Raw genomic sequence first — 72,089 nt, forward strand, 5'->3', positions numbered from 1 at the left:
TGAAGAAGCTGCACTGCGGTAAGGTGGCCGAGCTTAATTAGCGCACGTAAGGGGTGAGAGGCGCGGGGGCGCAGGGGCTGTCCGGGAGGCGGATATCACATCCCGTCGTTGACGGGTCTTGGTGTGCAGGCGCCCGGCGGCTCTCTCTCCCACGCCCTCCCCTTAACCACACGGAGTTGCTTTGAGCAAAGAGCCCCTCGCATCCAGACTTCCCCCCGAGTTCCCCCAGTTTTTCTTTTTTTGTACCCCTAGTGGCTCAGCGCTCCCACAGGGCTCTCGGCCGTGACTTTACCACCCGTACCCCTAGTCCTCAGCCATCCCCCACCTCTTCGCCCGCCATCCAGGCCATCTGCAGGGGATCATTAGTTTTGGGGCTGCTCCCCTTGCTCCCAACCCCGGAGCCCGCCCGGGCCCCGACCACCTCGGCCAGGCTCCGCCAGCTTCACCGCAATTACCCCCCCTAAGTGTGCTCAAGCACTCAGTGATTAAACTGCGCCACATAGCACGAAATTCCAGCTTTCCTCAGGCTTTTAGCTTGAATTGGAGGGGTGAGGGAACAGCTGGTGGGGTCAAGGTTGGGGGGGTCGGGGGGCTTAGGGTGGGCTGGATTAGGTGAGCAGGGTGGTGCCATCAGCTACTTATAACATAGCTATAACCGCACAGACATAACGCACAGTGGTTAGACTTTAATAAGAAAAACCACGTTGAAAAAGAAAAACCCACTGTGAGCAACTGCAAGCTCGGCCCAGATCAGTTGAGCCCTGGGCTGGGAGTATCCAGAGGAGTCTGATCACATCTAATCACATTGTGGAATATGAGGTCCGGAAAAGTCAGGAAATACACAGTGCCAATCAAGCGAAAGAAATCCAATCACTCCGAACCCACCGAGGCATCAAACGAGGCCAACCATAGACCAAAACCCCTAAGTCTGCGGGACTACTTTAGAAGAACGCCAGTAAAAACCGTGGCATTGTCACAACCAGACTCTCTAACTCTGGAGGTGACTACATCTACACCTACAACACCGGCTCAATCTGGGTTGACCCAATTGGCTTCCCCGCAATATTGGGCATTTGAAATCAAAAAGGCGACGGAACCACCTGAAGTCTACGTCTTTGGATCTACCCATAACAATCTCTTGAGGAAGCAGAAAAAAGACGAAACCTCTATTATAAACAGAAAAAACTCTCAACATACTTATTCCACTCCGGGCAACTCTTCCTTGCCCCTAACAGAGGACAAAGGATCATCTCACTTATTGCAAACTCAGCTGGAGGGTACCCTGTGTACAACAACGGCCTGCTTAGTTCCAACACAGCCTCCCGATATCCGCCTGGTGACCCCAATGGAGTCCCTACCAGTTTTGCACCAACAAACAACGACGGCGCAAATACATGGGGAAGACAACTTTGTGCAGCTTAATAGCTACGAACCACCCTCAGCATCACCAACCTCAATCACTCCAACCGCGTCCCCAGTATCAAGCCCCCTGCACATGATATTTTCGCCACCCGGTTTAACAAAGGTCCCACTGCAAAATCGGCAAGAACTGTTCGAATCGAATGATCGCCTCATCTCAGATTTATCTTTCTTTTTCAAGACTAATCAAAACTCTCCCAAGCATGTCCCAAATGATAAGTCTAACCCCGAAGAACACATAGCAACCAGCGCTTGGCCGCAACTCCTCCAGACCCTCCAACAAACTGTTAACGCACTAAATTACCACTCGGTAAAACTGGAGGTGCAGGTGGACCTATTAAACACCCTGGCTTTATTTACGTCCGGGATCTACAGCAAACTGGATAAACTAAACAATTTAATCTTAAGGGCCCAAGCTTCTGCGAAGCTCTCCCAACCAGTCTGCTGCTGCTCCCCAATCATAGACTCTCTCTCCCTGCTCCCAGAATGCCTGTCTACTGTCATAAGGGAAGTGAAGCTGATGAGGGGAGGAAACGTTAGTACTTCACCTCCCTCCCCTCCACAGCAAGAACAACCACACCTTACCCAGGACGGGCAGAGCCACCATGGTCAACTACAACCAAAACCGACAGATGACAGTGGTCCATCATGTACCTCAATCGGGCCCACAACTGGCCCAGACCAAGCCGTGACTGGGTCAAAAGCTAGTCCATCGCCCCAGACCGCCCCAACAGTGGAAGTTCCCCCACCGTTCCCTGCAGTATGCAGTAAGAGAGAGCGCAAACGCCAACGTAAAAAGAGAAACAAACTCAGGGAAAGCACCAACGTGGTCCACCAGAAACTTTTTCCTCTTTTTCTAAAAACAGAAAATAAAAAATCTCTCACCACCACTAGTGCATTATCGCCCACGACAAACAATAACGGAGATTTCCCAGTGACAGCTACTCAACAACAAGCAAGGAGTCACCAGGTTCAAAGTACTGCAAATCTGGACCCAGAAACGGTCAACCCTTGCGTACCTACAGAAAGCATAACGACGACCCCAGATAAGACACGTGCAACTGGGCCCATAATGACAATAGGGAATCCCAAAGCTCCAACGGCTTTAATCTCATTCGCTTCAGACAATGTAAACTCAAGACCAAACTTCTCTAAAACCATTTGCAATAATCTAATTACCCCGACCAGTTACAGCCCATCGTTGAAGATGGCTACTCAAAGACTGACACAACAGACATGCGAAACTAAACCAGTCACACTACCCGAAAAACTGGACAACATGCCTCCAAATGCATCGGACGGGAGCAAAAACGATCCACCGCGCCACCAGATCTTACTGGCTCCCGAATATGAATCCAAGGGTCGGCATGACATTCTTAATAGATCCAACCTGATAAAACTTGTGGAAGGCATCCCAGGGCTTGCAGGGCTGTCAACGGACAACATAGATACCATCAAATTCCTCCCTCCCAGAGGTAACCAACCGTCTGAAGTCACTGTGGTAACCTTTAACTCGGCCAGTTGGGTAGGAGCCTTTTTGGTACATAAGTCCATCCTGCGAAACTGGGGAATTAGAGTGTACCCATATTCCACACCAGGGTATCCAATCTCCCTGTTCACCAGACTAACGCCACCCAGACAACTGACCGCCTCCAAACCATTAGTACTAGCGAGGCCCTACTCCATCCTAAAAAACGCGTCAGGATCAGAAGCTCACCCTAAACCATTTGAAAAAGAAGGCGCCTAGGTTGACTCAAGCGAAGGCTGGGGGTGGCTGCCAGCGCTCCTGTCCTCAAAAAATGCAAACTGACCGTCTGTGGCTGGGAAGCAGGTGGATAAATATAAACTCCCCGGAAAACCACACTCGGTAGCAGAATCACAGGCAAAAAAAGACAACATACAGGGACCGTCGTCGTTTTTATTGTGCTCATGGAACATCAGTGGGCTCCACCAAAAAACCTCTAACAATGACACTCTGGCTTTCATACGCAAACACGAAGCAATCACACTACAGGAAACCTGGGCCACAGAGGGCCGCCCCATTGCAGGCTTCATTGAATTCTGGAAGCCAGCACTAAGGGACAGCCATTACGGTCACCCTAAAGGCGGCCTGTCTACATATATCTCCAACAATCTAAAAGGCACATTCAATCAACTTCCATTTAAAGAAGACTGGTTATTAGGGGTCAAAATCAACCCGTGGAGGAAGCAGCGTCCACTCTATCTCATAAATGTTTATATCAACCCCAGTACTCGAACCAAAAAAGACCACCTGGTCCGCCTCAGTGAAATCATGAACGATATTGCCATAGAACATCCTAACTCAGATTGTATCACGGGGGACTTCAATACCAACCTATTTCAGGGGGTAGCCGCAGACATGGAAGGGCCTGGTCTGACCAACATCATCGAGGCCATGACCCAAACTAAACCTTTCAATCAAGCTCCCAATAAATTGGGTGAGCTTTCCGTGACGAGATTCTATAACGCAGGTTACCTGGTTATGAACGGAAGGTCAGCTGGCGACACTCCCCCAAATTGGACCTGGTCCAATGGAAGCAAAAAATCATATCTAGACTTCACCATTAGCAATTCAGAACTATTATTCAATCTGGACAGTTTCAGCATCCACCCACGGTCAGAAAGTGACCACAGGCCGGCGGTCATCATTTTTAACACAAAGATAGAATTCCACAAAACGGCGCCTACAACCTACAAGGGAATACATACTGAAATTCTAAAGCGTCTTAAATGGAGTGAGAACAACAGCAAGAATATCTTAATAATAAGCAAGGACTTTATCAAAGGCAGATTTGATCAAGACGCCACCCCGACAGTGAAATGGTCGCTGCTTTGCTCTCATCTGATTAATAGCTTTCCGGCGACAGTGCAGGGCTCAAGCCGCACTCCACCAGTTGAGCTCACAGTTTCCATCGACACAAAGACTCTAAAGAGAACGAGAAACAACGCCCTAAGGTTATACTTAAAATTTCCAGGGAATAGCGCCTACTACATAACCTACCAACAAGCCCAAAAAGCATTTAGGAGGGCAATTACCCAAGAAAAAAGGGCGCAGGAATCTCAATACTGGGTCGAATTGGTGTGGGAGAGCAAGAAAAAAAACTTGAGGAAATTTTGGGGCCTCGTGAACCGTACCAATCTAAACCAGACAAACTCAGGCTCAGCAAATATTCAGGAAGCGGAATGGGTAACATACCTAATGGCGCACTTTCAGGCTCAAGTTCACTCGGCCAACACTGGTCCACTTAGTGCATTTGGCACCTATGCTAATGTAACATCGAGCACTCCTTCAGTTCCAGCACAAGAGTCCATCTTGGAATATGTATTACCGGAAGAAAGAGTCATCAAAGTAGTGACAAAAGGGAGACAAGACGGAGCACCAGGCCCAAACGGCCTCCCACAGAGGCTGTTTAACTCAGACATTCCCTTCTGGTCCACGGGGCTAACAGCCCTATTCAATTACACCCTGAGGACAGCCACAATCCCGGATTCATGGCGTGGCGCAATCATCCACCCTATTTACAAATCTGGATCACGCGCTGCCCCTAAAAACTACAGACTAATCGCCCTGCTGGACATAGAGGCGAAACACTATGCGGGGCTCATTCTGGAGGACCTTGGGCAATGGGTAAAGGACCACAACCTGATTCCACTGAACCAAACAGGGTTTGTTGCCAACTCAGGAACCATGACAAATCTACTTGCAGTTTCTACCATCATCGACAAAGCCATTTTAACATCTAGGACATTATTTTGCTGCTTTGTCGACTTTAAAGCTGCATTTGACAGGGTTCCCAGGGCGCTACTCTGGAAAAAACGGAGGCAGTGGGGAATTCCAGACAAAATCCTGAATCCCATTATCCAACTGCACACTAACACCTGGGTTCGAGTGAAGTTAGGGTCCGGCACGCATCTCTCGCGAAAAATCATGACCTCAAGAGGAGTTAAGCAGGGATGCGTGCTGGTCCCCCTTCTTTTCAATCTTTTCATAGCAGACCTGTCAAGCACCTTAGATAAAGTTAACAGTCACCCGCCCAAAGTAGGAGGCACGGCATTATGTAATCTTTTATACGCCGATGACCTGGCCCTGTTCAGCCTCACAAGGGTAGGGTTACAAAGGATCCTTGACACATTGATGCAATACACGATGATTAATCATCTAGAAGTCAACATGAAAAAGACTCTGATTGTTCCTTTTGGTAAGAAACGTTATGGAGGTGGTGGCTGGTCTCTAAATAAAACAAGCCTTAGCACCGGCCAATCATATAAATACCTAGGCGTCCATTTGGACTCCAGGGGCAATCTTGTAAAGCAGAGTAACGTGATTGCAGCCAAAGCCACGGCACTAATGGTTTCATTGTCCAAGCTGTCGTCTAAACTCTCGGGCCCAACCCTTTCCCCTTTATTAGAAGTTCTAAGAGCAAAAATCGGCCCCACATTATCATATGGCATAGAGACCTTCAAAGGTAAAATGAACACTGTCTTAAATAAACATACAACAAAAATATATAAAAAAATACTCCATCTGCCAAGCTCTGCATCCCCAGCTCAGATTAGATTAGAGTTGGGGCTAACAAACTACGATGCCCAGAACCTTGGCACATATCTTAAACTCTGCCACAAATTAAGACAGGCTGAATCTGGCACACTAGAATTTCTAGTTTGGAAAGAAATTTATGAGTGTAACCCAGGAGGATCTTTTGGCCGTCTCCTGAAGGATTATATACATCAGATGTCAGCCGCTGACCTCTGGGCCCTGAATCCTAGCCAGTGTGCCTTTAAAAATGCAATTAAAAAATGTGTGAGATCGATATCTCTCGCTACTGATAAAGCCTTCCTTACGAAACGCAGCCATTCTTGGGCAGTAGTTAACTCCTACAAACAAGTATCCGCAGCCACGTACTTATCCACCACTTTTTCACTCCATTTAAAACGCTGCTTCATCGCCCTAAGAATGGGGGACTGGCGCTTTCTCCAAAATCTACCCACCTGGCGCCGTATAGATGAGGACACAACCTGTAGGGGATGTGGGTTAGCGATAGAATCAATTATGCACGTGGTCTGCATCTGCCCTACCTTTAATTCCCAACGCAGGTGCATGCTTAGATCAGAATGGAACAGGTTGGGGGTTCGGACTTGCAGGCATGCCATTATTGCCGCTCTGTGCACGAACAATACTGTTTTAAACATAAAATTTGCTAAATTTGTTCAACAAGCGTATTGCTGCCTTAACACCAAGAAAATCGCCATGGCATTGCCACTGACCTTTTAGACTGACCAATGTTCCGTAACATAATCTCCATCGACCAGGGGGGTAATAAGACCAATCGAAACCCTGTCGCACGGTTTGATCTTACAAGTGAATACGATGGGAGATGCTTGTGACATGTCAGGTCATCTTTTTTAAAACATTTTAAATTGTTATTTCTTTTTATGCTATTTATGACTGTATAGGTTTCTCTTTTAAATCTTTTTTTCTCACAAAACTGTACATAATGTGATTTGGGAAAAACTTTTAAAGATATTGTTTTTATATCTAAATAAAGATACTTGAACTGAGCTCTCCATCCAGATGCTGCGCGGGTGTGTCTGCCACAGATCTCTGACAGGCTGGGGCCCCTTCCTTGCGCCTCATTCTATCGGCTGCCCAGGAGTACAGGGTGTATACGTCTCAGGTTTGTCGTTTGTGATCAAGTGCTTAATTTGTGCCGGTGCTTTCCGGTGCTAAGCACCGGCACTTATTTCTTAGGACCAGGTCTATAGAATTTAGAGCCATGGGTATGCTCCAGAGGAGTGATGCAGGTGCTGACTTTTTATTGGTGGAGTTTCTTTCGTTGCTTGAGCCAGTGAATTACCTATACAGAAAACTCCTGATATAGTGTGATTTAGTTGAGGTCATTAACTTCAATTGTTGAAATAGGCTGCAAGCTATCCCTCAGTCATCAGTGGGAGGTATGATTTGCAACCAGTGCTTAGTTTGAGCTGTGGTTTCCGTGCTCGAACCGGCACTAACAGCCTGATTCATCATTCTCCCGTTTTGCGAGGCCCTAATAGCGATTCATAAGGAATCGCTATTAAGGACTTGCAAAACGGGATTCATGTAGGAATTGCAAAAAATATTGCGATTCCTAAATGTTCCTTATTTGCGATTAGCAAATTGCTAATCGCAAATAAGGAATAACTCCCCATGCATTCCTATGGGCCTACAGGCAAATAAGGATGTGAATTCAAGGGTGCAGGGGTGTCCAAAGGACACCCTGTAGCACCCCTGAAATGTTATCTACATTGGTGTTGCGCACACACATGTCCAAAGGACATGTGTGTGTGTAACATGCAACTTAGAAAAATGCATTTAAATGCATTTTTCTAAGTTTTTGCTATTTACCGAGAGGTCTGACCTCTCTGTAAATAGCGGCCCAAAATTGCAATTTCGCAATTTTAAAATGATTCATGAATTGCATTTAAGGAATCTCAAATAGAGATTCCTTAAATGCAATTCTGTGCGAATTCTTAAATAGCGAATTTTGCATTTGGGATGATGAATCCCAAATGCAAAAATTGCACTCGCAAAAGGCAAGATTCTGAGAATCTTGCCCTTCGCGAGTGCAATTTAGCTTGATGAATCAGGCTGTGAGAATCTTGCCCTTTGCGAGTGCAATTTAGCTTGATGAATCAGGCTTATAATTCTCAAAACCAGTGCTTGTGACAGCTGCCACAAGGTGGAGCTGTCTGGTTAATTTGGAGGTGACCACACACTAGGTAATTATTCATTCAATAAACATTAAAATGACTATTACCTGCCACCCAAGCCATTCTTATAGCTTTGGGGGCCTGAAATAGTCAGAATAGTCACACTTTTGAGAGTTTGATGGTTAGTACATGTGTTGTTTCTATCGTTGGCAGCATAGCAGGGGCTATGTGTGTTGCAAGCAGCAGTGACCTCCTGGCGAGAGGCCCGGCACTTACTATTTTACAAATTAAGCACTGCTTGTGCTCCCCATTGCACAGGCAGTCCACGATGAGCACCAGGTATGTCTGTCACGTGTTTGTGTTAGGTGCCGAGGTGGATCTCACTCCCCTCTTCTTATCCCACCGGCTGCCCAAGAGCCCAAGTTGTATCAAGTTTGTGACAGGAGTGAGGTCCTTCCTGTGTGCTCCCCCATCCAGAGGCTGCCCAAGAGTACACTACACGCCATGTATGTTAAATGTTAGGATCTCGGAGCTTCCCATTCCGAAGGCTAATCAAGAGTGCGGGGTGTGAATGCCACTGGTCTGGTACAGAGGTGTGCCCCGCTGCCCTCCCATTGCATGTGATTAACAAACCTTTAACTGACGTGTAAAGTTCACCTCCTCTTAAACGTTTCTATTTCCGTGACTGCAGGAAAGAGAAGGGAAGCAGGGGCAGACCACTGAAAAACGCAATGAACTGCTACAAAAATCCATTTTGTTGGATTCACAAGCAGCGTTAGTTTCCATCCTGCAAATGCATGTAAATGTATCGAAAACACAGCTGGTGCGTGTTTGAGGGGTGAGGAAGAGAGAACCCGCGTCTTCACAAGAAACGGAAAATAGATGTTCATTCTGAGCCCTGCAGACTGCCTGCTAGAGACCCTCCTCCCGCTGTGCTGGAGAAGGAGGTGTACACCCCGAACACATTGCGAGGGACTTGAGCGGTGTCAGGCACCTTTTCTGTGAATTCCAAAGCAGACACATATCAAACATAAGGGTACCAGACCAGGGGCGGATTGGCACTGCGGGCATTCGGGAATCGGCCGAAGGGCCGCTGTTTCAGTGCCCTCTGTGGGCCGTTTTTTTTCTCCCCTTTCCCAGTCCACAGAGAGTGCTCTCTGCTGTCTGCTCTCTGTCGACTGGGAAATGGGAGAAAAAAAACGGCCCACAGCACGGAGACAGAGACAGAAATGAAAGCGCTTCACTGTGCAGGCCATACAGCGATTATCAGCTGTGGCCTCTACTGCACCCCCTGCCCTGCAAAGCAATCACGCTGAGGGTGGCTGGGGAGGGGGTGATTGTTCACAAGAATCGGCCTCCCTGGGGGCCAGGTGTTTCGCAGGCCTTTTGAGCCATTTTCACCATGGCCCCCCTGGGGCCCACGCCGCGGAAACAGTGATAGTCTTAACACCTCGCCCACAGCCCCTCACATTATGGGCACAGTGGGTGAGGAAGAATGGGTCTGGCTGTGGGGGCCAGGTGAGGTTTTGAAAGCGCACAATCTTCACCTTAGGGCCCCCCCCACCCCCCCACCCCCCCGCAAGAAGTTTTAAAAAAAAGGGTTATAGTTCTTTCTCTGTGTCATCATTTTAGAACTGATGCATTTTCAATATTACATTCAAGGAAGTCATGTTTGCAGCTTTTCTATTTTATGCAACTAACAACCATTGACAAAACCTATAGTTCTGGCTTGTTGTAGGTGTAACATTACTTGCTGTATTATATATCTGAACGCAATAACAGAAGCAGCAAAATACCAGTCGGGCGGCACACTATGCTAAGCACAGATTTGTAGTTTAGGTGTTTTAAGCTACGCCCATAATTACATTGAACACCCCTTTGGAGAGACCCCTCAGTTTTGTCATCCCACTTAAAGCCCTGGAAACAACACCATGTCACAGACACCTCAGGGCCTGGCACTGTGCATCATGCATGACTCATGACTTCCAAGGTTTCAGATTGACTATGTGCAGGGGCATCTTGAACGCCTCCCTTTGCTTTAGGAACTACAGCGAGGGGTGAGTTCCTGATGAGTCTCTTCTGTCTGCAACTCTGCGTACAAAGGCTCAGCTCACAATTATTGTGAAAAGGTGGGTGAGAGAGTAAGTGAAGGGATGGCTGGATGGATCAGTGAAAGGGTGAATGGATGAATGAAAGGGTGAATGGATGGTTGATGAGAGAGAATGGGTGGATGGATGAGTGAAATGATGGATGGATTGATTAATTGATAAGTGAAAGTGTGAATGGATGAACAGATGTGTGAAAGGGTGGCCGTAAGGATGGATGAGTGAGTGAAAGGGAGGGTACATGGGCAAAAGATTGGATAGATGAGTGAAGGAGTGAAAGGATGGATGAGAGAAAAGATGGATGGATGATTTGAAAGGATGGATGAGTGATAGGGTCGATGGATGGATGCATGAGTGGATGAGTAGATGGATAGTTGGGTGGATGGAAGGAAGGATGGATGGCTAAGTGAAAGGGTCGATGGAGAGAGAAAGGGAGAATGGATGGCTGAAAGGGTGAATAGGTGGAAGGATGAGTGACTGGGTGGATGGATAAGAAAGTGAAAGGATGGCTGGATGGGTTAGAGGGCAAATGGCTAGATGGATGAGTGAAGAGATGGATTGGGTGAAAGGGTGGATGGAGAGAAAAAGTGAGGATGGATGTGTGGATGACTGAACGGGTGAATGTGTCTAAGGGTGAGTGACTGGGTGGATGGATGAGTAAGTGAAAGGGTGGCTGGATGGGTGACAGGGTAAATGGATGGATGAGTGAATGGATGGATGGGTGGAAGAGTGGATGAATGGGTGGATAATGGGTGGATGAGTAAAAGGGTGGATGGAGGGATAGATGAGTGAAATGATGGATGGAAGAATACATGATGGATAAGTTTGCAAATGGTTGAATATGTTTGGAGCTGGATTAGCGGCATCTTATGTTTGCCACTTTACATCTCACAATGACTATCCAAGCAGATCTTCCCGACCATTTCTCTCACCAAACATGCCTGCTCAGAACCATGAATTGTAAACAAAATATCAGACTGGACAACCCAGTGCTGTAACCATTTATATGGATTATTATCATATGAAATATCACAAAAAGACCTGCACAGTTGATCAAAGCTGCGTGCATACTGAAAAACCGTGAAGTACACGATTGGTTCAACCTGATATAAACTTATTTTGACTAGTGCTTAAATGGTTGTCTATTTACTTACTTACATAATAATGCGCAACCTCCTCTGATGGGTCTGTAAAACGTACCTTTTGTCCAGAAGGTTTGTTCTGAATTTTAACCCTTTGTCCTGAAATTTTACACTCCCCATCCTGAATTTGCACCCATGCCAGTTGGTCACCCTAGTCCTGACACTCCCATACAGAACTACAGAGTGTTCACCCTGCCTTTTCTATTTGGTTACTCTTGTAACCAGATGCACCACACTGCCAAGCTCTAACTCAAGAGGGGCCATCTAATCCTGTAGTGTAGTTCCTATCATCCCAATAGGCTCTGCGCATTGGAATAATACCTACAGCAGTAAAGGCCTAGGCCAGACGTTAACTAGGTCTACTACTGTCGATACTAGACTTAAAGTTTTGGGTTTGCCAGCTTAGCTCAGAGTTCACTAGAAACTTTCTCGAATGTTCAAGGAGGACTTAACTTCCCTGATTAGACAAGAAGGGATTTAGTTTCTGACAACCATAGAACATGACAACTTTGCTCTCCCCTAATCAAGAGTAAATCTCGAGAGTCGTGTGAACAAAAGGCAATTTATTTTACTCAGTCAGTACGTGCGTTCTTAGTCTCATGAGAATGTAGAGAAAAGGAAGAGACGGGCGTGTTCAATAAAAAGGTGTTATTTATTGATCAGTCTCTTTTCTCATACAAGAGAAATGGATCGATATTATTGCAATACTTATAGCTAAGTAAAGTGCATACATTAAAAGCAATAGTATAAAATAATACTGTAAAAACATTGATATGGTTTCTAAGCCATAAGATGTTTTAAAATGAATAAAATATATTACATACACATATACATTTGACTAAACGTGCTCAACTGGTGTTTCTAGATACGCCTACCCCGTGTACCTGACCTAAGCCTAATACGTGGGCGGGAATAGAAAGTTACAGTTTAAGTTAAGTTTGTTTTTGCCAAGTGAATAACTAAAGAATTCTCTGTGAGGGGTTATTCAGTTCTGTACCTGGAAGTTAGGATGAATGAGGAATGGTATCTCTTTCTCTGGTCTCGATATTCCAGGCTGCCTGCGAGGGCTACCCAGAAACGCCGGTGCTGGATTCTCGGCAGGAGAAAGCAGCGCGTCTCTCAGCGCGTCAGAAAGGCGGGGCTGCTGCCAGCGGGGTCTGCTCTGCTCTTGGCTTCGGCAAGTATGGCTGCTCCGTCTCGTCACCACGCGTGTGTTTGCATAGGGCAAGATCGGTAATATTTATACCTTTAAGGTGCCGAGATTGACGTAAGGATGGACATAGATACGTCAATAAGGATGTCATACGACTTGCTCGTTAGCACATTCTTTTACTGAAGTTCTCGGTGAAATCAAAACAATGGCCGCAGGGTTTTGCCCAGGTTGTCATAGGTTTGATTTGTTATGAGAACTCCGTATGCCTTATCAGGGGCTGGAGGAATATCGCTTGTCTAATTAGATCGCAAGCGTTATGACCTAATCAGATAACACGTTCCTGTGCCGTAGTGTGACTGCGTCAGATAACGGTATCTGCATCATGGGGGTTTTCTGCCTCATGGGCTGACTGCTAGTTAACTTGTTGGTTTGTTTAACTAGAATAGGGTCAGGAATAGGGGGATCGATTCAGAACCTATAGGAATACATGACACCCACTCCACGCTAACTATGGACATATTTACTAATCTAGGCATAGTATAACATAGTACAACATACTATAGAGTAGTGTGTATACCTTACCACCCCAAAATACATAAATGCATTTTGAAATTCTTCAAATATACGGAAAATTTGCAGACATATATATCATATGCACTCAAGCTATGGAATAATGCTAAAGTTAGCACGCATTTGTATACATTATTGCTTATTTGGTATATGAGAATTACACATGAAATGGTTTCTTAAATACAGAAAAAAGTTTCGAGACCATTCCATCACAGAATAAAATATTTGTGAACATACCAGCGGGCAGCTAAAGTCTATAAAGTATCTAAAAATAGAAATCTTAGTTCTTTAGGAATAGTTTCTTACTTTAAGCAGAAGATAAGTGTCCCGAAAAACCAAAAAAATGAATTGGGGCTTCTGAAAGAGTTGCTGTCCGTGAACTGGAGTGAAAAATAGTTCATGTGACTTTATTATTTAAAGTTGAAGGCCGAATTCAGGGAACGCCGTGTGCGAGCTTGCTCAAAAGTCTCTATTTCTGTTCGGGTGAGAACATCATATCATTTAGGCTTTCGAAAAAACTGTCAACAGCTTCCTGGGAAAGTTCAACTAACTCGGAAATAGGTGTAATCATGCATTCTTGTGCATGATTGTCTCCATTGACATTCTGATTCGCATTGCTGACAGAAGGTCGTACCTGTTCGATGCTGCTTTCATCTTGAACTTCACTACCCATCAATCGCAGTGGTGAAGCTTCCACGAATGCCGTCATCAGGATTGGTAGCCTTTGAGGGCAGCACAAAGCATGAACCTTGATCGGGCTCAACAATGTTTCTGCATCCATTGGCGCATCTGATTGTAGCGTCAGACAGATGTCTAACACGCATTCTTCTCCGCATAGCAGACACCTTAATACAGGTAAAACACATCTTTGCCACATTGGTCGAAATGATAGAAACCAAGTCATGTTCAGGTCTCTAAGCCGGGAGAGTCCCAGGATTTTTGATATCCGGTCCCGGTATCCAATGGCTAGGATTGTTTCTTCTCTTGTCGCCAGAGTTTTGTCTGTGACATGGGTTGCCATAATGAAAAATAAGGACTAAGAATAGGATTCCTGCAATTAGTCCCAAGATCAGGGGAAGTCCGCCAAAAATCGAATGGACGAAATCTGGAAAAATACCCAGTATGGCTTTGAATGGTGTTAATGCCATTGAAAATACTGTCTTAAATACCTTTGAGACCCCATTGGTATCAGAAATATTTAAGATTTCATTCAGGATTTCCGCGAAATGTACGGGGGAATTAGTTGATAATAATGTATGTATCTCTGCAGTCGTCCTTGCGACTTGTAGATCATACGTTTCTTTTGATGACGAGAGCCTGGTAGGCGTCTGAAGAAGCACTGTTTTCATTCTGCTTAAAGTATCTATTCGAATAGAAGTAATTTTCAAATCGGGCCATGCCCTTGCCTCCCTGTCTGGGAAGGAGCTGGGGAACAACGAGCGTCCACAGCAGTGGTAGTTACTAGATAAGGAGTCCCGGGCATAAGACTACAACATCTGCGGTCTACAATTAGAATGTACACCGCAGGTGGTTATTATCCCTGGGTGATGTCTTTGAGGATATCTAGGGTCTGGCCTGGTCATTTTGAACCCCTGCGTTTTGTTCAGGAATCTGTCTTGACAGTTATTAGTATATGTGGGCCAGATCAACCACTGTTTCCAATCTGGATGTGTTCTGTTTTGGTTTAATATATGGTTTACGTCTATCTCTTCATCTGTATCAGAGTTATTGCTAAACATTGTTGGCTTTGGAATAGACGGTTTATTTAAGTCTTTGATTTTGGCTAAGCCAAGACAGGTGGTCTGTTGAACAGTGTCATTTAAAAATATCATTTGTTCTGGGATCATGCAGGCTCTAAACAAAGCTTCTATACCCTGTACTTGCCAATCTTTTGTACCCCAAACACTTTTCAATTCAACATTGTCCCAAAGGTGGATGTCACAAACGGTCTCGCTTGCTCCTCTCCCCAGATCCTGGGTGTGCGGAAACATCGTCTATCAGCTGGTCTTTTTTTTTTTTTTTGCCACTGGTGTTCTTCCGGCCTCGTGTTCCTCGCACCGTTGTCCTGGCACTTGTCGCCTTCCTTCTCTTCGGGAGTGTGAGTGGTCTTCCTGCACTCCTCTCTCTTTCCTTGGTTGGTTCACTGTGGGGACGTTGCTTCGCACTGACTTCTCCTTCTACTCTTAACTGTGGCAACAGGCCACATGGATCTACTTCCTTCCTTTTCACAGTGGCAGATGTGCCACTCAGATCTCTCCTTTTCTTCCTTCCTTTTCACAGTGGCAGACGTGCCACTCAGACCTCTTCTTTTCTTCCTTCCTTTTCGCAGTGGCAGATGTGCCACTCAGATCTCTCCTTTTCTTCCTTCCTTTTCGCGGTGGCAGACGTGCCACTCGGATCTCTCCTTTTCTTCCTCCTGCTTCGCGACATCACTTGGACCGATCTTGTGTCTTCTCTCCTGACCTGGGTCCTCCATGCAGTGCGCGCACTCTGCATGTGTACCCCTGGTCTTGTCCCCGTCAGGGACACTTTCTCCTTCTTCCTCAGCAGCCAGAGTTGGTGTCGCGAACCTTCTTTTCTTGATGCTTTCTTTTCTTGATGCTTGTTGGTGACGTTCGGGGGTCCACGTCCGTAGACCTTTTCATGGTTGAACGTCCTGGACCGGTTGGCGGTCCACTTCTGCCGATGCCTGGCAGGTTGCCTTCGATCGTCCTGTCGGACTTTGCGCTACAACAGTTTTGGGGACCCGTTGTGGGCCAGCACTTGATGGGCGATCATTCTGCGGATCGGCTCCTGGGAGGCGCCACGTCGTGTGGTTGTGCGCGATAATTGTTCTGCGCGATGGCGCTGCCTGCGCTCTTCTTTCTGCTTGTGGTGGCTGTGCGTCGCCACGTGGCGCGTTGATTGCGCACTTACTGTTCAGGGTTCTGGGACGCCTGTTGCGTGACGTTGTGTACTTGCTGCTTTGGCTGTCGTCAGGTACTTGATGCGTTGGACCGTTGGCGGGAGTAGTTGATGCTGCGGTGAGCGCCTGTGGCCACAAGGCGTCGCTGCTCTCTCCGTCCTTTGATCGCGGCAGTCTTTTCCCTGGACGTTCTTACAGTGCTTGGCAGTCGTTTCCTCCAGACGTTCTGTGAGTGCTTGGATGCCTAGTGAGGCATTGGTGCCTCTTCCCACGTCGCGCTGGAAGTGGCAGCTGCCGACTCCTTGCTGGTGTGTGTGGGTGTCTTACTGGACTGGCACTACTTAGTGCGCTGCTGCGTACTTGCTTGCTGAGGGAGTTTAGATGCTTTCCCTGGGGGCGCTACTCAGTCTGTTGCCCCTTGCTGCTGCTGATTGAGCTTGTGTTGTGCAATGCTTGTTTTTTTTTCTTTCTTCTTGTTGATGCATGTGCGCTTCTGCTTTTGGCCACTGGGTGGCAGTGTTGCTGGATCTGGCAGCAGCCTGTCTTGTGGCTCTTGTCTTCCCCTGATGTGCACTCTACTGTCTCAGTGCACAGGGGGCTGGAGCTGCTGCTGTGGATCGGCCCCAGGGACTGGACGCCAGGGGCTTGAGCTGCTGTTGGTCACCTGGCCTCATGCTGCCTTCCAGGTGAGTCTGCATTATTCCCGTGACCCCAGGACATGCAAGGGCTCCATGCTCGGTGTGTGGGTCACAGGGGGGCTTAGCTAGGGTTACTGTGGTGCTCAAGTGGGCGGCGCTACTGCAGAGGCTTGCCTGTTCAGCTCTGGGCAGAGTTCCTCTCTCTCACTGGCAGTGGGGGGCAAAGCATGCGTTATTTTTGTGTCCTGCCAAGGGAAGGGCAAAACGTCCGTGTGTGCGTGAGGGGGGGCTGCTCCTTTGTGTTGAGAGCTCGCGCACACAGTTCTGGGGGGCAAATGGTCTGATTCTTGCCTGGTGCACCGGCACTTTCAGTTGAGGTCCCTGTGGGGGCACATTTGCACTCGGCGGCTCCTGGCCGCATATAGGCGCTTCATTGTTCTGCCGCTTTCCCCTCCCGGCCCGTGGTGGCCTCGGCAGTCCTCACGCGGGCGGGGGGGGGGGCGTTGATGCTTCCCTCGGGCGGGGGAGCGCGTCGCTCCAGTCACTCTTCACTGGGCGGGGGCGCCCGAGGCAGGCCGCGGGTAGGCTCCGCCGGCTCTGCTTGTTCTTTCTTTGTTGGGGAGCCACCGGCGGGCCACGGGTGGGCTCCGCAGGCGCTGCTGAGTCTTCCTTGGGGGGGCTCTACCGGGGGGCCGCGGGTGAGCTCCGCTGGCCCGGATCACGTTGCGAGGGGGGTCGGGAGGCGGTTAGCTACTCCGCTCCCTCCCCCTCGTTGTTGATGGTTGTTGCGGGTCCGGCCGCTCTTCCCCACGCCGTCATTAGTCTCTGTGCCCCACCGCTTCTAAGCACACACGCGGCGAGGGCAGGGGACGACTCGGGCAGGCCGCGGGTGGGCTCCGCCGGTCCTGCCTATACCTTGGCATTGTTCATGGCGGGCACTTCGCCCCTGAAGCTCACCTTCGGCCGGCGGGCCAGATGCTCCGTCGCGGTCGTGGCGGGTGGGCTCCGCCCGGCCCGTGCACCTCTCCGGTGGGGGTTTCAGCCTCGCGGCCGTCGCAGGTGGGCACTGGGCGGTCCGCTCGTTCTTGGTGGCACTTGTTGGTGGCGGTCGACGCGGGTGGGCTCCGGTCGGCTTGCTGTGGGGCTCCCAGTCGCTGCGGGGCTCCGACGTGCCCACCGGCTTCTCGGCGCGTTGCGCCTCGCTGCAGGGGATGCCCTTCAGGCGGGCAGCTCTCTTCCCCTTTTTCTTCTTGTTTAGCTGAGGGTAGTGGCACGCATGGGCTGCACTACCGGCCTCGTCACCAGTGTAGCATTGGGAAGGGGCCCTAGGCCCGCATGGTGGACAGCAGCAATGACGTGCACACGGACACCAGTTAGGGGTAGTGGGAATGGCCACGAGCACGTGCGCTCGGCCCCTTTTATTAGCAGCGTCATGTGACACCATGACGTCTGTGGTGGGTGGGTGTAAAGTATAGTACAACACTCCGGAACACTAGAACGTGTCCATGCTAGGACGCTACAATGTCTTCTGTCTGTCCTGTATCACTCGGTGCTGGGAGGGGCTGCAGACAGACTTCCCCTGCCCTCATTGCAGAGAAACTTCCAAGACCAAAGTGTTCAGGCCCGTCCGGCAGCTGACAAATATGGTTGAACTCGCCAAACATCTTCACACCCCGAGTGCGACCCCCCCAGGGGGAGAACCGATGACGAGAACATGAAGAGAGAGACTGAAACTGTTTTGTGCAGATGACCGGAAACCCATCTGTGTGATCTGTAGAGAGTCCCGGGACCCGGGACCCGGGACCACAAGCCTCAAACGGTGCTCCCCATTCTGGAGGCTGCCCAGGAGTACAAGGTGAGTTTGCTGCAGGTAGGAACTCACAGAACGCTCCCCATCCAGATGGAATTGCGATTTTGATTGTTGAGTGCCGCGTCCCATCAGAGTGATTGCCGCGGCTCGTCAGGGAGGCGTGTCGACGTAGATGGGCGGAAGCTGTGGCGGTGGGAGCGCGGTGTGTGTGAGACGCGGAGTTCGAGAGCCGGGAAGACCGGGAGCCGGGTGCTGTGAGGGCTGCAGGGGGGCCTTGGGCAGCTGTACGCCTGCACGACTGTGGCCCCAGGAGACTCGGGAAACCCGGGGAGTTGAAGAAGCTGCACTGCGGTAAGGTGGCCGAGCTTAATTAGCGCACGTAAGGGGTGAGAGGCGCGGGGGCGCAGGGGCTGTCCGGGAGGCGGATATCACATCCCGTCGTTGACGGGTCTTGGTGTGCAGGCGCCCGGCGGCTCTCTCTCCCACGCCCTCCCCTTAACCACACGGAGTTGCTTTGAGCAAAGAGCCCCTCGCATCCAGACTTCCCCCCGAGTTCCCCCAGTTTTTCTTTTTTTGTACCCCTAGTGGCTCAGCGCTCCCACAGGGCTCTCGGCCGTGACTTTACCACCCGTACCCCTAGTCCTCAGCCATCCCCCACCTCTTCGCCCGCCATCCAGGCCATCTGCAGGGGATCATTAGTTTTGGGGCTGCTCCCCTTGCTCCCAACCCCGGAGCCCGCCCGGGCCCCGACCACCTCGGCCAGGCTCCGCCAGCTTCACCGCAATTACCCCCCCTAAGTGTGCTCAAGCACTCAGTGATTAAACTGCGCCACATAGCACGAAATTCCAGCTTTCCTCAGGCTTTTAGCTTGAATTGGAGGGGTGAGGGAACAGCTGGTGGGGTCAAGGTTGGGGGGGTCGGGGGGCTTAGGGTGGGCTGGATTAGGTGAGCAGGGTGGTGCCATCAGCTACTTATAACATAGCTATAACCGCACAGACATAACGCACAGTGGTTAGACTTTAATAAGAAAAACCACGTTGAAAAAGAAAAACCCACTGTGAGCAACTGCAAGCTCGGCCCAGATCAGTTGAGCCCTGGGCTGGGAGTATCCAGAGGAGTCTGATCACATCTAATCACATTGTGGAATATGAGGTCCGGAAAAGTCAGGAAATACACAGTGCCAATCAAGCGAAAGAAATCCAATCACTCCGAACCCACCGAGGCATCAAACGAGGCCAACCATAGACCAAAACCCCTAAGTCTGCGGGACTACTTTAGAAGAACGCCAGTAAAAACCGTGGCATTGTCACAACCAGACTCTCTAACTCTGGAGGTGACTACATCTACACCTACAACACCGGCTCAATCTGGGTTGACCCAATTGGCTTCCCCGCAATATTGGGCATTTGAAATCAAAAAGGCGACGGAACCACCTGAAGTCTACGTCTTTGGATCTACCCATAACAATCTCTTGAGGAAGCAGAAAAAAGACGAAACCTCTATTATAAACAGAAAAAACTCTCAACATACTTATTCCACTCCGGGCAACTCTTCCTTGCCCCTAACAGAGGACAAAGGATCATCTCACTTATTGCAAACTCAGCTGGAGGGTACCCTGTGTACAACAACGGCCTGCTTAGTTCCAACACAGCCTCCCGATATCCGCCTGGTGACCCCAATGGAGTCCCTACCAGTTTTGCACCAACAAACAACGACGGCGCAAATACATGGGGAAGACAACTTTGTGCAGCTTAATAGCTACGAACCACCCTCAGCATCACCAACCTCAATCACTCCAACCGCGTCCCCAGTATCAAGCCCCCTGCACATGATATTTTCGCCACCCGGTTTAACAAAGGTCCCACTGCAAAATCGGCAAGAACTGTTCGAATCGAATGATCGCCTCATCTCAGATTTATCTTTCTTTTTCAAGACTAATCAAAACTCTCCCAAGCATGTCCCAAATGATAAGTCTAACCCCGAAGAACACATAGCAACCAGCGCTTGGCCGCAACTCCTCCAGACCCTCCAACAAACTGTTAACGCACTAAATTACCACTCGGTAAAACTGGAGGTGCAGGTGGACCTATTAAACACCCTGGCTTTATTTACGTCCGGGATCTACAGCAAACTGGATAAACTAAACAATTTAATCTTAAGGGCCCAAGCTTCTGCGAAGCTCTCCCAACCAGTCTGCTGCTGCTCCCCAATCATAGACTCTCTCTCCCTGCTCCCAGAATGCCTGTCTACTGTCATAAGGGAAGTGAAGCTGATGAGGGGAGGAAACGTTAGTACTTCACCTCCCTCCCCTCCACAGCAAGAACAACCACACCTTACCCAGGACGGGCAGAGCCACCATGGTCAACTACAACCAAAACCGACAGATGACAGTGGTCCATCATGTACCTCAATCGGGCCCACAACTGGCCCAGACCAAGCCGTGACTGGGTCAAAAGCTAGTCCATCGCCCCAGACCGCCCCAACAGTGGAAGTTCCCCCACCGTTCCCTGCAGTATGCAGTAAGAGAGAGCGCAAACGCCAACGTAAAAAGAGAAACAAACTCAGGGAAAGCACCAACGTGGTCCACCAGAAACTTTTTCCTCTTTTTCTAAAAACAGAAAATAAAAAATCTCTCACCACCACTAGTGCATTATCGCCCACGACAAACAATAACGGAGATTTCCCAGTGACAGCTACTCAACAACAAGCAAGGAGTCACCAGGTTCAAAGTACTGCAAATCTGGACCCAGAAACGGTCAACCCTTGCGTACCTACAGAAAGCATAACGACGACCCCAGATAAGACACGTGCAACTGGGCCCATAATGACAATAGGGAATCCCAAAGCTCCAACGGCTTTAATCTCATTCGCTTCAGACAATGTAAACTCAAGACCAAACTTCTCTAAAACCATTTGCAATAATCTAATTACCCCGACCAGTTACAGCCCATCGTTGAAGATGGCTACTCAAAGACTGACACAACAGACATGCGAAACTAAACCAGTCACACTACCCGAAAAACTGGACAACATGCCTCCAAATGCATCGGACGGGAGCAAAAACGATCCACCGCGCCACCAGATCTTACTGGCTCCCGAATATGAATCCAAGGGTCGGCATGACATTCTTAATAGATCCAACCTGATAAAACTTGTGGAAGGCATCCCAGGGCTTGCAGGGCTGTCAACGGACAACATAGATACCATCAAATTCCTCCCTCCCAGAGGTAACCAACCGTCTGAAGTCACTGTGGTAACCTTTAACTCGGCCAGTTGGGTAGGAGCCTTTTTGGTACATAAGTCCATCCTGCGAAACTGGGGAATTAGAGTGTACCCATATTCCACACCAGGGTATCCAATCTCCCTGTTCACCAGACTAACGCCACCCAGACAACTGACCGCCTCCAAACCATTAGTACTAGCGAGGCCCTACTCCATCCTAAAAAACGCGTCAGGATCAGAAGCTCACCCTAAACCATTTGAAAAAGAAGGCGCCTAGGTTGACTCAAGCGAAGGCTGGGGGTGGCTGCCAGCGCTCCTGTCCTCAAAAAATGCAAACTGACCGTCTGTGGCTGGGAAGCAGGTGGATAAATATAAACTCCCCGGAAAACCACACTCGGTAGCAGAATCACAGGCAAAAAAAGACAACATACAGGGACCGTTGTCGTTTTTATTGTGCTCATGGAACATCAGTGGGCTCCACCAAAAAACCTCTAACAATGACACTCTGGCTTTCATACGCAAACACGAAGCAATCACACTACAGGAAACCTGGGCCACAGAGGGCCGCCCCATTGCAGGCTTCATTGAATTCTGGAAGCCAGCACTAAGGGACAGCCATTACGGTCACCCTAAAGGCGGCCTGTCTACATATATCTCCAACAATCTAAAAGGCACATTCAATCAACTTCCATTTAAAGAAGACTGGTTATTAGGGGTCAAAATCAACCCGTGGAGGAAGCAGCGTCCACTCTATCTCATAAATGTTTATATCAACCCCAGTACTCGAACCAAAAAAGACCACCTGGTCCGCCTCAGTGAAATCATGAACGATATTGCCATAGAACATCCTAACTCAGATTGTATCACGGGGGACTTCAATACCAACCTATTTCAGGGGGTAGCCGCAGACATGGAAGGGCCTGGTCTGACCAACATCATCGAGGCCATGACCCAAACTAAACCTTTCAATCAAGCTCCCAATAAATTGGGTGAGCTTTCCGTGACGAGATTCTATAACGCAGGTTACCTGGTTATGAACGGAAGGTCAGCTGGCGACACTCCCCCAAATTGGACCTGGTCCAATGGAAGCAAAAAATCATATCTAGACTTCACCATTAGCAATTCAGAACTATTATTCAATCTGGACAGTTTCAGCATCCACCCACGGTCAGAAAGTGACCACAGGCCGGCGGTCATCATTTTTAACACAAAGATAGAATTCCACAAAACGGCGCCTACAACCTACAAGGGAATACATACTGAAATTCTAAAGCGTCTTAAATGGAGTGAGAACAACAGCAAGAATATCTTAATAATAAGCAAGGACTTTATCAAAGGCAGATTTGATCAAGACGCCACCCCGACAGTGAAATGGTCGCTGCTTTGCTCTCATCTGATTAATAGCTTTCCGGCGACAGTGCAGGGCTCAAGCCGCACTCCACCAGTTGAGCTCACAGTTTCCATCGACACAAAGACTCTAAAGAGAACGAGAAACAACGCCCTAAGGTTATACTTAAAATTTCCAGGGAATAGCGCCTACTACATAACCTACCAACAAGCCCAAAAAGCATTTAGGAGGGCAATTACCCAAGAAAAAAGGGCGCAGGAATCTCAATACTGGGTCGAATTGGTGTGGGAGAGCAAGAAAAAAAACTTGAGGAAATTTTGGGGCCTCGTGAACCGTACCAATCTAAACCAGACAAACTCAGGCTCAGCAAATATTCAGGAAGCGGAATGGGTAACATACCTAATGGCGCACTTTCAGGCTCAAGTTCACTCGGCCAACACTGGTCCACTTAGTGCATTTGGCACCTATGCTAATGTAACATCGAGCACTCCTTCAGTTCCAGCACAAGAGTCCATCTTGGAATATGTATTACCGGAAGAAAGAGTCATCAAAGTAGTGACAAAAGGGAGACAAGACGGAGCACCAGGCCCAAACGGCCTCCCACAGAGGCTGTTTAACTCAGACATTCCCTTCTGGTCCACGGGGCTAACAGCCCTATTCAATTACACCCTGAGGACAGCCACAATCCCGGATTCATGGCGTGGCGCAATCATCCACCCTATTTACAAATCTGGATCACGCGCTGCCCCTAAAAACTACAGACTAATCGCCCTGCTGGACATAGAGGCGAAACACTATGCGGGGCTCATTCTGGAGGACCTTGGGCAATGGGTAAAGGACCACAACCTGATTCCACTGAACCAAACAGGGTTTGTTGCCAACTCAGGAACCATGACAAATCTACTTGCAGTTTCTACCATCATCGACAAAGCCATTTTAACATCTAGGACATTATTTTGCTGCTTTGTCGACTTTAAAGCTGCATTTGACAGGGTTCTCAGGGCGCTACTCTGGAAAAAACGGAGGCAGTGGGGAATTCCAGACAAAATCCTGAATCCCATTATCCAACTGCACACTAACACCTGGGTTCGAGTGAAGTTAGGGTCCGGCACGCATCTCTCGCGAAAAATCATGACCTCAAGAGGAGTTAAGCAGGGATGCGTGCTGGTCCCCCTTCTTTTCAATCTTTTCATAGCAGACCTGTCAAGCACCTTAGATAAAGTTAACAGTCACCCGCCCAAAGTAGGAGGCACGGCATTATGTAATCTTTTATACGCCGATGACCTGGCCCTGTTCAGCCTCACAAGGGTAGGGTTACAAAGGATCCTTGACACATTGATGCAATACACGATGATTAATCATCTAGAAGTCAACATGAAAAAGACTCTGATTGTTCCTTTTGGTAAGAAACGTTATGGAGGTGGTGGCTGGTCTCTAAATAAAACAAGCCTTAGCACCGGCCAATCATATAAATACCTAGGCGTCCATTTGGACTCCAGGGGCAATCTTGTAAAGCAGAGTAACGTGATTGCAGCCAAAGCCACGGCACTAATGGTTTCATTGTCCAAGCTGTCGTCTAAACTCTCGGGCCCAACCCTTTCCCCTTTATTAGAAGTTCTAAGAGCAAAAATCGGCCCCACATTATCATATGGCATAGAGACCTTCAAAGGTAAAATGAACACTGTCTTAAATAAACATACAACAAAAATATATAAAAAAATACTCCATCTGCCAAGCTCTGCATCCCCAGCTCAGATTAGATTAGAGTTGGGGCTAACAAACTACGATGCCCAGAACCTTGGCACATATCTTAAACTCTGCCACAAATTAAGACAGGCTGAATCTGGCACACTAGAATTTCTAGTTTGGAAAGAAATTTATGAGTGTAACCCAGGAGGATCTTTTGGCCGTCTCCTGAAGGATTATATACATCAGATGTCAGCCGCTGACCTCTGGGCCCTGAATCCTAGCCAGTGTGCCTTTAAAAATGCAATTAAAAAATGTGTGAGATCGATATCTCTCGCTACTGATAAAGCCTTCCTTACGAAACGCAGCCATTCTTGGGCAGTAGTTAACTCCTACAAACAAGTATCCGCAGCCACGTACTTATCCACCACTTTTTCACTCCATTTAAAACGCTGCTTCATCGCCCTAAGAATGGGGGACTGGCGCTTTCTCCAAAATCTACCCACCTGGCGCCGTATAGATGAGGACACAACCTGTAGGGGATGTGGGTTAGCGATAGAATCAATTATGCACGTGGTCTGCATCTGCCCTACCTTTAATTCCCAACGCAGGTGCATGCTTAGATCAGAATGGAACAGGTTGGGGGTTCGGACTTGCAGGCATGCCATTATTGCCGCTCTGTGCACGAACAATACTGTTTTAAACATAAAATTTGCTAAATTTGTTCAACAAGCGTATTGCTGCCTTAACACCAAGAAAATCGCCATGGCATTGCCACTGACCTTTTAGACTGACCAATGTTCCGTAACATAATCTCCATCGACCAGGGGGGTAATAAGACCAATCGAAACCCTGTCGCACGGTTTGATCTTACAAGTGAATACGATGGGAGATGCTTGTGACATGTCAGGTCATCTTTTTTAAAACATTTTAAATTGTTATTTCTTTTTATGCTATTTATGACTGTATAGGTTTCTCTTTTAAATCTTTTTTTCTCACAAAACTGTACATAATGTGATTTGGGAAAAACTTTTAAAGATATTGTTTTTATATCTAAATAAAGATACTTGAACTGAGCTCTCCATCCAGATGCTGCGCGGGTGTGTCTGCCACAGATCTCTGACAGGCTGGGGCCCCTTCCTTGCGCCTCATTCTATCGGCTGCCCAGGAGTACAGGGTGTATACGTCTCAGGTTTGTCGTTTGTGATCAAGTGCTTAATTTGTGCCGGTGCTTTCCGGTGCTAAGCACCGGCACTTATTTCTTAGGACCAGGTCTATAGAATTTAGAGCCATGGGTATGCTCCAGAGGAGTGATGCAGGTGCTGACTTTTTATTGGTGGAGTTTCTTTCGTTGCTTGAGCCAGTGAATTACCTATACAGAAAACTCCTGATATAGTGTGATTTAGTTGAGGTCATTAACTTCAATTGTTGAAATAGGCTGCAAGCTATCCCTCAGTCATCAGTGGGAGGTATGATTTGCAACCAGTGCTTAGTTTGAGCTGTGGTTTCCGTGCTCGAACCGGCACTAACAGCCTGATTCATCATTCTCCCGTTTTGCGAGGCCCTAATAGCGATTCATAAGGAATCGCTATTAAGGACTTGCAAAACGGGATTCATGTAGGAATTGCAAAAAATATTGCGATTCCTAAATGTTCCTTATTTGCGATTAGCAAATTGCTAATCGCAAATAAGGAATAACTCCCCATGCATTCCTATGGGCCTACAGGCAAATAAGGATGTGAATTCAAGGGTGCAGGGGTGTCCAAAGGACACCCTGTAGCACCCCTGAAATGTTATCTACATTGGTGTTGCGCACACACATGTCCAAAGGACATGTGTGTGTGTAACATGCAACTTAGAAAAATGCATTTAAATGCATTTTTCTAAGTTTTTGCTATTTACCGAGAGGTCTGACCTCTCTGTAAATAGCGGCCCAAAATTGCAATTTCGCAATTTTAAAATGATTCATGAATTGCATTTAAGGAATCTCAAATAGAGATTCCTTAAATGCAATTCTGTGCGAATTCTTAAATAGCGAATTTTGCATTTGGGATGATGAATCCCAAATGCAAAAATTGCACTCGCAAAAGGCAAGATTCTGAGAATCTTGCCCTTCGCGAGTGCAATTTAGCTTGATGAATCAGGCTGTGAGAATCTTGCCCTTTGCGAGTGCAATTTAGCTTGATGAATCAGGCTTATAATTCTCAAAACCAGTGCTTGTGACAGCTGCCACAAGGTGGAGCTGTCTGGTTAATTTGGAGGTGACCACACACTAGGTAATTATTCATTCAATAAACATTAAAATGACTATTACCTGCCACCCAAGCCATTCTTATAGCTTTGGGGGCCTGAAATAGTCAGAATAGTCACACTTTTGAGAGTTTGATGGTTAGTACATGTGTTGTTTCTATCGTTGGCAGCATAGCAGGGGCTATGTGTGTTGCAAGCAGCAGTGACCTCCTGGCGAGAGGCCCGGCACTTACTATTTTACAAATTAAGCACTGCTTGTGCTCCCCATTGCACAGGCAGTCCACGATGAGCACCAGGTATGTCTGTCACGTGTTTGTGTTAGGTGCCGAGGTGGATCTCACTCCCCTCTTCTTATCCCACCGGCTGCCCAAGAGCCCAAGTTGTATCAAGTTTGTGACAGGAGTGAGGTCCTTCCTGTGTGCTCCCCCATCCAGAGGCTGCCCAAGAGTACACTACACGCCATGTATGTTAAATGTTAGGATCTCGGAGCTTCCCATTCCGAAGGCTAATCAAGAGTGCGGGGTGTGAATGCCACTGGTCTGGTACAGAGGTGTGCCCCGCTGCCCTCCCATTGCATGTGATTAACAAACCTTTAACTGACGTGTAAAGTTCACCTCCTCTTAAACGTTTCTATTTCCGTGACTGCAGGAAAGAGAAGGGAAGCAGGGGCAGACCACTGAAAAACGCAATGAACTGCTACAAAAATCCATTTTGTTGGATTCACAAGCAGCGTTAGTTTCCATCCTGCAAATGCATGTAAATGTATCGAAAACACAGCTGGTGCGTGTTTGAGGGGTGAGGAAGAGAGAACCCGCGTCTTCACAAGAAACGGAAAATAGATGTTCATTCTGAGCCCTGCAGACTGCCTGCTAGAGACCCTCCTCCCGCTGTGCTGGAGAAGGAGGTGTACACCCCGAACACATTGCGAGGGACTTGAGCGGTGTCAGGCACCTTTTCTGTGAATTCCAAAGCAGACACATATCAAACATAAGGGTACCAGACCAGGGGCGGATTGGCACTGCGGGCATTCGGGAATCGGCCGAAGGGCCGCTGTTTCAGTGCCCTCTGTGGGCCGTTTTTTTTCTCCCCTTTCCCAGTCCACAGAGAGTGCTCTCTGCTGTCTGCTCTCTGTCGACTGGGAAATGGGAGAAAAAAAACGGCCCACAGCACGGAGACAGACACAGAAATGAAAGCGCTTCACTGTGCAGGCCATACAGCGATTATCAGCTGTGGCCTCTACTGCACCCCCTGCCCTGCAAAGCAATCACGCTGAGGGTGGCTGGGGAGGGGGTGATTGTTCACAAGAATCGGCCTCCCTGGGGGCCAGGTGTTTCGCAGGCCTTTTGAGCCATTTTCACCATGGCCCCCCTGGGGCCCACGCCGCGGAAACAGTGATAGTCTTAACACCTCGCCCACAGCCCCTCACATTATGGGCACAGTGGGTGAGGAAGAATGGGTCTGGCTGTGGGGGCCAGGTGAGGTTTTGAAAGCGCACAATCTTCACCTTAGGGCCCCCCCCACCCCCCCACCCCCCCGCAAGAAGTTTTAAAAAAAAGGGTTATAGTTCTTTCTCTGTGTCATCATTTTAGAACTGATGCATTTTCAATATTACATTCAAGGAAGTCATGTTTGCAGCTTTTCTATTTTATGCAACTAACAACCATTGACAAAACCTATAGTTCTGGCTTGTTGTAGGTGTAACATTACTTGCTGTATTATATATCTGAACGCAATAACAGAAGCAGCAAAATACCAGTCGGGCGGCACACTATGCTAAGCACAGATTTGTAGTTTAGGTGTTTTAAGCTACGCCCATAATTACATTGAACACCCCTTTGGAGAGACCCCTCAGTTTTGTCATCCCACTTAAAGCCCTGGAAACAACACCATGTCACAGACACCTCAGGGCCTGGCACTGTGCATCATGCATGACTCATGACTTCCAAGGTTTCAGATTGACTATGTGCAGGGGCATCTTGAACGCCTCCCTTTGCTTTAGGAACTACAGCGAGGGGTGAGTTCCTGATGAGTCTCTTCTGTCTGCAACTCTGCGTACAAAGGCTCAGCTCACAATTATTGTGAAAAGGTGGGTGAGAGAGTAAGTGAAGGGATGGCTGGATGGATCAGTGAAAGGGTGAATGGATGAATGAAAGGGTGAATGGATGGTTGATGAGAGAGAATGGGTGGATGGATGAGTGAAATGATGGATGGATTGATTAATTGATAAGTGAAAGTGTGAATGGATGAACAGATGTGTGAAAGGGTGGCCGTAAGGATGGATGAGTGAGTGAAAGGGAGGGTACATGGGCAAAAGATTGGATAGATGAGTGAAGGAGTGAAAGGATGGATGAGAGAAAAGATGGATGGATGATTTGAAAGGATGGATGAGTGATAGGGTCGATGGATGGATGCATGAGTGGATGAGTAGATGGATAGTTGGGTGGATGGAAGGAAGGATGGATGGCTAAGTGAAAGGGTCGATGGAGAGAGAAAGGGAGAATGGATGGCTGAAAGGGTGAATAGGTGGAAGGATGAGTGACTGGGTGGATGGATAAGAAAGTGAAAGGATGGCTGGATGGGTTAGAGGGCAAATGGCTAGATGGATGAGTGAAGAGATGGATTGGGTGAAAGGGTGGATGGAGAGAAAAAGTGAGGATGGATGTGTGGATGACTGAACGGGTGAATGTGTCTAAGGGTGAGTGACTGGGTGGATGGATGAGTAAGTGAAAGGGTGGCTGGATGGGTGACAGGGTAAATGGATGGATGAGTGAATGGATGGATGGGTGGAAGAGTGGATGAATGGGTGGATAATGGGTGGATGAGTAAAAGGGTGGATGGAGGGATAGATGAGTGAAATGATGGATGGAAGAATACATGATGGATAAGTTTGCAAATGGTTGAATATGTTTGGAGCTGGATTAGCGGCATCTTATGTTTGCCACTTTACATCTCACAATGACTATCCAAGCAGATCTTCCCGACCATTTCTCTCACCAAACATGCCTGCTCAGAACCATGAATTGTAAACAAAATATCAGACTGGACAACCCAGTGCTGTAACCATTTATATGGATTATTATCATATGAAATATCACAAAAAGACCTGCACAGTTGATCAAAGCTGCGTGCATACTGAAAAACCGTGAAGTACACGATTGGTTCAACCTGATATAAACTTATTTTGACTAGTGCTTAAATGGTTGTCTATTTACTTACTTACATAATAATGCGCAACCTCCTCTGATGGGTCTGTAAAACGTACCTTTTGTCCAGAAGGTTTGTTCTGAATTTTAACCCTTTGTCCTGAAATTTTACACTCCCCATCCTGAATTTGCACCCATGCCAGTTGGTCACCCTAGTCCTGACACTCCCATACAGAACTACAGAGTGTTCACCCTGCCTTTTCTATTTGGTTACTCTTGTAACCAGATGCACCACACTGCCAAGCTCTAACTCAAGAGGGGCCATCTAATCCTGTAGTGTAGTTCCTATCATCCCAATAGGCTCTGCGCATTGGAATAATACCTACAGCAGTAAAGGCCTAGGCCAGACGTTAACTAGGTCTACTACTGTCGATACTAGACTTAAAGTTTTGGGTTTGCCAGCTTAGCTCAGAGTTCACTAGAAACTTTCTCGAATGTTCAAGGAGGACTTAACTTCCCTGATTAGACAAGAAGGGATTTAGTTTCTGACAACCATAGAACATGACAACTTTGCTCTCCCCTAATCAAGAGTAAATCTCGAGAGTCGTGTGAACAAAAGGCAATTTATTTTACTCAGTCAGTACGTGCGTTCTTAGTCTCATGAGAATGTAGAGAAAAGGAAGAGACGGGCGTGTTCAATAAAAAGGTGTTATTTATTGATCAGTCTCTTTTCTCATACAAGAGAAATGGATCGATATTATTGCAATACTTATAGCTAAGTAAAGTGCATACATTAAAAGCAATAGTATAAAATAATACTGTAAAAACATTGATATGGTTTCTAAGCCATAAGATGTTTTAAAATGAATAAAATATATTACATACACATATACATTTGACTAAACGTGCTCAACTGGTGTTTCTAGATACGCCTACCCCGTGTACCTGACCTAAGCCTAATACGTGGGCGGGAATAGAAAGTTACAGTTTAAGTTAAGTTTGTTTTTGCCAAGTGAATAACTAAAGAATTCTCTGTGAGGGGTTATTCAGTTCTGTACCTGGAAGTTAGGATGAATGAGGAATGGTATCTCTTTCTCTGGTCTCGATATTCCAGGCTGCCTGCGAGGGCTACCCAGAAACGCCGGTGCTGGATTCTCGGCAGGAGAAAGCAGCGCGTCTCTCAGCGCGTCAGAAAGGCGGGGCTGCTGCCAGCGGGGTCTGCTCTGCTCTTGGCTTCGGCAAGTATGGCTGCTCCGTCTCGTCACCACGCGTGTGTTTGCATAGGGCAAGATCGGTAATATTTATACCTTTAAGGTGCCGAGATTGACGTAAGGATGGACATAGATACGTCAATAAGGATGTCATACGACTTGCTCGTTAGCACATTCTTTTACTGAAGTTCTCGGTGAAATCAAAACAATGGCCGCAGGGTTTTGCCCAGGTTGTCATAGGTTTGATTTGTTATGAGAACTCCGTATGCCTTATCAGGGGCTGGAGGAATATCGCTTGTCTAATTAGATCGCAAGCGTTATGACCTAATCAGATAACACGTTCCTGTGCCGTAGTGTGACTGCGTCAGATAACGGTATCTGCATCATGGGGGTTTTCTGCCTCATGGGCTGACTGCTAGTTAACTTGTTGGTTTGTTTAACTAGAATAGGGTCAGGAATAGGGGGATCGATTCAGAACCTATAGGAATACATGACACCCACTCCACGCTAACTATGGACATATTTACTAATCTAGGCATAGTATAACATAGTACAACATACTATAGAGTAGTGTGTATACCTTACCACCCCAAAATACATAAATGCATTTTGAAATTCTTCAAATATACGGAAAATTTGCAGACATATATATCATATGCACTCAAGCTATGGAATAATGCTAAAGTTAGCACGCATTTGTATACATTATTGCTTATTTGGTATATGAGAATTACACATGAAATGGTTTCTTAAATACAGAAAAAAGTTTCGAGACCATTCCATCACAGAATAAAATATTTGTGAACATACCAGCGGGCAGCTAAAGTCTATAAAGTATCTAAAAATAGAAATCTTAGTTCTTTAGGAATAGTTTCTTACTTTAAGCAGAAGATAAGTGTCCCGAAAAACCAAAAAAATGAATTGGGGCTTCTGAAAGAGTTGCTGTCCGTGAACTGGAGTGAAAAATAGTTCATGTGACTTTATTATTTAAAGTTGAAGGCCGAATTCAGGGAACGCCGTGTGCGAGCTTGCTCAAAAGTCTCTATTTCTGTTCGGGTGAGAACATCATATCATTTAGGCTTTCGAAAAAACTGTCAACAGCTTCCTGGGAAAGTTCAACTAACTCGGAAATAGGTGTAATCATGCATTCTTGTGCATGATTGTCTCCATTGACATTCTGATTCGCATTGCTGACAGAAGGTCGTACCTGTTCGATGCTGCTTTCATCTTGAACTTCACTACCCATCAATCGCAGTGGTGAAGCTTCCACGAATGCCGTCATCAGGATTGGTAGCCTTTGAGGGCAGCACAAAGCATGAACCTTGATCGGGCTCAACAATGTTTCTGCATCCATTGGCGCATCTGATTGTAGCGTCAGACAGATGTCTAACACGCATTCTTCTCCGCATAGCAGACACCTTAATACAGGTAAAACACATCTTTGCCACATTGGTCGAAATGATAGAAACCAAGTCATGTTCAGGTCTCTAAGCCGGGAGAGTCCCAGGATTTTTGATATCCGGTCCCGGTATCCAATGGCTAGGATTGTTTCTTCTCTTGTCGCCAGAGTTTTGTCTGTGACATGGGTTGCCATAATGAAAAATAAGGACTAAGAATAGGATTCCTGCAATTAGTCCCAAGATCAGGGGAAGTCCGCCAAAAATCGAATGGACGAAATCTGGAAAAATACCCAGTATGGCTTTGAATGGTGTTAATGCCATTGAAAATACTGTCTTAAATACCTTTGAGACCCCATTGGTATCAGAAATATTTAAGATTTCATTCAGGATTTCCGCGAAATGTACGGGGGAATTAGTTGATAATAATGTATGTATCTCTGCAGTCGTCCTTGCGACTTGTAGATCATACGTTTCTTTTGATGACGAGAGCCTGGTAGGCGTCTGAAGAAGCACTGTTTTCATTCTGCTTAAAGTATCTATTCGAATAGAAGTAATTTTCAAATCGGGCCATGCCCTTGCCTCCCTGTCTGGGAAGGAGCTGGGGAACAACGAGCGTCCACAGCAGTGGTAGTTACTAGATAAGGAGTCCCGGGCATAAGACTACAACATCTGCGGTCTACAATTAGAATGTACACCGCAGGTGGTTATTATCCCTGGGTGATGTCTTTGAGGATATCTAGGGTCTGGCCTGGTCATTTTGAACCCCTGCGTTTTGTTCAGGAATCTGTCTTGACAGTTATTAGTATATGTGGGCCAGATCAACCACTGTTTCCAATCTGGATGTGTTCTGTTTTGGTTTAATATATGGTTTACGTCTATCTCTTCATCTGTATCAGAGTTATTGCTAAACATTGTTGGCTTTGGAATAGACGGTTTATTTAAGTCTTTGATTTTGGCTAAGCCAAGACAGGTGGTCTGTTGAACAGTGTCATTTAAAAATATCATTTGTTCTGGGATCATGCAGGCTCTAAACAAAGCTTCTATACCCTGTACTTGCCAATCTTTTGTACCCCAAACACTTTTCAATTCAACATTTTTGTCCCAATAATCAAAACCAAAAGTATTCATTTGTTCAAAGAATGAGTCTGAATATAATAATTTTGTGTTGGTTATCATGGTCTTTGTCCCTGTCTTGTTTGACAATTTAAAATAGAATGCTTCAGCATTACTTGTGTTAAAACCTGAAAAATATGAATATTTGTCGTAAACGGTTCTTGAGCTCCCTTTTCGAGGTGTTGCACAATGTTCCCATTGATTATAGTTTAAAACATTTCTAGGTTGTGCAGATCTATGTAAAAAATGGTTACCATAGTGGTTATAACAGTACATACTATCATAATTGGTAGAACCCTGCAAATAATCATGTTTAGTACATTTAGCAGACATTACTAAATCAGACATCATATTATTAATGCTTCCGAAGTCCCAATCATCAGCAAATGAGTTTGGTTTTACAAAGTCACTCAAGGAGATCTTAATTTGGTGTGGATATTTCAGGATCTCGACAGGACCATAAATTTCATAGTCAGTGTTGTCCCAGGCTACCCCACCAGGTATCGGATTGGCTGTGAAGTTGGCTGAAGAAAGTTCTCTTTTCTCGACGTGTGAAGATGTGTGTGGTTTGAGGATCAAGTTGATTTTCTGACTTGCTGTGTCCATTTTTGCATATTTTCCCTCAATAAAGCGTCCCAATGTTAGTATCATGATGAGCCAAAGTATGAGGATAAATGCACCAAAACCCACCCAAAATTCAATCCATGGAGAAATCAGATATGTTTCTTTCAGTTGTTTCAAAAGTTCTTTGGCTTTATATTTAAAGGTTTTTGATGATGGCTGTGTCTTTGATTCACTGAAGCCTTCAGAGGAATCATCGAAGTTTATGAAGTAGCCAGATGCTGTTATGTCAATTGTTCCAATTGCTTCAGGTTTACTGTTTCTTGCATTTTCACTTGGTACTTCATTATAGATTGGTGTGTCTCTGCTAATTTTTTTTATTTGGGTTTTCAGAGGTCTGAGTTCTATTGCATTGTTGCATAGTCCTTGTTGTTCTTCTGTAGGCGTTTCGAATGTGATGAGCCTCTTCGTTAGGACCTCTGTACTGGTAGCAAACCTTGGTGTTCTGCTACTTATTGGGAGTCCACTTGGCCTACTGTTTGTTATCGGCCACATGTTGTGGTTTTACCAGGTCGATGGATACAACTCGGTTCTCCTTTTTACCAGCAAGTGGCGGTAGTACAACTGATCTTGTCCCGTTGACAGACAAGACAGGAACTGCTTTTCTGTAAGAAGGCCCAAATTCCTTCTTTACCGCGATCTTCTCCCTGACTAGATCCCCGACTTTAGGAATCCAGACAGGTCTTGCTGGGACAGGTGGTGGTTCTTCAGTGGTTGTTGGCTGTTGTTTCAACTTTATGTTGCTCAGGTCTTTTCTTGTTTTGTTTAAGTCCTGCAAAATAGCCAAACGGTCTTTGATATCAAAGCTTTTTTCTTTCACTACTGAAGTCTGACTGTCAAGGTCAGAGATAATCATCCTAGTTCCGAATAATAATTCGTACGGACTGAATCCCTTCAGAGAATTTCTTGGCAAGTTATTGAGACTACGTTGGACACTTATTAGATGTTTGACCCACCCAGCTCCCGTACCTAATACCTTTGCCGTTATAGATTGCTTTATGTCACGGTTTTTTCTTTCAACAATTCCGTTCCCCTCAGGGTGAAATGGACAAGAGTACCGCAAATTCACGCCCATTCCGACCATGGCCTCCTTATAAGCTCTAGAGCTAAAAGCAGGACCATTGTCCGAATGCAGCATGCCAATTGCGTATGTGCTGATAAAGACTCGCAAATCTTTTATAACAGTTCTGGCGTCAGCCGTTCGCTGGGGCCACATCCATATGAATCTCGTGCATGAATCCACTGCGACCAAGATATATTTATAGTTACCATCCCTTTGTAAGGGACCGCAGTGGTCTAGATAAACACATGCTAATGGTTTATCCGAGACTAGAAGGGGCGTCTGCGCTGGACGTCTCACCGTTGATACTTTCATTTTTTGACATATTTCACATTCTAGAACATAGTTCCTTGTTTGTCTTCTCATTTGTGGCCACCAGTATCTCTGTTTTAATAATGATACTGTGGCTGAGATGCCAGCATGTATAGAAGCAAGCCCTTCGTGTGCCGCTATTATTAGTCCTAACCTATGTTCCATGTTTGGAATTGCCCTATCCCCCACTCCAGGGATTCGAGCAAAAGGAACATTGTTTGCATCAGTTATGTATGAGTATTTTACTGGAAAGCCTTTAGGGAGTGGTTCTATCGAATCCTTTTCTGAAGCGCTGACAGCTTGTAATATTTCGCTGTCTATTTTTGTTTTTGACCGGGTGATGGCAGCTACGGAAGCCGTTTGCACAGCAGCCTTCGCGGCCTCATCAGCCAATGAATTCCCTGCAACGTGAACGCCATCACGTTGATGACTCAGCGTATGTATCACGTGAGTCTTTGGTAGTTCTTTTTGTAATAGGACTACTTGTTCCCAGAGCATTTTATGCTTGATTGTGCCACCTTTCGCATCCTTGAAGCCATTCTGAAGCCAGATCTGCAAGTATTCATTATAAGACTGAACGCAATAATACGAATCGCACACTATGAGTGTGGGGAATTCTCGATCGGTATTTTCAAGCGCCATCTTGAACGCCAGTAGTTCAGCTCGCTGAGCTGTACAATCTCCTAGAGATTGTGTTTTAGTGATGGTTGGTTTAAATTTTCCTTCGTGCCAGCGACCTTTGACAATCGCGCACGCAGCACTGTAAGCTTGTTTACCCCCTACTGCGGGTTGTGCTGATCCGTCTGTATATATTATACAGCCGTATTGTTCTAGAGGCAGAATTTCGGTCGGCAGAGGACATTCAAATTCATATTGGAGAAATTCTTGTGTTTTTAAGTTGGGATCAAATTCGTATGCTACGTCTGTTGCAGCAAGAGAGTTAGCCCATTGTATCCATCTTGGATGGAGTGCTTTAGCATTCGGAATGCTTGCTTTTGTTACAGCCTCTAAGGCTGGTATCGGTGTCACGATTATTATTCGTTTACCTTGTGCCAGGGCTCGTTCTTTTGCTATAGCTGTCTGTGTTGCAGTTAGAATTTTTTCCGTAGGGCTAAATTTCATTTCAGCCTTAGTGTACAAGTGTGATTTGAATGCAATTGGTACCTTTTCTCCCTCATTAGAGGTCAGGTATGTGAATCCGCATCTTCCTGGGATGACTCGAATCACAAGATTGCGTGTGTTATCACGTGTTTCTAATTTTGTTTTAATTAGCATGTCTGTTTGTAGGGATCTCAAAATTTCTGTATGTATTTGAGTCCAATTGGATCTTTTGAAATCAGGTTTTATCAGATCATAAAGGGGTTTGACCCTTTCTGCGTAATTTGCAATGTATGTTCTTCCGAAATTTAGGAAGCCTAGAATCGACTGTAGGTTTTTTAGTGTTCTAGGTGCTTGGATTACGGCACATTTCTCTAGGAAATTGTCAGCCAGGCTTTTGCCTTCACTTGATAACTCATATCCTAAGAATAGGACTGTCAGATGGGCAATTCTGGATTTTTTAAAGTTGAATTTGTAACCCTCTGCTGCGAATCCAAGTATTATGGTGTTCACTCTCTTCAAGTGAGTCTCCAAGTCATCATCTGTTAAGTAAATGTCATCGACATAAGATAATGCTTCATCATCATATAGTTGTAGTAATTCTGTTACTCTCGCTGAGAATACCCCCGGGCTGTTCTTGTACCCCTGGGCTAACCGACAGAATTGTTTTTGAGTGCCATTTATTGAGAATGCAGTTAAATATCTGCTCTCTGGTGCTATGTTTTGACAAAAGAAACCATTAGAGATGTCCAAGGTTGTTTTGTATTTTTTGCGCACTATGTTATTCATTAGTGCAGCACTGTGTGAGTTTTGCACTGCAAAAGTTTTGCAACATGTGTTAAGGTGTCGGTAATCCAAAACTAGACGATATGAATTGTCTGGTTTGGAGACCGGAAACAAAGGGTTGTTCATTTGTGAGGTGCAAGTTTCAATCACCCCCCTGGTATTCTAGCTGATCTAGTATTTCATTTACCTGTTTTTTAGCTTCTTGCTTAATTGGGTACTGCCTTTGTGCAGTTGGTTGTGATTTTAACTGGATTTTGTGAGGAGGAGAATCCTCATCCCATCCTACATGATTTTTATATAAGGCAGGAGCTAGAGCCACTGCCCACTTTCTAGCAAGTGTGTATTTTTTATGAATTGGAATTTGATTTGAGAAGGCAGGCATAATTACTTCTTCGCCATGAGGGCACTCCCTGACAAACTCTGGTGGCCAGTCTTTTTCAGCTAGAAGGATATCATAGCCCTTGGAGAGATTATCCCAAAATAGTCCCCTTATTTTCCTAGTCTTATCCCCCTCTATAGGCAATGTTATTTCGTATATTTTGTGAGGTTTGCTAACTCTGGTGTCCGCAGTTTCCACTTGAAGATATTCATTCGTGTCCACTGTCTCCAGATGATTCATAAGGACTTTGCGAGCTATGCTCACTTCTGCTGCGCTGTCTAGCATTGTCTGAGCCCACTCTCCGTTTTTCAGTTGTGTCCTCAGTATTCTCGGCATTGTTAACTACCTTGATACTGGCTACCTTCTTTTTTGGAAATTGTAATTTCTTTTTTAGCTGAGCAGGTTCCTTGTCTTTTGGACTTGGTGTGCTCTTCTCTTTGTTCTGATCGTCCTCTTCTTTCCGATTTCTACGAGGAAGTCTGAAAAGATTGAGAGGGACGTGTATCAATGTCTTGTAAACTATCAGGCTTTTTTATATTATCCCTATTTCTAAGGTTATATCTTTTCCCAGAGGGGTCACTCTGGGGTGACCTGTGTCTTTGGTTTGGAGATTTCTCTCTTCGCCTAGGAGACCTTCCTCTGGACTGGAATTTCTTTTCTTTAGGATTGGATTGTTTGTTTCCATCCCAGTTCTTTTTTGGTGAATTATTATTAAAAAAAATTTTTTCTGGACTTTCAGTCAGTTGTGGTTTTACTGGTATTCCACCTAAACTATCTCTACCTAGTTCCTCATAGGATTTTTCTATGATTCTGGCAATTTCAGCTGGTTGGTCTGCTATATCTGTTTCTTTTAACCTCTGGCGGATCGCCACGTTTGCTGCTTCTCCCTTTATGTTGGCTAATAATATAGCCGAGACCTGCTTGAAGTCTTTTAGTAATTTCATACCAAGAGTTAAAGCGGGTTCAGGTCCATATTCATCTTGAATTTGTTTTAGCACATCTGGTATTACCGAAATGGATGGAACACCGTGCGTTTTTGTGTAGATGGAAGCAAAGACTGTACCCCAAGTGTCACAGTCCTCAATGTGTGGTGCGATTCCCATTGGAAGGCAGATAGTCAGAATCCTGTGCTTTTCTAGCGGGGTGGTGTCAGGAAACACCGCCTCTATTTGGGTAATTTTCTGTGCCAACCAGAATGGTATTTGTTCCCGTTTAGCCGGTACTTTACCTAGGCAGGATTGGATGTTCTGTGGTGTAATTTTATTTGTGTTCCCCTGGTGGGGGGTCAGCTGTGGAAGTTTAATCGCTGGCTGAATTGTTGATGTCCGCATCACATACTGAACTAATTGTCTATGAATTTTTATTAATTGTTTTAGCTGTGTTAACAGCTCTGCTGCAGACATCCCATTGATGTCTGGATGTGGTGTGTATCCGGCTAGGACCGGCCACGTTGCTCCTGGTCTACCTAAAGGACCGAGCCTGGTGATGTGATTGTTATGTTTTAGGGCGCCATCAAATAAGAGCAAATGCTCTTGAAATTTGAGTGGTACTTCCACCTCCTCGAAAGGAGTGTACTCATTAGGAGGTTCCTCTATTTTGTAATAGTGGAAGTACTTTGTTACAGCATTTGCTGCTGGAAAATGTATCCATGAATAGTATACCTCTGTCTGCCGATATTCGTGTGCCTCAATTACGAATATGACTGTGCCACCTCTAGGTGTCAGTCCATTTTCTATAAGTTTCAGAGTTATAGATCTCCTTTTGATGACCGGGATGAGTATTATATCCCCGTCCGCATCTAGTGCTGCAGCATCAGCCGCTGCGAGTTCAGCTGCTAATCTAACTGCCTCTCTTTCTTCTTCATTGTCTGACATTTTACTGTCCTGAAGGTTATTTCTTTTGTTTGCAGATCAGGTTTCTTATGGAAACAAAGATTAGATGCACAATATTTTGGAACAGTGTATCCTTCAACGTTGACTTGTACCAAGAACCATACATAGGAGTTCCCTCCTGCGAGGTCTGGCGGATATAACCTTTCACCCACTCCAGACGTCTTTGGAGTATTTGGGAAAAGGGGTCTGAGTGAGAAAGCACGACTGAGTTACTCTAAATGTCTTACGTTAGTTTTATCGCCCTTTCCAAACGCGTTGGGCGCCATGTAGTGTAGTTCCTATCATCCCAATAGGCTCTGCGCATTGGAATAATACCTACAGCAGTAAAGGCCTAGGCCAGACGTTAACTAGGTCTACTACTGTCGATACTAGACTTAAAGTTTTGGGTTTGCCAGCTTAGCTCAGAGTTCACTAGAAACTTTCTCGAATGTTCAAGGAGGACTTAACTTCCCTGATTAGACAAGAAGGGATTTAGTTTCTGACAACCATAGAACATGACAACTTTGCTCTCCCCTAATCAAGAGTAAATCTCGAGAGTCGTGTGAACAAAAGGCAATTTATTTTACTCAGTCAGTACGTGCGTTCTTAGTCTCATGAGAATGTAGAGAAAAGGAAGAGACGGGCGTGTTCAATAAAAAGGTGTTATTTATTGATCAGTCTCTTTTCTCATACAAGAGAAATGGATCGATATTATTGCAATACTTATAGCTAAGTAAAGTGCATACATTAAAAGCAAAAGTATAAAATAATACTGTAAAAACATTGATATGGTTTCTAAGCCATAAGATGTTTTAAAATGAATAAAATATATTACATACACATATACATTTGACTAAACGTGCTCAACTGGTGTTTCTAGATACGCCTACCCCGTGTACCTGACCTAAGCCTAATACGTGGGCAGGAATAGAAAGTTACAGTTTAAGTTAAGTTTGTTTTTGCCAAGTGAATAACTAAAGAATTCTCTGTGAGGGGTTATTCAGTTCTGTACCTGGAAGTTAGGATGAATGAGGAATGGTATCTCTTTCTCTGGTCTCGATATTCCAGGCTGCCTGCGAGGGCTACCCAGAAACGCCGGTGCTGGATTCTCGGCAGGAGAAAGCAGCGCGTCTCTCAGCGCGTCAGAAAGGCGGGGCTGCTGCCAGCGGGGTCTGCTCTGCTCTTGGCTTCGGCAAGTATGGCTGCTCCGTCTCGTCACCACGCGTGTGTTTGCATAGGGCAAGATCGGTAATATTTATACCTTTAAGGTGCCGAGATTGACGTAAGGATGGACATAGATACGTCAATAAGGATGTCATACGACTTGCTCGTTAGCACATTCTTTTACTGAAGTTCTCGGTGAAATCAAAACAATGGCCGCAGGGTTTTGCCCAGGTTGTCATAGGTTTGATTTGTTATGAGAACTCCGTATGCCTTATCAGGGGCTGGAGGAATATCGCTTGTCTAATTAGATCGCAAGCGTTATGACCTAATCAGATAACACGTTCCTGTGCCGTAGTGTGACTGCGTCAGATAACGGTATCTGCATCATGGGGGTTTTCTGCCTCATGGGCTGACTGCTAGTTAACTTGTTGGTTTGTTTAACTAGAATAGGGTCAGGAATAGGGGGATCGATTCAGAACCTATAGGAATACATGACAATCCCCTTGGCTTCCCACTCTCCACAGGGCTGACCAAAGTAGGCTGAGTAAAGCAGTACTCAAAGCTACATCGAGTGTGCCTCAATTGTCATCCCACCGAATCCAGAAAATACTGCACTAGACTCAGTGCAGTAGGTCTTCCTCAAAGGTTTACTTGACTTGCCACATCCAGCACCCAGAAATGCAATGTGTTGCTAGCCGATCCCTTCCTCTGAAGCAAGAAGGAACCGGTAGGAACCATTTTGTTTACCATTTCTTTGCACAATTTACTGATTCATTTGTGTGCCAGTTAATAATGTAACTTTATTTTAAAGGCCTCATCCAAAATGCAGACAAGGGGCATATTTCTCTATATGCCAAAAATATGAATTAGTAAGTTTTGGTTAGTTTTTGTTTGTAGTGTGTAGGTCTGATTGCACTCTATTTTAGGTCCTAGGCCAGAATGTGGCAACATGCTTGTGTGTTGATTTCAGGACATGTCTAAGACTTTGTGTAATGTGATTTCTCAAAAGAGAGCTGTTTAGCCTCATTCTATGCTAGGCCTTGTTTGAGGCCTAAGCAAAATTTGCAAACTTGGCACTTCTTTCTCTGTGCAGAAGAATTAACTGTTCTAGCATGTTCAGGTTAGAATTCCTTTTTGCAGATTTTATATCATTTTCATGGTTAATTGAGTAATCCTCAGTCTCCTCATGGCCCAGACTTGAAGGCAGCAACAGATGTGAATAAAACTGTGTTTTTTGTATATAGACATCACTTGCTGGCTGTGAAATAAATTTATGACTAGATTATACAGATACATTTTTTCAGCATTCTTTACACCCCAGACTGCCTTTTCCTCATTTGTGAATTCTTACTTTTGTTATTACATGTTCTGTTCCCAGAGATTCCAGTCTTACCCTTTCTCCTTGACTTTGTACTAGATTTCTGATTTATGTGATGATTAGCTGGTTGGGAAAGAGTATCTAACGACCTTGTGCAGGGCGTTAAGACTGCATGTAAGTATTCAGTTATCAGACCTGCAGTGCTCCTAGTCTTTACCAATATTACTTGCTCTGTAAGCTTTAAAAGGCTTAATTTACTAAATATTTCTCTACGAATTAGACCTCAAAGAGTAACCAAATAGTGTTTCATGAAAGGGCATGCCCCTTGAATGTGGGCCACGCCCCTTAACTGTAGGCCACGTCCCTTAACTGTAGGCCACGCCCCTTGAACGTGGGCCACTTTTTTCGTCAGTGCCCGGGCCAAATTGTGATCCCAATCCGACCCTGTACCAGACCCCCGTTCAGGGGGCCACAGGGCAGATATGGGTTACCCAGGGCAGGGACGTAATACAGGCCCCTGCAGCCCCCGCGGTGCGGGGGGGCCCTCACCCTCCGCGGGGCCCTGTCAGCACCGCACTTCTGCTGGGGAGCTCTAGATTGAGTCCGGAGGGGGCCCCTTCACGTACCCTGCAGGGGGGCCCCCTCGAGGTTCGTTACGCCACTGACCCAGGGGGGTAGTTGGAGACAAGCGTTCGGACTCAACAGCAACCATCAGACACAATAGGGTATCGCCTGACCCCGTGTTAGTCTTTTGGAAAAAAGAAACCACTTTCAATTACACAGCAGTGCTCAATGCTACACAATTCAATAACGAACGAATACAGGGTGATAACCCTGACTATGATTACGTCAGGATGCTGCCTACATCCCTTTCCCATCATCACCTTGCTCTCTCCAACTGGGTGACACTGTCCTCTCCAGGCCAATACTCAACTTAGGCAGTTTCACCCCCCCCCCCCCCCGCCCGTCCTCTATAGGCCAATACTGCACTTGGGAGCTTGCAACCTCCCCGCTGGTACACACAGTAACGCAGTCCCGTCCAGGCCACTGAATAGGTCAGCAATACATGTTGGACTTTATTCAGTTAGGGTATTTATGGGTACGTACAAATTAAAATTAATTCAGGTGACGTCTCATAGTTTGAGGTAGATGAAGATAGGTATTCCTCCTGCGGCTGCCGCCGCCTCGCCTCCCCATCGCCTTTCAATGCCGCACGGCGCCTCCCCTCCGAGGCGTCAGTGCGCGTAAAAATCTGTCAATCAATTCATTTAGTGCAGTTCATCGTGAAAATTAATTGCCACGCACACCGCACACGCACTCTGTACTGAACTGTACACAGTCACTGACTGTGTTAAAAAAACGTACGTTTTGACTAGTATGAAGTAGAGAATTCACTCGACTGTAGTGTAGACAAGACAGATGAAGACACTGGTGCAGGCACGAGTCACGAGGCCTACACTGTACACTCTCCTCGACCTCGCGACTCTGACTGGTTGTTGTTGTGTTGTGGCACGCCAGGCGCAGTGACGTGCCCACAGCGTAGGGAAATGGCCAATCACCACTACATGGCTTGCCATAAGCGACATGTGATTGGCCATACAGTGCGGCACTGAGCACAGCCAGCCACCACACACGCGCGGCACCATCCTGCTGAAGTCTGCACGGTACTCAGCCAATCCTGGCGAAGCATTAACAGCGCCACTGCGCCAGGATTGGCTAAGAGCAGGGCTAAAACTGCCCATAATGAGACCCGGGGGATCCAGGTCCTGTCTGAGTGCTAGGGGAGGAGGAAGAGGGAAGGTACTACTGCGTGTGTGCGCATGCGTGGGCCAGCCATAAAAATTACTAGTCTAAAATGCGCACACACTGCTGCTGCCTGCTGCGCTATTTCTGCTCAGCTGGCCTGGCTGCGCTGTCACTCACTGCCGCAGGCCCGCCCCCACACCCTACGGTGATGTCCGATTCTGTCGGGCTTGTCCTGGTTACTCTCCTTGAGCTCAGACTTGTGTAAGTGAGTGCGCTCAGAACAATTTATTTTTCAATCGTTAATCGCACCAATGCGTAACGTGACGGTCATCCATGGCTAGTGGGGCAACGCCCCAACGCCCCCAATGGACGCACCGCCACTGGGTGCAGGTATGTCTTTAGGCATAAGGTTTTCTTACCAGCTCTGATCGCTGTCGGGAGGATCCTCCAGAAAGAGGCTGCAGGCTTCGCTGGGAGATTCGAGGCAGGTCAGAGATCACCAGATCTCTGGTCAGGATCACTGGGGAGACCTCCTTGTGGTGTTGGGCCACTTGAACTCGGGCCGTGGGCGTTGAGTGCAGAGTGGTGCAAACTCACAGATTTGGCCGGAGCCGGAGTCTGTGGGTGAGCAAATCCGGTGCTCATGGGAGACGGAGTCTTTTCTGTGGTAGGCAAAGCAGGTCCTCTGGTTTCTTGAGGTTGCTGGCTGCAGGACCCACTGGGATTTTGCTTCTACAGGTTCGAGGTGGGGACAGGCCAGTAGGGCTGGGGCCAAGTCAGTGGACGTCCTATTCTTTTTAGCTTTGGCGCGGCTTCTTCGGTCCTTCTTCTTCTTTTTTTCCTAGTCGGTTATGGTCTGACCAGGCAAGGTTCGGGGTCGTGCCTAAATACTAAATTTAGGGTTGTTACAGGTAAGTAAAGGTTGGGACCAATGGGTTCTTTCCTTGGGGTGGGTAAACCCCCAATTATGCCACCCTCCAGTGGGAGGGCGGCTATGCCACCCTCTGGTTGGCTGGGTCTTCCCATCTGCTAGATGGCGGGGGCTGAGAGTTGTGCTTCATCTCGCCTGCACCACCAGAGGGGTGGGGTTGACATATGTGGGCACACCTCCCTTCCTCACTTGGTTTTCTGCCGGTTCTCCCGCCCAAAGTGGGGGTCATAACCAGTAGTGACCAGTTGCTGGAAGCAGCAAAAGGACTGGGGAAGCTCACAAAGGCGGCAAGCCTTTGAGGTTTCCCTTCGTGAACCCTGCCCATCCTGGGTGAGTAAGCTTGGCACCTCGTTCCAGGATGTGCATTGTTTCAGACCCCCACGAGCAGCAGGCTCTCGATCCAGGGGTTCAGAATCATGTCTGGTGGTGGCAGCTGGGGAGCAGCCACTCAGCTGGACACTAGTGTTAGGTCATTTTTCAGGGGGCATCTCTAAGATGCTCTCTGTGTGCATTTTTCATTAAATCCCACACTGGCATCAGTGTGGGTTAATGTGCAGAAAAGTTTGATACCATACTTCTCAGTTTTTAGTAAAGCCATTATGGTACTATGGTGTTCGTAATGACAAACTCCTATCACCATATACTCTTAAAGGCATTTCTGCACTTACACATCTAAGAATTGGCTTAGACACTGTAGGGGTACAGGGCTCATAAACCTGTACTCTCACCACTGGTATAGTGCACCCAGCTAGAGGGTGGCTTACCTATGCCAGGGTAGTGGGTTGTAGGCATGGCTCACAGGGATGTGTGCCATGTCGACCCTTCACTTTGTTCTGCACCAAAACATGCAGCCTGCGCAGAAAGTGTGTGCAGGTAAAGGTACAGGACCAATAAGTGCTGCAGCCCTTAGAGGCCTTCCGTAGTCACATTGTTCTTGGTACCTGTGGTACCATTTACAACAGGACTGACCTGTGGCCAAAGAGTGCCAATTGGGTTTTGTTTTCAATGCAGTTTTAGGGAAAGAACATAGGCCCTGGGTACCTGTTTGATAGGAACCTAGGGCACACTTAGTCAAAGCACATCAGCAGTTTAGCAAAAAGCGGGGACATCCATGCAAAAATGAGGGCGCACTCAGGACACAAAAATCATCCGTTGGGCTCTGCAGACACTTTAATAATGAAATCAGCCTGACGCGTTTCGGAAAAACATTCCCTTAATCATAGGCATAGTCCAAAGTCTTGCGTTGCTGCAGTACTTAATTTAAATAGCCGCCCTCCAATGGGCTACTTGAATGAGAACCCCAGTGCTGGCTGGGATATGTAGTGCTGCAGCCTACCTTTAACCCAAATGGGATGGAATTAAAAATTGCAAAACGGCCCCTCAATGAGCCGCAAAAGTGTCCATAGAGCCCATAATCCATAGGCTTGTTATCCCTACATATGGGGCGTCAGCAAATTCTGCACCCCTTGGCCTCATCAAATCCTTTGAGTGGTGCAGCCCTCCACACCCGAAGCCGGCGTGAATACATCATAAACGGTTTGCTCAGCAAATGAGGGCGCACTCAGGATACAAAAATCATCCGTTGGGCTCTGCAGACACTTTAATAATGAAATCAGCCTGACGCGTTTCGGAAAACATTCCCTTAATCAAAGGCATAGTCCAAAATCTTGCATTGCTGCAGTACTTAATTTAAATAGCCGACCTCCAATGGGGTACTCGAATGAGAACCCAGTGCAGGCTGGGTTATGTAGAGCTGCAGCCTACCTTTAACCTAAATGAGATGGAATATAAAATTGCAAAACGGCCCCTCTATGAGCTGCAGGCAGCGTTCATGGTGGATTACGATCTCCGGAGTGCACCCTCAAGTGCTGAGCACTCTGTTTATTTTATATATATATATATATATATATATATATATATATATATATATATATATATATATATATATATATATATATATATATATATATATGATATATTTATATGATATATTTATATGATATATTTATATATATATGTTATATTTACATATATATTTGTATTTATGCAACATGTGGTTACCAAATTTAAAGAAATAGGAGTCGCAAATGTAGGGAGTGACTCCGAGGTATGAACTGTGAGATATTTGCCTCATAGAATATCCATGAGGGGAGGGAATGGCGCTAATGCCAATTTCAGATCAAAAGAAGCACACAAAAGAATATAAGTATGCTCATGTTCGAAGGATTCAGCTAGCGGCATTAATTGAAACAGTGTAGGAGGGCCTGTAAGAGATAAATATATCGGGGTATAGATCTAAACGATAATCAATAAAACTGTGGGGCATATTATCAAGAACGGCGATAAAATTATCGCTGCTTTAGCGGCAGGAACCTGCCGCTTAAACGGCCATAATGGGCTTGATAATATGTCCTTGTGAATTCCCATAGCAGCCCAGGTTATGGTGTTAACCTGGGCTGCTATGGGAATTCACAAGGCCATATTATCAAGCCCATTATTGCCATTCTAGTGGCAGTTTCCTGCCGCTAAAGCGGCGATAATTTTATCACAGTTCTTGATAATAAGCCCCTGTGTTTTGGAACTATATCGCTGACTGAAAACAAGTTAGCATTCATGAGCAAACATGGGGATAGGTTGAAGCCAAATCTGCGGATAAAGGCAACTACAATATTACCAAATGAAATTCAGAGAGATACCTGTGTATAAGAACATCAATAGAATATGAAAATAAAGTTCTAAGTAAAGTGGCTCGCGACAAAGTGGTTTACTCCTGCTCTAAGTAGAATACAGAGAAAAGAGCTGACAAGGATTTTACCTTGAGCTTTATATATCCGTCTTCAACAAGAATCCAGCTGGTAATTGGGGATTTACAAAGATGGGGTCTTATAAAGCACTGAGGTTCCCGAGTTTCGAACACGAACCCGGGACACCTGTGGTTTAAACGAATAGACTACACAGATATTTATTACACAGGCGGGGAACTACGCGTTGGGCCAGGTGGGCCTATGTCTCTATATGACCAGATCGCAATCCATTTAAAGATACTTACAACAAACATAGATGCCAATAAGGCATATTCAAGAACTCAGGGAAAAGTGGACACATATACCATATGGGCCTAAAGAGAATAAAGCATAAAAGTGTAAGAAGGTCATTGCCGGCAAATGTCTCCAAAATAGAAAAGGACCAAGTGGCCAACTGATGTAAGGTCATTTTGCTAGATCTGAAAACTTATAAAAACAAGGAATGGCAACTCAATGTAGCAGTCACAATAAGCAAAGAGGTAAGAGAATAATCAAAGGGAGAGTTATTCGTTAAGATATAGATAATGAACATGGGGGGACAGCCCTAAAAATATCATCAATGCTAGGGTTGTTTGTCATAGGGACAGTAAGGATCTCTAGGGAAGGCAGAGGTCTACATTATGGTCCTAGAGACTACAGGCAATGGAGAACAGACATTTTCAAAACATTACCGGAGTGGAAGTTAGATACCGGCCACAATGTCTGTTTACATAATGGCATTTTCCCATTAGAGGAGTTCATTGAGGCCATGGTCTGCTGTTGCCAAAGTAAAGATCCAAAAACCTCTCTTTTTTCCTTTGATAATCAACATTGCTATCTCTGAATAATTTTCCAGAATAATCCAATTAAGATCTTTCTCGGTTTGTTTTTTGGTGTTCCAATGTTCAACAAGGGGGGCTCCTACTCTGTTGTTCTTGATAGCCCATTTATGTTTACGAAAGCGGACCCTAAATTCACGATTGGTTTCTCCTACGTAGCCAAGATGGCACGGACATTGAATTAGATACACAACGTTTGCTGTCCTGCAATTAGTCATTTCTGTAAGTTTGAACTGTCTTTTGCCACATATGAGTATGTTTGTTGTAAGGGCATTGTTACAGGCATGGCAGTTACCACTTAGGTGGTTTCCTGTAATGGGTGTCGGTCCCGTAATAGATTTCTTGATATAGTTCTTCTCTTCATTGCATGCCGCTTTTACCAAAGCATTTCTAAGGTTTCTGTTTGGAGGTTTTGTCACTGATCTACAGAATTAAGAATATGCTATTGTGATCCAATGATTTGTCTGATTATGTTATTAAGGTTAGAGTGTTGCGTGACGTAAACCAACTTTTGATCATCATTCCTAGGTTTTTCTTGAAAAAGACTGTCTCTGTTATAGTACTTTGCTCTTTTGTATGAATCTTTAATGAGCCTTATGAGATAAACTCTGGCGAGGAACTTATGCTTAAGTTGTTCTACGTTAGAGTCATAGTCCTTGATACTGGAACAGCATAGACCTGTTCACAAGCCCAGGGAATGCAAAATGCCAAGACTTTGCTTCCAGATTTCCTCACTACCAATCCAAACAGAATGCTCTGGTCAGGGAGATTTGCAGATTTCTTACCACAGATTCTCCTTATCTCAAGAGTATTTGACAAATTCAAACAGTCAAGGATATCATTCAAGTCTTGGAATTAATTGTGAAAATCAATAAAGTATGTGTAAAAAAACACAAATACGAAGAAAATGGGAGGATATGCAATCCAGGGCAAGCATATTTAGCAGCAATATAGCAACACAGCTCCTGAATACCTAGAATTCGGACCCGTTCTGCTGCCTCCCAGAACACTGAAAATCCCTAGGGAGGCAAGAAGACCGAGCCAATGGGAGTGCAACACAGTCAAGTGGATCAGATACATCCATTGGTGCAGCGACCACAAAAAGCTAGAATACTAACATACCTCATCCACCTACTGGACAATGGCCTATCCTACGCTTCATTGAAGGTCCACTTGGCCGCCATAGTTGTATGCACCAGAGGAACAACAGGGAACAGCCTCTTCACACTACCAGTGGTAAAAAGATTCTTGGAAGGTGGCACCACTGAGATCACCATCAATAACAATGTGGAACTTGAAGATAGCACTCGTACAGTTGATGGCAGAACTGTTTGAGCCTCTGCACAAGGCAGAACTGACATTCCTAACCCTCAAAACTCCCTTTCTAGTAGCAATCACGTCATTTCACAGGGGTAGCGTGTACAAGCACTCACCATCGTAGAACCAAACCTTCAAATCCACAAGGACGAGGAGGTGCTAATGACAAACCTGCACTTTCTACCAAAAGTTGTATCACAATTCCACATCAACTAGAGCATTTATCTTCCAGCCTTCTTCGAAGAACCAAAAACCCAGGCCGCAAGGGCACTACCTGCACTTAATATGCAGAGAGCGCTCATGTACTACCTACAAGAGACAAAAATAAGACACATGAACCAACTCTTTGCTTGGAAACAAAGGTTGACCAGTAAAAAAAACGACATTCACACTGTGGGTAGAAGGGCCAAGCCAAATCTGATACACAAGGGCAGGGTAAACTGCCTGCCTGGCCCTGGGCGCACTTAACCAGAAAGAAGGGTGCAACCTTGACATTCCTGGAAGGCGGGCCCATCAGCGACATCTGCATGGCTGAACATAGTCATCTGCACACCTCCTCACAATACACTATTGTGTGGACATCTATATAAACGGAAGTACAGATGGGACACAGTCCTAAAATACCTGTTAGCTAACTCAAGCACATTCCAACCCATCCCCCCCCGGAGGCCTGCTAACCAGACCTCTGTGCCAGTGCTCTGATCCTAAATGTATGTCGAATTGGCTGTACCCAATTGGAAATGGCTAACTTACCTGTAAGTGCTTAGTAAGTGGTACCCCGGTATCCAGGGCATGTAGGATAGAGGGGTACCCCAGGGCTGGCAGCGCTGATTGTGCCATCCTGGAGCTCCCCCAAGTAAAGCAAGTCCCTCAATTCTGCCACTGCAGACTAGTAGAGCAGTCCTGCACTGCTAGCCTGACTCTGCCTTTGAAAGCAATGGCAAATCTACTGATTCCCCATGACATGTGTGGAAGTCACCTGTCTGGCAGGCCTACCGTGCCCTAAAGGCAAGGTTCAACATATGACTCAGGCAGGACATGTACTGTAGGAAAGTGCTCCTTTTTGTATGGTTCCTTCCCACTTTTTGCCTGATCCTGATACACTTCGACTGAATGTGCACTGGGTTCCTGCTAACCAGTTTCCCAGTGCCTATGTTCTTTCCCAAAACTGTACCTGTGTTTCCACAATTTTGACACCACTGGAGCACCTCAACTTCACCCTCACCCGCGATGCCCCCCCAGCTCGACCAATGTCAGCCTCGCTTCCAAAGAACTGCACAGATGGATCTCCAACTGCGCAGACAAACTCACCCCCCTCCGCAACCCCAACAGTGTACACCCCAGAAGGCGACCTGGTTCACCGCCAATCTCCAGGAATCCAGGCGCACCTGCAGATGTCTAGAGAAGATTTGGCAAAACAGCAAAACGCTGGAAGACCGCACCACATACAAGAACGCCATGACAGAATACCACCACTGCATCAGATCCACCAGACAAACCTATATCCAGAACAAGATAACCGCCAATGCCGGCAACTCAAATAACTCTTCAGCATCATCCAAGAATTCATCAAACCCCCAAGTGAGGCCACAGATATCACCCCTTCCCAGAACCTCTGCAACTAGCTCAGCTCCTACTTCCATCTGAAAAACAGGTCCCTCTAGGACCACTTCCATGAAGGAACCCCGGACTTCGAAACCACTCCCCCCTTCAACAAAGCCAACCAACCCACCATCTCCACCTGGACCTAAACCACCACCGAAGACACAGAATTAACCATGAAAGGCATCCACTCAGGAGCACCCACTGACCCCTGCCCTCCACACATCTTCTACAGAGCCGCCGCCACTATCGCACCGGAAGGAAGATGCACCATCAACACCACCTTTGAAACCGGAACCTTCCCCGACGACTGGAAACGCGCAATCAAGCCCCTGCTCAAAAAGCCCATGGCAGACCCATCGGACCTTAAAAACTGCCAACCCATATCCCTCCTTCCCTTCTCGGCCAAAGACACAGAGAAGACCATCAACACCCAACTCACGAAATTCATTGAAGAGAACCCCATCCTCGACCCCCTCCCAATCCGGATTCCTCAGCAACCACAGCACCGACACTGCCCTACTCGCCACCACAGATCACATCCGCACCCTCCTCGACCAAGGCCACACCGGGGCCCTGATCCTACTCGACCTCTCTGCAACCTTCAACACCGTCTCCCACTGCACACTCGCCACCAGACTCCACAATGCAGACATACATGGAACCACTCTCGAATGGCTCTGCTCCTTCATCACCGGCAGGACCCAAAGAATCAGACTGCCACCCTTCCTCTCAGAACCCACAGAGATCAACTGGGGAGTGCCTCAAGGATCATCACTCCGCCCAACGCTCTTCAACATCTACATGGCCCCCCTCGCCACCATCATCAGACAGCATCGACTCAACATAGTCTTGTACGTCGACCACACTCAGCTCATCCTCTCCCTCACCAAAGACCCTGTCACCACTAGACTCGGTTCGGTTCAAAAACTTTATTCGATTCATACAACGAATCATAAAAGTACATTTTAAAATTTACAGAACGCAATTTGTCCATAAAAAAAGAACCATCTATTATTACACATTTTAAAAAAAAGATAAAACATATTTGATACATTCTACAAATCAATTGACAAAATATAAGCATACAAGTAATAGGACCTACATTAATTACCCTAAGTCAGCATATAATATTACACACAATAGTTACAAATTGAGAGGCCATCATACAGCAAAGATACAAATTCGTACAGCCAAGTACAAATCTGCGGCCAGATTATCCATAGCGTTTCCTAATCTGGAGTGACACTCGTATGAAATTTAACATAGCGCAACATACTCCAGTAGAAGATAGCGATAACAGGTAATCATAACCTTCTTTATAGTTAGTTGGTTGCCGCCCCTTAAGGATAGGCTTAATGAATCTAATCCTTGGCTCCTTATATAAAGAACAAAAGAGGACAATATGTATGGTACTCTGGCTTACTCTGCTATTGCAAGGACAAGGGGGCAGCCTCTCACACCAGCCCCCTTGTTTAGGAAAGGCAAAGAGAAAGTGAAGGATATTTAATCTGAACCTTGTTAGGTAAAACCGCCATTGCACATGATTTGTAAAAGTTAAATAGAACTGATGCTGTAATGTACATGCATAATCGGCTGGCCCACCCAGACTTGGTGTGTGTAGGGATTTCCAATAACTTGCTTTTATATGGGCTTTAATGTTTCCCTGGATATTTTCAGGATTATCATAAACATTTCCCAATCCTATCCTATGCAGCATATCACTGACATATGACAGCCAAAGGATCCGCTTTGCATTATCAAGGCTCTTACAGTCTTGAAGAATTTCTTTAGAGAGCTGCAGGTCATCAGACAACCATATTTTACCCCATAGTAATAGAGGCGACAGACGGACAATATCCGTGACCCTGCTCATTCCCATTTCACTGTGGCAGAAACTATTTGATGAACCCGGTGGGATCGATAATACCCGCTTTAGGAATTTATTTTCCATCACCTGTATTATAGCAGGGCTTTCAATCCCCCATACCCCCGACCCATAAGTAGCCACAGATAGGCATTTGGATCTATAAAGAGTTTTTAGGTGTGCTACCGGTTTTTGACCTAGTTTACCACAAAAACGAAACAGGCCCTCTATGGATCGACTGGTACTCTGAACTCGAGCTTTCATTAATGGAGCCCAGCTCAGTTTACGGTTAAAAAGATTTCCCAGCCCCACCAAGATAACGGTGCAGACGTGGCACGCAGCTACGGCGACGCTGGGCTGGACGGGGAAAGTTACGAGAATGACTCCGCTGTGGGACTCTCGCATGCTGGGTAACCTGAGGAACACCAAGGGGTTCGCACGATGGGACACAATAGGCATTTCCGTTGTGGGTGACCTATGGGAGAGGAATGGGGTGATCCCTTTTGCCCGGTTAAAGGAACTCTATGAGCTCAATGACAGGGAACTGTACAGATATATTCAAATACGACACGCGCTGCTCGCAGCCATTCCAGCAGACACACAGCTCCCAGATTCTTCACCCTTGGAGGATCGCCTACTTACCGAACACATGCTCGAAAGGGCGACTTCCCTAATATACCGCAAGCTACTCAATAACAGCCCTGAACCCACTTCACACCTGAAAGAGAAATGGGAGGGGGAGATTAATGATATGGATGACCATGAATGGAATGAGGCACTTGGGTCCCCTAAAGAGGTGGGCATCTCGGCGCGCATGCGGCTGGTGCAATTCAAGATCCTGCATAGGGTATATTACACAAGGAAAATGCTGCATCACATACATAGGGCGCCCCATCCATACTGTCTCCGGGGATGTGGGGAGGTGGGCACTTTTTTCCATACCATATGGGACTGCCCCAAGATCCAGGAATACTGGAGACGGGTGCTCCGCACGCTTTCACAGGCACTGGAGCACTCCATATTACCTGACCCGAGGAGATGTTTGTTAAATATATGGGAACCCACTGACTTGAACCGCTACGAGAAACTATGGGTCACAGCGGGGTTAATGGTGGCAAAACGTGACATTGCACAGCGCTGGGGGGCAGCAGAACTACCAACCAAGTCCCAATGGTGCTTAAACATGGATCGAGTAATGTTAATTGAGCGAGCAGTATACGTCAGCCGTGCCTGTCCCGGGAAATGGAATAAGATATGGCTGAAGTGGAATGTATACAGGGGGGACATCTGCGAACCACTGCGTGAAGATGAGCAGGACGATTCTGAGGATGAGGAGGGAGAGGAGGGTTGAACTTGGTCGTGAGGGGGATGGGGGGAGGGGGCCGGGACCGCTGCTGTAGCCTCTTCTTGGAGTTTAGGCAGTTGGGCTAAGAGGGATAGGAGTGGGTAGGGAGGATAGAGAAATGTGAGTACTGTGAGATGCTGTCAAATTCCCTTATTCCCAAGAGACACTGAAGTCCTGAAGTGCACGAGATAATGCTTCACCGCACTGTCATTCCTAACTGTTATTTTTCTAAGTTTGTTGTTGTTTATAACAGAAAAACACAAAAATGCAAAAATACATCAAAACCTCATGTCTTGCATTTAATAATGGCTCGTCAGGCACTTTTACACTTTTCGGTACTCTCCACCGTGCATTGGTTGTGAATGTGATGTCGATATCCTTTCTGTTGGTGGCTATGATATACAATGATCCTCTGATAGCGGCCGGCCCACAGGGTTGTAGGCGTTCCGCTGTGTAATGTGCAAAGTGCAATAAAGGTTTTGTTATTAAAAAAAAAAAAAAAAAAAAAAAAAAGATTTCCCAGGTAGTTAAAATTGTCTACCTTTTCAATGGTAAAGTCATTAACCTTAAACTTCCTAGATTTTGTCCCTTTTGGACCACAGACCATTGCAAAAGATTTTGCAAAGTTTACTTTCAGGTCTAGGTCCTGCATGAAGGTATTAAAAGCGTTTAGACAAGTCTGCATGCTATTTCCTGTAAGGGTCATTAATACCGTGTCGTCGGCATAAGAAAGTATTGGAATACTCCGGCCATTTACCTTTGGGAAATCACAACAGTGATCCACAAATACTTCTCCAGGCCATTTGTATATACTAGGAACAGAAAAGGGCGCTAAGATGCAACCTTGTCGCACACCCTCGGTTGAGGGAATAGATTTTGTCATTTCACCCCCAGGTCCGAACCTTATAGCCACGGTTGTAGCTGCAGGTAATCTGCGGAGTAATGTAACCAGGGGTTCCTCAAAACCCATATCATCCATCATCTGCCACAGCTTACTTCTGCAAACAGTGTCGAATGCGCTTGACAAGTCCATGAAGGCAAGGTAAATTGCAGAATTCCTTGCCTTCATGTACTTGCCTATAATTAGCGCCAAATTCAGACACTGTTCGACTGTCTCCTTTCCTCTTCTGAATCCATACTGGGAATTCACAATTAGGCCCACAGAGTCTGCCCATGTTTCTAATCTGGCTAAAATGACCCTGCCCAATAGCTTACATGAGGAATCAATTAATGAGATAGGGCGATAGCATCGGGGATCACACCTATCGCCCTTCTTAAAAATCGGCACCACCACTGCCTCCTTCCATGACACAGGGATACGTCCAATAACAACTGCCCTAAACACGTTTAGCAACAACGGTGCCCAAACTTTAATGTTATGCCTATAGAAGTCCAGAGGGACGGCATCCGGGCCCGGGGCTTTTAATAATATGCCTTTCCTCAAGGCCTCCTCCACCTCTTCCAATGTAAATGAAGAGCTAAGAGACAAAGCTGTGGATGGGACCACCAGGTCCCCTGAATTGTCCAAAAAATGAAGAGGTAATAGCGCCTTTGGGTTGAAAATTTTACCAAAATGGCTTCCCATGATTCACTAGTGACCTGCATCACTATCTTATCCTTATCATCACTTGAAAAAAGGGGACGATTTACTACTTCCCAGAAGAGCCTTGTATCCTTTAACTCAGAGGCCTTCTCTAGATCTTCCAAGGCACAATTTTTTAAGTCCTGTTTCCTTTTTTTAATAGCCTCTTTATAGGCCCTTCTAGTTGTTCTTACCATTTCTCTATTCCTAGGTTTTTGTTGTAGGGCCATTTTTAGGGATTTATGTGATGCGGAGCACACGGAATCGAACCATCTAGAACCCCTTGAGTTGTTTTTCCCAGCCGTTTCTTTAAGATGCTCGGCCACGTGCCCGCATAGTTTTTCAAAGTTCCCAATGACCTTTTCAGGATCAGATGTTGGCAATAGGCATAATTCGATTTCAGAACCGTGAGCATTAAAGATCTCTGCCTCTAGGCCAACGGCATCTATTTTTTTTTTTATTTTTTTTTTTAATTCTTTTTATTGAGTTTCAAAACAATTAAGTACAACCATTCAACATGGTAATACAACAAATACCAGTACATTCCTGCATCCGTCCTCCCCACATGTATGATGGCAATAAGACATTACTATAGTCCTTACAGTATACTCGGTAGTATTGAATTAGTGCACACGTTGTCATATGTGAAACCTGAGTTAACTCGTGCGAATAGCATTAGGATTTACGGAGAGTCCGAGTCTTCCATATTTTGCAAATAGTTCGTTAAATAAGACCAATAGTCTTTCGGTCTAGACCTTGCTGGCAGCTCTTCTTCATAAGTCAGCAATTGAGTCTTGCAGTGCGCTAGGTCTTTTAGCCACTGTTTCGTGTTCGGAACTCTTGTGCCTCCCCAACATTGCGATATTTGCCGTTTGGCTAACAACAAGGAAATTGCACAGTATTTACGTTTCCCCGCCTTGACCCCCTGCAGCAGGCCCAGCAGACACAGTTTTACAGTGCAGTCAAACTCTATTCCCACCATTTTCCTAAGAATTGTAATCACTTGCCCCCAATAATCTAGGATTTTCGGGCATGACCAGGCCAGGTGAATGAAGTTTGCATCCTGTTCCCCACATCTTTTACATTTGGCATCCTCCCGCAGCCCAAACCTGTGTAAGCGTGATGGGGTGTGGTATGATTGATGGAGGTACTTTAGGTGCAGAATGCGTAAATTGCCATTGGAAGTGAGCAGCTTGATCAGTGTGCACGTGGTGTACCATTCTTTTTCAGTTAGTGGGTCAGATAGGGACTCATTCCAGCGCGCCCATGCCTTATTGGATGTGAATGGGATCTCGCTTTGGATCTGTTTGTATAGCCGGGAAACTAGGTGTGGGGAATTGGAAGATGTGATGATGCCTTGCAGAGCGTCCAAGCAAGGGGGTTCAGTCGGGTAGTTCGGGAACAGATCACGGATTGCTTTTTGCAACCTAAAGTACGTGAATCGGAACATGGCAGTTTGATTGCTAATGTAAGATAAGTCATCTATATTCCTGAAACCGCCATCATGATAGAGATCTCCAAACTTGTCAATACCTGCTTGTTTAAGAAGCCCCATACCTACTTGTTCATTAGTGACAGATATTTGGGGGTGGTGGTGCAGTGGCATCGCGGGTGCATAGAGAGGTGTTTTGTGCGTCAGACGGCCAATGGAGTTCCAAGCTGCCACTGTCGTGTCCACTGTGTTAATGTCCGCCGCGTGTAACGGTGGGCGTATGTGCGTGAGCACCACAGTGAGGGGTGTCGGAAAGGCGTCCCCTTCCTCCACCGCTGTGTGCGTGAGATAAGGAACTGTGTGATACCAGTATGTGATATACTGTGCCTGGGCGCAGAGGTAGTATAAATAAAAATCAGGAACACAGAAGCCGCCCCTTTCATAGGGCAAAGTCAAAGTGCGCAAATCTACGCGCGCCTGTTTGCCCGCCCAGATGAGTTTGAGAACCATCGAAGTTATATTTTTAAACACCGCCTTTGGGGGTGTGATAGGTATGTTGTTAAACAAGTACAGGAGTTTGGGGAGGATATTCATCTTGACTATGGCAATGCGGTCAGCTAGCGATAGAGGCAGCTGTATCCAACGGTCTACCTGCCCTTTCAGTTTATCTAGTACTCTGCCATAGTTTGTGCGGATAACTTCCTCAGGGTTCCTGCTGTACCAAATCCCCAAGTACCGGATCGGATCCGTAGTGTCCGTTAGGGGGATTATTACTGATTTGTCCCAGTTAATCTGCAACCCGGAGTGTCTACCAAATTTAATATATTCGCGCAGAATCGGGTTCATGTTTTGTTCTGGATCTCTGATGTATAACAGCATGTCATCTGCATACATAGAAATGTGCAGCGGGCAACCCGGGAAATGCAGAGCTGAGTGGTTATATGATTGTCGAATGATGCATGCTAGTGGTTCCAGCGCGAGCGCGAATAATAATGGGGATAGAGGACAACCTTGTCTTGTGCCACGGCCAATGCGGAAAGGTTTTGAAATATAACCATTTACCCGGACCCTGGCTACAGGGTCGGTATACAGGAGCTGCACCCACATTATAAACCGTGGTGGAAACCCCATGCGTTGGAGTATTGTAAGTAAGTACGGCCATTCAATTGAATCAAATGCTTTGGCAGCGTCAAGCATGACCGCCACTGCTTTGGTGTCAGGTGATAAGTAGTGGGACAGTGCGAACAACGTTCTTGTGTTGTGTGAGGTTGCCCTGGTGGGTATGAACCCGGCTTGGTCTGGCAATATCAAATTCGTCATCAAGGGCTGTAGCCTAACTGCCAATAATTTGGCCAGTATCTTCGAGTCTACGTTCAGGAGCGATCGGGCCGATAGGAGTCACAGCAGTCAGGATCTTTGTTGAGTTTTAGTAGTGTTATTAGTACCGCTTCTCGCAGGGATGGTGGGAGTGTGGCCTGGTCAAATGCATTTCCGTACATTGCAACCAGGTGTGGCGCTAAAGTGTCCGCGTATGTTTTATAAAATTCGCAGGTAAACCCATCCGGGCCTGGCGCTTTGCCATTAGGCAATGAGCGAATGATGTCTGTCACCTCTTCTACTGTAATCGGCATAGCTAGGTATTCACGTTGTCTATCCGATAGCCAGGCAATGGCTGTATCATTTAAGTAGTCCAATGTTTCAGCCTGGGGCGGTGTTAATTTGGATGTGTACAGTGTGCTGTAATTATCTACAAAGTTTTGTAGTATTTCTTCAGGTTGTGTCAGAGGGGTCCCCGCAGCGTCCCTAATCTGTGTGACGTATTGAGGGGGTTTCCCTTCACAAATTTTCGAGGCAAGTATCCTGCCCGGTCTTCCTCCCTCACCATATTGTTTGGCCAAGGGTCGTTTAGTGATATGTTTCAGTTCATCAGTTGCATATGTTTGGTGTTCAGTGAATGCCCTCCTCAGCTCCCCAAGCACATTAACATCCTGTGTCCTATCATATTCCATTTCAAGCGTCCTTATCGTCGCTTCACATTTCTTTATTTGGTCTCTAATGTCTCGCAGTATCCCCACTTTGGTGCTTATGCAAACCCCTCTCAGTGTCACTTTAAAATCTTCCCAAAGTATGCCCGGGTCTTCGACCGATGCCACATTGAATTGGAAAAATTCTGTGACAGCCGTCGCTATTTTGTCCGCATATAGGGGGTCTAGAAGTGCTTTGGCCTTAAAGCGCCAGCTGAACGGTGGGGGTGTGTAGTGTGGAACCTGGATCTGTAACCTGATCGGGTTATGATCCGATACAGTCCTGGGGAGTATAGTAATGTTGGCTGTCCATAGCAGTGCCCTATCAGACCCCAACCAGTAGTCTATCCGCGACCAGCTACCGTACATAGCGTTAATATGGGTGGCAGCAGTCATACCCGGATTCCTGGCTCTCCAGATATCGTGCAATGGGAAAGCGTTCATCATGTCGTGTATCTTGCCTCTAGTTTGCTTGTGTGGTTCTACGGTGGTCCCTGAACGGTCAAGGGTATCATTCAGTGCGACATTTAAATCCCCACCCCAGATGATGGTCGTGTTAGTGAATTCCACCATTCTATTCCATAGCTCCTGATAAAAGTCGGGGGAGTCCACATTGGGTCCGTAAACATTCACTAGTGTTATAGACTGACCACGCAATAGCCCGGACACGATTACATATCTACCATGGGGTCCGAAACGGACTTGTCAATTCTGTAGTTAACCCCCTTCCTGATCAGCGTCATAACTCCCCTAGAGTAGGATGAGTATGAGGATGAGGATGAATGGCATGATTCCGCCCACCTGGACCCAATCTTTCTGTACATAGTTGGAGCTATGTGTGTTTCTTGCAGTAATGCAATGTCTATGCGGTGCCTATCCAGACTCGCAAAAATTTGTCTAGTTTTCTTCGGATTAACAATTCCCCGTACGTTCCATGTCAACAGATTTAGTTCATTATTTCTAGCCATTCTGCAACAGTGAAGTAGTACATAACCATATACGTTTGAGCTGAAAGTTATGAAGTGCACAGTTCGTAACTAGACATTTCGGAGTATTGTAGTCATACTGTTTTAATTTACTTCGGGAATTAGCGATGCGTCTCAAACATACTGGCATTGTCGGTTTAACTAAACCCCAACTAGTCCCACTCCTGTAGAAAAGTCAGCCCATATCGCACCCGATGCCCAGGCTGCTGGTGCAGGGCGACTCTTCATTCTCATCTTGAATAATTACCAAATAAAGAGACGGGCACTGGAAGTAGGAAAACAAGAACAGGGTTTATTACTCATGAGGAGAGCCTGTCCTTTGGGACACTCGCGTAGTGTCTTCGGGAGGTGCTCTAACAAGTTTCTCTGAGGCTTCGTCTTTTATACACAGGTTGGTGGCACACAGGCAACCTTTATTACAATCAACACCTTGTATAGTATGGAGGTATTCCAACACGTGGCTACAGTAGGGCCCTTATCCTCCATGCAATAGGAGGGGCTGTCATGCGGCTGAGTGTTCTGCTAATTCTATTGGAATGTGTGTGCCTGATCGAGTCTCAGGGGGTGGGGCGGTCGTGATCAATAGTGGCTTCTTTCGAGAGAGACGAGTGCGTACAGTGATGGGCAATAAACTGTATCCTTGGGCTAAGGGATGACCAGCGGTCTGTGCAGACATTCAGGCTCAGAGGAAGAGGTCATCAAAGGAGGGGTATTCATGGGGGGGCAGGAGGTGTCGGTCAGGCGCGGGGTGCGATTCTTAGGGACAGAGTCATGCGGGAGGGGAGGGCTCATGACTCGCGCATGAGAGAGCGGGGGCAGTCAGGGTGCATGGGGGATGCTTGCAGGGTCAGGGAAGTGCGCTGATGAGCGATCGTGGACAGGGAGACCATGGTACCTAAAATGGCTGTCGTGTGCGTGTGTGCTATGCCAGCGGGACAACACAGTCAGAGTCTTAGCGATATCCATTCTGTTTACGCCAAGGGGTACTGTGGACACAAATGAACGCCGCTTATGTACATACATATTGCTATTTTTAACAGTCGCCACTTTTTACATAAGCACGTTCAATTTCTACACAGTCGATGTGATAGGCAGAATACGATGCATGTTAATTTACATCTGCTAGGCTCTTTATACAAGCCTAGAAATCGGCATAATATTCTGTCGGGGTAGAATCAAAAAAATGCTTCGACACATAAAAATCAAGTTCACATTTTTCTCTCTAGTGACATCATATACAGAAAGAACGCTCTGATACCTTCCGGCTTGCCAGTACGATAGGGGGTCTTTGGACAACTAACCACATGAGTGACCGATGAAACGTTTCTTAAAAGGCAATACAAAATGGTTGAGGGAGGTGTTAAATTCGATACAAGTAATTTAGTCAAGGGGCGAATAGAAAGTTCTGGAAAGGGGGAGGGTCTTTGTCGCAATGTCTTTTAACAGAGTCCGTCTTCTTTTGTTGGCGCTGCTAAGCACCGGCGGTGGAGCTATAGGTCCAGCTCGGAATCATCCTTACGCGTTGCAGGGTGCGATCAGTCCTCTGCTGTTAGATCACAGTCCTGTTCCCTAACTCATTTTCTTAGGGGTGCCTCATGCTGGGCACCTGCGTGTCTTTCTTTTTCCGTGGCAAAATCCCATTCCATAGTCAAAAGTTTATATGAAAGAGTTTGTTGAATAATCGAGGGAAGAGAGGGCGGAGTGGGGCCAGATCTTCGAACACACCAAGAGACCAAGGGAGCAAAGGACAATGAGCAGGCAGGCCCATCAGTCGGACTCAAAAAAGGGACGGGGACTTCAGGCACGAGTGGGTCAGCAAGTCGAGGGCTTCAAGGCAGCCCCTTATTTCTTCATCAGCTGAACTTGGAAGTAGTGCCTCGTCCCGCGTCTCGTTGCTCTGCGGCTCCACCTTTGGTCGTCACACGTGCTCCATGATCTGTGGCCAGGCTGTGCGTCACGTCCAGCTCCTCTCCTTTGGTGATTGTATCTTTGAATGGGTGAAAAACAAGTTTTAGAAAAACTGGTCGAGAGAATAGATATACATCTCAATCCATCCCCATGCCTGAGTAGGTGGGGGATAGGTTCATCGGTCACAGTCAAAGGTCGTCACTTATGGAGTCTGGAGAAGGGTATTGCACATTGAATTCATAGACTAGTTTTGGCGTACATTCGCGACATATGATAAGAGAAATTGGATTTTTGTACACAATGTATTACATCACATCAAACATCGAGTCCTTTATGTAGAGACTCGTTCTTCCCTTTAACCCAAGTATCGACGATCTTACATCTCGCTTCGGGGTCGGCTAATTTTTGCAAGCAGGGGCGTTATCGTAGGGCTGATCGGGGGCGCGTGGGTGCTTTTGAACAGGGAGCTGGCGTCGATCGGGGGAAGTGGGGTGGCTCTGGACATCCGCACTTAGGTGCAAGGGGGTGGGGCAATCGGGGCATTTGGGGATCGCATTTCTAACGAACTGAGAAACAGAAGGCCATTGACGTTATAGTTCCCTTATAAAAGGCCAGATTAGGGGACATCCGTCGTCTTACCTGTCCTTTCCTTCATTACCAACTCGGGTTCTATCGTCTGCAGAAAGGAGAGGTAGTAATATGGCAAGTCACAATTCGCTTTGGTTTTGGTCAATTTTGCTGAACACCTTTGTGTTCGAGAAAACCCAATAATGTTTTGTGCCGGAGGGGCACAACGTCTTTATACTTGAAAAGAGGAAACGGGGTTTTTGGAAAGAGGAAAAAAAAGAGAGAGAGAGAGAGAGAGAGAGAGAGAAAGAGAAAGAAAAAGAGAGAGTGAGAGAAAGAGAGAGAGAGAGAAAGAGAAAGAGAGAGAGAGAGAGAGAGAGAAAGAGAAAGAGAAAGAGAAAGAGAAAGAGAAAGAGAGAGAGAGAGAGAGAGAGAGAGAGAGAAAGAGAGAGAGAGAGAGAGAGAGAGAGAGAGACCGCACCCTAAATGGTCCATTCGGTACACGTATGACATGGGGAGAGAAAGAGAGGCGTGTACAATAATGGACCGTTCAGTGCGCGCAACACAGAACAACAGGGGTTAAGTAACACGGAAACACAGACAGAGGGATGACGTAAATTCATGCATCACTTACACACAAACTCAGACGGGGAAGACAGTACATATATTATACACAAAAAAAATCCAAGACAAAACATAAAACAGTTATTGGCCACAATTATCCTTTTCTGTATGCTGAGCATCTTTATCATCCTACGCTCTTTTTACCTTTTTCTTATCCTTTTATTCGTTGGCTACCTCTTACTGGTGGCTTTTTGATTGTACACACTTACGTCTTTGGCAACTGGTCATGAACTAACCTGGTCGGGCTAATGCTCACAGCGGTTTATTCGAGTCATTTTTAGCAAGTGCGTTTCCAGGTTGAGACAACCGTTGGTGACAATTGGAGAGCAATGGGGCAGCTTTTGGTTCTAAGCCTATGAGGATGCGGAAAAGGAGGTAGTAGGTTTTCAAATATTGGCAATATCTCTAGTCCTCTCGGCGGAGGATACTTGTGTAACCCCTACCTCGAAATACCCTAAACTTTTTCCTACTTAGTTAAACGTAAGAATGCTTAATCATGTGTGTACATTATTCTTTTTGCTTTATCCGGGGTTTGTCACGGTTAGGTACTATAATCAGACCCCTTTTCCCGTCTCTTCGTCTGTTGGATCACTATTTTCGTCGGCATTCCGAGGTGACCTGCAGAGAGAGAGAAAAGGAGGGAAGGGAGGGCAGGCTACATTGATAGACACATTTAGCGTGCATAACCCCAGAAAGGCTTTTACTTACTGCGTACTCGGCCTATTTCCACAGGATGTAATCACTGCCAACTGGGGCGTTTAAGCCCAGGTGGATCGTTAGTATGATTTTTCTTATATAGGTAGCATGTAAAGTATGGGCTAAATACCTGGATCTTCAGCGGTTGCCTTTGGCTGTATAAAAAGGAAAAATACACAACTAAAATTCGACCCTTCATATTTGCAATATTTCTATGTGCTATACCTTTTCAACCCTTTTTTATCTAATCGAGCTTAATCATTCCGCCCATATTTCAGTTATATCGAAAAATAGGCATTATTCATTCAAGACTTTATCAATTTACACGGACAAATATAGTTGCTTTCTCAAAAAATCTTTAATAAGAATGTCGGTGCATAAATACGGGCCTACAATCCTGTGGACCAGCCACGGAGCAGGCTGAAACTGTAGATGCGAGGATACTTTATTAGTAGAAAACTTTAATGGAGTCGGTGGTCGTTTATTTCATACAAAAAGTGCGAAAAGCGCAATGAAATCATATTGAATCTTTTAGCGTGAGCGTATATTATAAAACATCGAAGTTTCAAACTTTCAATAATCATGATGCGCCAATCTCAACAACAATTCGTTGTCCGAATGTTCAATCGGTATCCATCTTACGCCAATTCCTTGTCCTTCATTGTCCGAACACCTAATCAGTACTCATCCCATATCAATTCATTGTTCGAGCTGACAGTACACATCCTATATCAATCCATTGTTCGAACTCACAATCAGTACACATCCTACATCAGTCTAAAATGTTTAAAAACTTCATACATATCCTATGACACCAAAGCTGAGCAATCGGAGTACAAAAAGAGTTGAGGGTTCCATTTGCTTCGGCGCCATTTTGGGTGCAGTCAGGCAGAACCAGGCATAGTCTAAATGTCTACTAACTCGTGGTTGGGCCCAGAGCTTCCTTTGGCAGTCCCAAAGTTCCGTTAAAGGGCAAAAGAAAGGATCGGTGGTTTGAACCATTAGTCAAAAAAAAAGGGGGGGGGTGCAACAATATTCCTACCGGGTCATACTGTGCTTTCACCGGAACTGATCCGACTGTGGTCTGCAGGATTCTAGTCATTCAAACTGAGGCTGGCGACAGCATGGGAGCGCCGACGTCCTGCGGCTACATTTCCATCGTTCCGTGGGCAATCATGGCAGTCACTCCCCATCGGGGGTATTTGCGGGAGTCGGGGACTCCCGCGGCTCCTCTAGAATCTTCAAGGTTGTGGAGAACTATGACGGTGGAGTCAACAAGTGACCGGGCCATTCCTTCATGCTGGGCCCGCTCTGGCCAGGTCGATCGCCATTTTGAAAGTTCGGCAGCTACCGGCGATCGCGGGGTCAAATGAGCGGACGGGCTCCACCCTGCCGGGCGAGACGTTGCAGCATCGCCACAGTGGAAGAACCCTTTTCCGGGCGCCTGGAGCGCTGAGGGTGCAACTGGGAAGTCTCCACCTGGGGAGGCGGGAGAGGCCTGTTCGCACCGTCTCTCCCTCCCAGTGCACCCCACGGCCCTTCGTTTGACATTTGTTATGGCCAGACCAGGCGATGAGGACGAGGGGGGGGGTCGGTGGCATGTGCAAGACATCCCCCCCAGGGTTGTTGCAGCAATTATAGAGGAAAGAAGTGGTGCCTGGCGTGTTGCTGCTGCCATTATGGAGGAGAAAAGAAAGAAGTGTCCCGTCTGTCTTTGGGCCGGGCTTCCGGTGGATGTTGACCGGACGCCCCTTGCTCTGGCCCCATGAACGGGTTCCTTGGCTCATCGGCTGCAGCCGGATCCCGTCGGCCCCAGTCCCCGGCCATTGGTGGCCGGACCGGGAGAGCATGTGGCGGGACTATCTGCAACTCTCACGTGCCACCGCGGCCGGACTGGGAGAGAGAGGGGAGGGTCGAGGACATAGACATTCCCCCCCCCTGCAACTCTCCAGCGTTGTCAAGGCAATCCCCTGGCCGGGTCCCGTTGGCCTCGGTCTCTCCTCCGGCTACACCCTACGTTTACGATCTCCTGGCCGACTGTTGGCAGCAGGACCCGCCTTATATGGGTTGCTTCCGGCTGGGCGTAGCCGCACCCTGCTCCACTTTGGAATTTTCCAGAGTGGGGGCGGATGTTCTGCTGACTTTCATTTTCTACAGTTTACCGTTCTCGTTTCTAACGTTTCCTATTTCTAGGGCATTAATAGGTTTTATTATTACGTATTGTTATTGTTTCTTTGTTCGTTGTTTAAATAAAAGTTCATGTTCATCAGTGGCCTACTGATTTCGTTTCCCTATTCCTTTCTTTCCAGATTGTTTCATGCTAAAGTTTTCTGTTAACAGTTTACAGTGATCACTTTATTATCTCATATGTCCTTTTCACTAGGGGTGCTTTCTGGTCGGGTCAGATGATCTTCCTCTAGTAAATGGTCCGGGCGAAACTGGCGTATCAACCAGTGGGGAGTAGATAGGCATGACAGATTACAACGGGGGACAAAGGTCCGCATTACCTACCCTTCACTACTTGCAAAGACTAGAGTATGGCGACTTCTGTGCTCGTTTGCAAAATAGAGAATACCTCCAAAAAGAACCAATTCCCAAACAGTCAACGTTTGGATAAACAATCAATCAATGAGGAATGGAATAGGTACGACGTGTTAAAGGTTTGCGTTACCCACCCTTCACTATCGGCAAAGGGAGAGAGAATATTCCTATTCTTCCCCGTTTGCAGGCAGAGAAGATCCTTTAAGAGAACCAACTTCGAACAATTCTATGCTCGATTCAATCAATCAATCAATGGGGAGAAAAAGATAGGTACGGCGTGTTAAAGTTTTGCGTTGCCTACCCTTCACTATCTGCAAAGAATAAACAGAGTATGGCGATTCTGTGTTTGTTTGCAAATAGAGAATCTCCCAGAAGCAATCAATAGGAAATACTATTATTATCAAACAATCAATCAATCAATCAATTTCGCAATTTGTCGTGTGTCACGACCTTACCCGGACCGGACCATGTGGGCAGTTCTTCGCCTTCCTTTTTCCAGCGCCCGATCGTTCTCTTTCTCCATGTTTTTACCGCAGCATTTCTGTGGGGATTCCAGTCAGGACAATAGGTCACTTGAGAGAGGTCCGTTCAGAATCGGTGAAGTTCATTCAATCGGCAGCCGGACGAGGGCCCTCTCAAAGCAGGTATACTCCAATCACTTAGATGTTCATCCCATCGTCTGGACCTCTCTTACCGGACCCTATGTCGCTGATGGCCCCCGCGTTTGGGGCGCCAATTGTAGAAAAGTCAGCCCATATCGCACCCGATGCCCAGGCTGCTGGTGCAGGGCGACTCTTCATTCTCATCTTGAATAATTACCAAATAAAGAGACGGGCACTGGAAGTAGGAAAACAAGAACAGGGTTTATTACTCATGAGGAGAGCCTGTCCTTTGGGACACTCGCGTAGTGTCTTCGGGAGGTGCTCTAACAAGTTTCTCTGAGGCTTCGTCTTTTATACACAGGTTGGTGGCACACAGGCAACCTTTATTACAATCAACACTTTGTATAGTATGGAGGTATTCCAACACGTGGCTACAGTAGGGCCCTTATCCTCCATGCAATAGGAGGGGCTGTCATGCGGCTGAGTGTTCTGCTAATTCTATTGGAATGTGTGTGCCTGATCGAGTCTCAGGGGGTGGGGCGGTCGTGATCAATAGTGGCTTCTTTCGAGAGAGACGAGTGCGTACAGTGATGGGCAATAAACTGTATCCTTGGGCTAAGGGATGACCAGCGGTCTGTGCAGACATTCAGGCTCAGAGGAAGAGGTCATCAAAGGAGGGGTATTCATGGGGGGGCAGGAGGTGTCGGTCAGGCGCGGGGTGCGATTCTTAGGGACAGAGTCATGCGGGAGGGGAGGGCTCATGACTCGCGCATGAGAGAGCGGGGGCAGTCAGGGTGCATGGGGGATGCTTGCAGGGTCAGGGAAGTGCGCTGATGAGCGATCGTGGACAGGGAGACCATGGTACCTAAAATGGCTGTCGTGTGCGTGTGTGCTATGCCAGCGGGACAACACAGTCAGAGTCTTAGCGATATCCATTCTGTTTACGCCAAGGGGTACTGTGGACACAAATGAACGCCGCTTATGTACATACATATTGCTATTTTTAACACTCCCTCCCACATCAGCAACCCCAATTTGCCGAAGCCATATACCCTGAGTAACTTTTCCAGTAACCATAACTTTGTGGGGATAATTTCAGGTGATACGTGGCTACTCCAGAAGAAGGCGCTGGTCGCCGAAACGTGCGTAGAGAACCATTTGCTATGCCACTTTTTTAACATTGTGAATTTCAATTAATTGTTGCTTTTTTTAATAATTGTGATTTGTTATTATTTTTTATTGTATAATGATGTTTTGTGATTAAGTGGAAACTGTTTAAATTGATAACTAGTATGTATGTTTTGTATGCTTCACTTTTAGACAAAGTCAATAATAAATTTTGAGTACAGACCTCTATTTTTCTTCTTTACATTCATTGATTTAATCAGATAGATTTCCTGAATCAAGTGCCATGGTTGTTATTTTGCACGTCGATTGTAATTGTGTCTTGGTGGGCAATGATGGCATCCAAGGTTGCTCCTAAGTTGTGAGTTTCTTCAGAGCACTGTTGGGAAAGGTTATTGACACAGAGAAGAGTATTGAGCGATTGAATTAGTGTGTTGTTGGACTCGTTCCAACATAGGTTGAGATCACCCAGAATTATGTGGTTAGTGTCTTTGAGTGCGCACCGGGTAATCAGGTCAGATAGATGTTCACCAAAAGTAGAGGTGTTGCCAGGTGGGTGGTATAGAAGGTGTATCAAGAACAACAGAGGAGTGCAAAAAAAAGGGTACATAGGGATACAAAATCCCCATAACTTTAGTGTAAATGTTTTTTACAAAAGGCTGCAACTGTAGTTATAAATGCAGTCCAAAAACACAAAACCAAGACACAGAAAAAAGCAAAATAACAAAACTAGTGTGACATAATATCTATTTATAAAACAAACCCTCACTCATCAACCGATCATATTGATGATGTTGAAACCTTTGGGCACCAACATGTCTAAGCAGGGTGGGGAGATCTCATTTAGCCATGTCTCCGTGATGAACGTAATGTCTAAGTCCTGAGAGAGGATGGCTTCAGCAAGTTCCGTTGCATGCTTAGTGGCAGATCTACAGTTAATGAGCATGCAGTTGGTAGATATGTTATTTTTGTTTGTATGCTTTCCTAAAGGGGCCCTCGGTATGGAGGTGAGGGAGGGCGGGGTCTAGTGAGCTTCACAGGCGGGAAGTCTCTTCCGAAGCCCCTGATCACTTGAATCTTGGCGTTGGTGGCCGTTGGGAGAGGGGGGACATAGGTGGAGGCTAGGTCCATAGCTTCATAATCAGACATTGCTACTGTACATCTGAGAGGTCTATTTGATTTGATCTCCACATCTTTACTGGTGTGTGTCTGTGCTTCAGATGCGGGGGCTTTGATTCTTGTGGGAGATTGAAGTGGGATCCCTTGGTCGGTTCTATGGGGCCTTGGCGGCCAGTTCTTGAGGGCGGGTGAGTTCTCGACTCGGGGTTTAAGAGGAAAAGAGTCAATCGGACCGAAAGCCCTGAATTGGACATATTGGGGCTTTCAAGCCTTGTCTAGGTGGGAAAGGATTTCATCCAGGCCACTGAATATAATTTCTAACTGATTTTCTAGTAAGGCCAGCTAGTGCGCCATATTTTCCAGGGCTGGTGACGTGCAGTTTTGGATAGGGACGATGGGTGGCTGGGTCACATTTTGAGGTTTAGTACTGGGAAGGTTAGCCTGGCTTGTTGTAAAGTTAGCATACCAGTAGTTGGGAGTGGGAGGAGCTAGGGGGCCAGAGGAAGAGGAGGAGTGGACACAGGAAACAGTTAGTTAGAGCAGGGACCAGGCAGGGGTAAGAAGCAAGTAATAAAGCTCTAGTTGAAGTGATTGCATGTGTCTGTGCTTATTGTAGCAGGATGCTACAACTGGCGACGAGGGTGGGATAGATGCCAGCCCCACTGCACCCAAAGCGCTGAGAAGACGCCCTGCCCGAGCAGCTCCGAAAACGCTGCTGGTTACCGCCTGGAGATCGAAGAAACGAGCGCCAAACTGCGCGAAGGTAAAGCAGTCTGTCGCGCTAAAAATAGCCTCACGCTGGAAGCGTGTGCCCGGTGTGGAGAGCCTGTATGCAGGGATCGGGAGCCTACTCCGACCCTGTGAAGTGCCCAGAGCGGTGAGAAGAGTGTCCCTGAAGTGTGGACGGCGTCCACAACGTGCCACCAGCAAGCGCTGCTGCGCGCGCTGAAATCCGAGCCCGGGAGACATCGGACGTCGGAAAACCTCACGCCCGATGCGTGAGGTTTGGGAGGCCATCGGCGAAGACGACCGGGAACTGCGGAGGCAAGCCGGGAGCCCACCCCGATCTCACCTGTTGTCCATGGTGACCGTGGAGGAGTGTATCCTGGCGTGGACTGCCCCAGAAGCCGACCGCCGGTGAGTCCTGAATGCCCCGAGTGGATGAGCCTGGAGAGCTAGCCTCGTGTGTGCCTGCAGTGACGGCGGCCATCTTAGAGTCAGGCGTCTGAGAAGGACAACCCTGTGCAATGCAACGGCGGCCATTTTGAAGTCAGGCACTGGGAAAGAAAACAAGCATTGGTCAAGAAAACAAGCATTGGCGATTGAAATAAACAAGCATTGGCGACTGAAAGAAACAAGCATTGGCGACTGAAAGAAACAAGCATTGGCAAAGAGAACAAGCATTGGCGAGTGAAAGAAACAAGCATTGGCGACTGAAAGAAACAAGCATTGGCGACTGAAAGAAACAAGCATTGGCAAAGAGGACAAGCATTGGCGAGTGAAAGCAAAACAAGCCTTGGTCAAGAAAACAAGCATTGGCGAAGCCAAGTGGGTCAAGTGAAATTGCTGAAAAATGACTGAAGAGGATGACGCTCCACTACTACCAAGTGGATCGCTCTTGCGGGCACCCGCACCTATCAAAGTGACAACGGAAGGAAACATGGGCCCCAAATGGCAAGAGTGGCTAGAAGAGTTTGAGGATTACATTGAAGGTTCGGATATCACTGACGAAAAAAAGAAGCTGATTGCTCTGCGCAACCTGGCGGGGCGAGAGATAGTCAAAATACTCAAAGACCTTCCTGCCACCGACGTGGATACTTATGTTAAAGCATGCGAGGTTCTAAATAAAAAGTTTCTTCACAAGAGGAATGTAGACTACGAACGCCACACAATCCACTCCGCTAGGCAAGGGAAGGATGAGCCCATGAGTGCATTCATGGTGCGTCTGCGGAGACTAGCTAAATACTGTGAATTTGATTCTTTCTCCACTGATGCCGCCATCAAATCTCAAATAATAG

Source organism: Lissotriton helveticus, chromosome 8, assembly GCF_964261635.1.
Source record: "Lissotriton helveticus chromosome 8, aLisHel1.1, whole genome shotgun sequence".
Classification (NCBI taxonomy): domain Eukaryota; kingdom Metazoa; phylum Chordata; class Amphibia; order Caudata; family Salamandridae; genus Lissotriton; species Lissotriton helveticus.